The sequence below is a fragment of the Amphiura filiformis genome, chromosome 7, assembly GCF_039555335.1.
Source record: "Amphiura filiformis chromosome 7, Afil_fr2py, whole genome shotgun sequence".
Lineage (NCBI taxonomy): Eukaryota > Metazoa > Echinodermata > Ophiuroidea > Amphilepidida > Amphiuridae > Amphiura > Amphiura filiformis.
In genome coordinates, this window is record NC_092634.1 from 36,486,513 (window position 1) to 36,558,601 (window position 72,089).

The 72,089-nt window shown below is 35.8% G+C and overlaps 3 protein-coding genes across 8 annotated transcripts in view; 2 read left to right on the forward strand and 1 right to left on the reverse strand.

The window, feature by feature from the left end:
• Positions 1-7,885, forward strand: part of LOC140157087 (microtubule-associated tyrosine carboxypeptidase 1-like) — a 13,641-nt gene extending 5,756 nt beyond the window's left edge. For both annotated transcript variants that reach the window (XM_072180151.1, XM_072180152.1), the window contains exons 4-6: positions 3,331-3,499; positions 4,649-4,816; positions 6,391-7,885. In XM_072180151.1, the coding sequence (XP_072036252.1) occupies positions 3,331-3,499; positions 4,649-4,816; positions 6,391-7,214 (1,161 nt within the window). In that variant the 3' untranslated portion in view covers positions 7,215-7,885. The remainder of the gene's footprint in view (positions 1-3,330; positions 3,500-4,648; positions 4,817-6,390) is intronic.
• A 5,620-nt stretch (positions 7,886-13,505) lies between these two features.
• Positions 13,506-22,073, reverse strand: LOC140156354 (ubiquinone biosynthesis O-methyltransferase-like). Its single transcript, XM_072179323.1, has 5 exons — positions 21,732-22,073; positions 15,673-15,970; positions 14,868-15,110; positions 14,141-14,300; positions 13,506-13,711 (listed from the first exon to the last, which is right to left on the reverse strand). Exons 1-5 carry the CDS (start codon positions 21,926-21,928, stop codon positions 13,524-13,526), a joined length of 1,086 nt encoding a protein of 361 aa, XP_072035424.1. The 5' UTR covers positions 21,929-22,073; the 3' UTR covers positions 13,506-13,523.
• A 248-nt stretch (positions 22,074-22,321) lies between these two features.
• LOC140157088 (uncharacterized) lies at positions 22,322-51,424 on the forward strand. 5 transcript variants are annotated; one of them, XM_072180153.1, is made up of 13 exons: positions 22,322-22,481; positions 28,003-28,251; positions 28,735-28,944; positions 29,526-29,687; positions 30,493-30,767; positions 31,868-32,099; positions 32,652-32,854; positions 36,030-36,206; positions 40,610-40,721; positions 42,793-42,846; positions 43,683-43,985; positions 45,094-46,311; positions 46,738-51,424. In XM_072180153.1, the coding sequence occupies exons 2-12, from the start codon at positions 28,176-28,178 to the stop codon at positions 46,305-46,307; spliced, it is 3,018 nt and encodes a 1,005-aa protein (XP_072036254.1). In that variant the 5' UTR covers positions 22,322-22,481; positions 28,003-28,175; the 3' UTR covers positions 46,308-46,311; positions 46,738-51,424. The 5 variants fall into 5 exon arrangements, with proteins under 5 accessions (XP_072036254.1, XP_072036257.1, XP_072036256.1 ...); XM_072180156.1 differs by having other exon boundaries at positions 31,874-32,099; XM_072180155.1 differs by having other exon boundaries at positions 29,529-29,687.
• The last annotated feature ends 20,665 nt before the right edge of the window (positions 51,425-72,089 follow it).

Here is a 72,089-nt window from a genome sequence, read left to right on the forward strand (position 1 = left end):
AATGGAATTGGCCAAATTTGTTGTCTTTGTAGGTCAACAGAGCAAAGTTTGACATATTATCAAAATTATGATAATATGTCCTCCCATAGAACTGCATGTTAAATGGCCAAAGTAACCAGTGGGATTTCTTTCACTTTACCTTGTTATTTCAACTTAAAATGGACAGCAACCCTTCCCGGCAGTTATTACTAATATTATTTCAACATTTTATAACAAAATTAAAATTTGACGGAAATCGTACACTAAGCCTTTAAGCCTACAAGGTTTTGACAGAACAGTGACAATATGGGCCAAAAATACTTTGCGTTCACTGTCTTTTGGTACAAGATGGTGTAGAATTGTTACTTTCTCCATTTTATATTGAAAGATTTGATAAAGCATCATATTTGAAGCATGCATGTTCACATGAACCAAACTATATTTTAAACAGAAATTATTTTTCTATCAGAAAATTTTAATTGAATTTCAAAGAGTGTTCAAAGTTCTATTATTGAGAATACATCTACATGCAAAGAGGGGGAAATGTTAATGTCATCAAAGTGCAATGAGGACAAACTTGTACTGGATTTGGGGATGTCAAGTAAATTTGCTATCTTAGTGTAACATCAAAATAGATCATTGCCAGGTCAACTGGTTTACGCTATCTGCCGGGGGCACTTCTATTTGAAATGGATATAGGTGTAGGGCTGGCACTTTCACACTAAGGGGCATTCGGTGAGAGCAAAATGTAAAAAATATGGGGTCATTGCCATTGGGTGAGAGCATGATTTTTGGCATTTGGTGAGGGCAAAATGTAAAAAATATGGGGTCATTGGGTGAGAACATGACCTTTTTTTAAATGGAATCTTTGGGTGAGAGTCGAAACAGCGCAACAGAAACCCAAAAATCGAGGAAATTTCTCTGTTTTATCAAAATAAGTGACAAAATCAGTGATAAATGAAAGTTGCTGTTAAAATTGAACAAGTAAGGGTCTTTGGGTGACAGATCAAATGGAAAAATAAGGGGTCTTTGGGTGACAGAACATGTGTTCGTAAAAAATATGGGGCCTTGGGTGACAGCGATGCTGAAAAGGGGGGTCTTAACAGCCCTACATACGCATCACCTCCAAAGTTGGAGTGCCCCCCCCCCCCACCCACTTGGGCTATCTGTGCTCATAACCACAATAAAAATGATAATATTAATAACACCAAGTCAATGGGCTGGTAACAGGTGTGCAAACTTTGAAGCGTGAACCAGTAACTAAGGTATGATGTATTTACTATGACAGCAAATGTTAAGCAAATATTTTGCTGTAGCTCTGTGCCCATGTGTTTACATGGGATTGATCTGAGGTAGACATCAAGTAAATTCTGAAAACTGAATTCAATATCTTTGTGCTGGACCAGCTATTTATGACTAATTGGTGATCGCCACAGACTCGGTCAATACTCTTTTCATTGAGTTTTCAATATTACAATGGAAATAGATATTGATTGGTGGGATGTGTTAGATTGATCTTTTGTTTAAGACACCAATACAGATCAATTATGGTTGCTATATACAGCTATTTAAAGGGATCTGTATACAGTAAACTCTTGTGTACACATTAGTAGGGTTGTCTTATATGAGTCTGTGATATGAGTTCAGATGCACAAATCTGAGATACCGGCAACTTGTCAAATATATAGAAAATAATAGGAAAATATGTTTTACTTTTGATCATAAGCATTTGCTTTGGAATTAGGGTGTCAATTGTTAAGCTATAATACGGGTATAATACATTCCAGTTACAGAGACACCTTGTGATGTCATGCTGGACATATTCCATTCACTGTCAGAGGAGGTTTTTGGCCTAGGTTTGTGGGTGTAAATGCAATGGAACAAATACACATGTGATAGCTTGTGATCAACACAGCATTGATTTGCTAAAAATTTACACCACATTTCGCCATAATACATTCTAGAAACGCTTGCTGTTAGAATAAGAAAAATTTTAATGCTAATTTATTGCACATTCTAGGGAAGCGTGGTTACCTTTTTAAAATAACCGAGTGAGAGGGTTTTCAAGAAAATATTTTTCCTGTCAAAACTGAAGCATCCTCTGTATAAAAGAAAATATGAATATTAACTGCACATCATATATAACGATTCGTGATACCCAATTGTGGCACATTTGATGTCGTTTAAGAGGCAGAGAATTTTATTTCAATTTTATATATGCCAAAATATTGTTCTAATTGAGCGAGAATGGCGATAGAAAAAACGTTGAAAATTCCATGTATAAATGACATTAGACCCAACTAATGATTACTGTTTCGTTTTATGGTAATCTAATCTTTTATTTCCTGAAATAAAATTATGGGTCTAATGTGGGTTAATTGTATAATTGATGAAAACATCGACGTGTATAAAAGAAGCTACAAGAAAAATGGTAGGCCACGCCACATTGATAATCTATGCTTATAGTATACGGCGAGTTCGTAGCGCACTTGTGAATCAAAATCGATATACTATTGTCCCGACTATTGTGCGTATCAACAATTGAGCGCTATTAATACACATTAATGTTTTTAAACAAATAAAATTCCAAAATATGGTACATTTTCTGTCTTTGCTTGTCACTTGGTATGTTGAAGTAATGAAGTTGCGATTATATTTTAAAATTTTCATCATGACAGTGACACCATCAAGCCTGATAGCCGAGCGGTCTAAGGCGCTGGTGTTATGTCAATATCGTATAGGAGTACATTATAGCGGCTGATTGCAGCGTGGGTTCGAACCCACTTGGCGCCTCTGACAAAATAAATTTCATTTATTTTTTTAAATTTCATATTATGTTAGGGAAATGTGGCTGGGAGAATGTATGTATGGCGAAGAGTGGTGTGCTAAAAATTGAACAGAGCATATCATAATAATGTGCTTCTTAATGTTTGAAAAAAATGGATGTGTACAATGTACAAGGTCTTCCTAGGAAACACAAAACATTTTCATCATTTTTCATGAACTTGCACTTTCATATGTTTGTAATTTCTTTCATTTCTTTGTAATACTGTAAAATTTTGTAATATTTTCATCAATATTTGACAATAAAATTTTGTCAGCAAAAAAAAAATGGTATTATTTTTTTAATACCTGTGCCAATAACATTATTATGATCTTTTTATTTAAAAAAAAATGTTATTAAACCATTTTTGATACTCTCTTTGAACATGTTGAAATAGAAGGCAATTTTATCATCATTCATATTTTTTTTTAATATTCCAGTGCCGGTCTGCAGGCCAGTGTCATAAAAACCTACTGTTGTGAATAATGATACAATGTTATTTCCCTTAACTTGTTTGTGCTTACCAGCTTCGAAATCTAAATGACGGTCTACAACCCTGGTTCTCAGATCGTCCGAGATTTGGCCTAAGGGGTCTCAAGTCACAGGGTCTTCTGGAGACAGAAGAGGGTTTAGCCGCTATTAACACCCTATTGCAATCTAACCATAAGATGCTATTCTTCCCAGCATTGACATACTGTGAGTATATCTCAAATTCTGATTTACATGTAAATACAGACTCTATAACCAGTGGCAGCGCCATGAATTTTTTTTTTTTTTTGGGGTGGTGTCAACAAATTTTGCACAAAAATGCTGTATGATATTAAGTGGTCATTTTTATAATTCTGGGTTTTTACTGGGGGGCAAGAGTTCGGACTGGGGGCATCCCCACCCCCATGGTGCTGCCACTGTCTGTAACATTTGTGAAAAAAGTTAACTTCCAGTTTTTTACCAGTAGAAAATCATGCAATGTTTTTTAGAATGTCCTATTTTTCAAGGGGGGGGGGGGTATTTTCAGTTTGGAAGGGAGCTCCATAAAATATGAATGCCAGCTATTTTGCCGAAATTGTTTTCAATTATCTCACTTCCAAAATTTATATTGTGCAACAAAATGGTGAACTTGTTTTCAATTATCTCACTTCCAAAATTTATATTGTGCAACAAAATGGTGAACTTCAATACATTTTTTAAAGTGAATCTGGAAGACAGGCCCAGTAACATGTACGTGGGGGTGTGAGTAAACGTGTAAGTTGTTACACTATTATTACAGGAGTCTTTATATAAAAATCTTCAAATTGTGTAGGTGGGGATGTGGTGTGTGGGGTGTAAACTACAAGTACAAGTGCACATGTGCAAACTTGTCAAAATAGGGTCATTGGGTGTATGCACAGATATTGGTGTATGTGAGCTTATGTGAGCCTGTATGATTTTGCTTATGAGGCGCTGATATATAATTATGTGAAATCAACTTGATTAATTTTGATTCAATTATCAAGATGTCATTTACATACCGGCCTGCATTTTACACAGTACACACACTATAAGGCCAAAAACAATTGTTTGATTGGCGTAACATAAAAACAAATAATTATGGTTGGTCGGGCGGCAATTTTTTTGGTTTTTTACTCACACATTTTAATTTTAAGCTGTAAATTGCGTATGATAAAGGCCTTGGAACTTTTTTTTTTGTTTCTTTTTCTTAATTTAATTTCATTTTTTTGCAAAAAAGAAGAGAAAAAAGTATAGGGTTGTGCCTGATTTTAGGATTGGTCGGGTTACGACAATCAAAAAATATTTTGGCCCTAAATAGCGGACAGGTGGTAATGACTGAGTCTTTTTCTCTTACAGATACAGCTTGTAGAGCAACAGAAATGAGTTTCCAAGAGCTGTTTGATCATCTTCAGTTCTACATTAGGGACTGTAATCTGAGATGGAAATATGTTATGAGAGTCAAACGTGGATTGCATGATACCAATGATGTAGGAGGATATGGCAAAGATCAATGCTACTTTACAGGTAGGTGGCATGTACAATGGGCTGTTCCAGTTGAAATCCATATACCCCTATATGGAAGATATGGCCTTAATATCCCACACATGGAGTGCAAGTTTCAAATGGGGTTACCTGAATTTGTGATGTTTTTGTTTTGTTTTGTTTTTTGCTATCTACTCAAGATAGTATTTTATAAAATACAAAGAAATTGAAAAAGGTTTAAAATATTTTGTTATTTATTGATAATAAAATAACCTAATAAAATAATACAAAAAAATCATAGATTTAGCATGAGACGAGTTAGAAAGGTCATTTGGAATCTTGGTAATATTTCCTGCTTGTTTGTTATCTACTCAAGATAACATTAACAGCACATTTGCCCAATCATAATTATATAAGCCCGTTGCGACATGCATCATCTTCTGTGAACCCATCCACTCACGCATAGCCCACTTGTCACGACCTGCACCATTTTCTCGGAATGTGCAGACAGTTCAGATATATTTGGCATGTTTTTTGCTATATTCTGAAGATAGCATTGCGGGCCTAATAGTACAATACAGAAAATATTTCACACATTTAGAAGAACGAATGTCAGGAAAGTGTTTTTTTTTTCGCTATCTACTCAATATAGTATTGATTTATAAAATAAAAAGAAATTGAAAAAGGTTGAAAATATTTTATTATCCATTGATGATAGCATTTGGAAGCTAATAAAATAATACAAAAAAAAATCATAGATTTAGCATGAGACGAGTTAAAAAGGTCATTTGGTATATTTTTATTATTTCATGTTTGCTTGTTTCTTTATTTAGCAGAATTGGTCATCTGTTTTGAATGATACTCCACGTAGTGGTGGTGGTATCAAGGAGTAAAAAGAACTATAAGACTTCAAAAAGTATTCACCCATGGGCCTATATCTCCAAAACTATTAAATCGTGTGCCCAATAATTTAAATTTGTCCAATGGCATTCAATATTATCAACATGGTAGTTGCATTTTTCCAGCAATCAATAGTTATTACACAAGCATTGTGGCATGTCAAACCTGTCATTATCTTCATTGTGAATTCCAAATCAGTACATTTCACTGTTAATTTTAAATTCTTGCATTTAACTTTAAAAACACTAACTGTGTTGCTAATATTGAACAACATAATTTGGACCAAGGGTATTAAAATTTGCATAAAATCATTGTTCTTTCTATGTCAAATAATTGTGAATGATTAATACTTCTGAAGCGATAGACGTATTTATAACGGCCAGGTTAATTTTTGTGAAGTCTTTATTAGAAATGGGTGATTCAGTCAGTTCCTTTTGATATGGGCTGTTTCGTTTGGGATGGGGAGGAATTTCTAGTTTGCAAACATTTATTAAAATCATCCTGCAACTGTTTGTCATAAACACGATAAAAAAAATTGGACATACAATTTACAGGACATAAAATTGCAGCAAGGTCAAAGTCACTCACCCCCGCCCGGCCCTGAAACAAATTTCGGGCACCACTACTAGTTGAGTGTAAGTGTCATGTAACCACTTAATTGGAAGAAATGCCATGTTTATGCATGAAAATAAATTTTCTATTGTTTTAAACCACAGGTGCAGTAGATATACTGAGAAACATTGACAAGATAGACTTTAATCTTCTCTACTCGGGCAAAGTCTGCATAGATGAACTACCCAGAGTCAAACGCATCGCTAGATTAGACTGTCTCAAACTGCCTAACTTCATGCGTAACATGGACGAATATCGCAAACAGCTCAAATACATTGCCACCGTGAACGGTCTGCAATCGAAAAGTGCCAAGAAATCTGTAAAACTGAAAAGCGGTAGCAGACGAAACTCTTCGTACAGACAGTTTTCTATGAAGAGCATCGCCGTGAACAATGCTGGCTGCTGTACTGGTGCCTTTGACACATGTGATGTGCAATCAGAAACTGACAAATCCGAGTCGAAATCTTGTAAACTTTGTAACAGTGAAAGTGATAATCATGGAAAGTGTGTTGCTAATTGTTGTAACGATGATGTGAACTCTTTGAGTAGTTCCTTTGTGATAGCTTCCCCATCAAGGGCTGATACAGTAAGGATACCGGTAGATGATCAGACATCCTCTCGGGCAACAGTAAATGATTCACCTTCTATCAGCAGTGCGAAAACCCGCCCAATATCTGAATACAAAGGGTCAGGTCACTTGACAGCCTCTTCACAATCATTCTGTCCTAGTTATACATGGCAATCAGTTAGAACACCTTCACCAGCCATGAGTAATTATAATGACGATTGCGGTGAGAGTCCAATTCCGTATTCACCTTCAAGATGGCTGAGACGTCGCAAAATGGATTCACCTAATCTTCTTCAACGGAAACAGAACTGCAAAGATCCTGTTAAGGATATCAATCCAACTTCCATAGTTCGCTTTTAGGGAATGGTCACATTTATTTACTGCAGGGGATAGAACATATTTCACACTTTAATGAAGAAATTTATGTAAAAATGATTCTGGTTATAAGTGAAAGTTGGATGCTCTCAAAACGTTTGGGTTTGCCATGTTTTGATAAATTCTTGCATGTATGATACCCTTGCAGTAACACAACTTCTACCTTTTCATGAGGTGCAATCTGCAATGCAGAGCTATCTAAATAAATTGCGTTTTGCAAAAAAAGAAAAGCAGTATTCTTATGGCATTGTGCAAGTAATGTTGTACATTATGAGTATGGCAATTTAGTTGTACTGGTATTATATAGTTAGTTTTTATGGACGTGGTATGAAAAATCTCCAATAACAATAATAATTTGGTTAATAAAATCTCTTTACCAAATATGCAATTATTCAAATCAGCAGTATGCAACTAATTGATACACTATTTTTGTACTTTTGGTATTTTACAGAAATTATGAAATCACCTTTAATTGGATTTATATATGGCAATTTGGTCTAGTTTCCCTGACAAAAGGGGAACTATTCAAATCAACAAATGCAGAGAATTGATTCACTATTTTTGTAGTTTTTATATTTTCACAGAAACAACTGGTATGTGATTATTGTAATGGCATTTATATTCGGCAGTTTGGTCTAGTTTATCTGACGAAAGTAAGTCACGTGGAGACCGATTTAGTCTATTTTTCCTGACAAAATAATAAAATCCACAATATATGCAATTGCTAATTGTTTTAACTATATTTATACATGTATGTAGTTTGAATATTTTTACAGAACTTATGGAATCGCTAAAAATTATGGCATTTACAATATGTATATTATTCGGCAATTTGGTCTAGTTTTTCCGACAAAAATAATTCAACAAATCAGCAATGTACAAATATTGAATACCACTATTTTTGTAGTATTTACAATTTTACAGAAATTATGCAATCAATTAGGTTTTACATAGAGACCTTTTTGACCACCTATGGTTTACTTAACTTCAAGAGTAAATTATGCACATAAATATTGTAACAACGTACTTAATCAGTGTGTTTATAGTAAATAGGCCAAGTTTTGTACAGATCATGCATTTCTTAGGCCTACTGACTTTCCCAGCTGGCTTGTGCTTCTTCGTTACTAAACAATGACAAAGGCCATCTGGGACAGAACCCTTACCCATTTCCAAGGGCCATTTGACCGTGGACAGGTACCCATTTCTAAGGATTTTATCAAAAATACCAGAAGCGACAAGCACGAGCCGGTCATGTTGACACATGTTGGTAGCTCGCGGGTAGAATTCAGTTTCCCAGTCTGTAACAAAGATTACAAAAATATAGACCCATGTCTAAAATATTTCTTTTGAAATATAGACCCATTTTCCCCACAAAAGATCGAGATTTACTCGTCATACTCGTGAGCCACGGTACCAGACATCAGTGGCGTGTCTGGACTGTTTGTCAGGGGAGGGGTCAAAAGAAAAAAATCAAGGTGTTAACCGAATGTGTGTGTATTTAAAACAGTACTAAGAATAAGCCCTTAAGGATTTTTTTTCTTTGAGGTGTGGGGTTGACTATCCCCCCCCCCCCATAACAGCAGAATAGAACTCATGTTCTGTGATGATGAGCCTCAAAATGCTGTGTTGATGTACTTTATAATATTAATTTCAAACTGATAATGTAGGAAATGAGATCTTCACAATATTATTCTTTTTCTATGTATAATGCCATTATGTATGATAAGATAATTAATATATCAATGTAATTTGCCAAAAAATATACTGTATTCAACCAAATTAGCACCCTGGGTGCTCAGTCACTTTCGGGAAGCGCCAATTACTAACTTCATCAGTGGTGTGCCAGGACTGTTTGTCGGGGGAGGGGGTGAAAAAAAATTTACCTAATGAGCATTAGTTCAGCCCAATTTTACTTAAATATCTGAGCGTGCATCATGGTGCATGGCACCAAATCAAAGCGTTTAAATACTGAATGTGTGTGTATTTAAACAGTACTTAAAATATGGAATATTCCTTTTTTTTTTCTAATATAAGATATGTCATTGCCAAAAAATCTACCGTATTCAACCTTGTTTGCACTTGGTGGATGTAAGTCAAATGCTATAAATGCCTGTATTTACTAAATAATTTGATTCAAAATACTGTAAAGCCTGAAATGTGTGTGTGCATCAAGAATTTTGCGAGTGCAGTTGATTTGCGAAATATTTATGTACGCGAATATTTTGTCTTCCTATAGGGCTTTAAGGGGGTACTACACCCATTGTATTTTTTTTGCGTTTTCTTTTTGCATTTTGTGAAGAAATGAGAAAAAATTTGGACAATGTGGTATGCAAAATGAAGGGGCAAATCTTCTCGTTCTATTGGTGGCATCGGTATGAATATAGCTTACATGCATGACATGCGTTTTAGGTAGAATCCAAAAAGTGGTACATCAGTCAATGTACCACTTTTTGGCTTCTACCTTTAAAAGCATGTAAGCTATATTCATACCGATGCCACCAATAGAACAAGATGCAAAAAATAAAACGCAAAAAAAATGCCATGGTTGTAGTACCCCCTTAAGGAAGTGTTAAAATTTGTAAAAATATCATGTCGCAAAAACATGGGTTCTTCCAAAACATGAAATGTTAATGCCACAAAAAATGTCATGCTTTACAGTAAAAAACTTGTTCAAGTTGTAATTGCCATTCAAAATTGCACAGTCTTTGCTTTTAAAAATAAACTTTTTTAACTAAAAAGAGAGTCATGTGGTATATGCGACCTGTTCCCACTAAATGAGAGGAAGTTGCACATTTTTATTTTGAATAATGTCCAGATTCATACCCTCTGGATCATAAGCTTTAAAATGATATATAACGTGTCAGGGTTGCCCCCTCCAACATGTCCACAGAGTGACCCTAGAAAAGGTCTGTGCTCCCTCACATGGTCTTCAAAAGTCAAATTTTCAATGAAGAATTCTTTTGTTTTCTATTGTTTCCTGACATGTACAATAAACCATGTCTCCTTTTCTTCCCTGGCAACTTTTCGCTTATTTTGAGAGAACAGGTCTAATATATCAAATCTTTCCAATCAAGATTTAAATTTGTACGTGCAGCCACAAACATTTTTTTCAGTACATCTGTTTTATTTGCATCAAAATAAAGCTTAATGTTATAACATGATATTATTTATGTTTGCATGAATATTCTTCCAGCCCTTATGCTACTTTTAACAAGTATTATTCAAATAAAGTCTGCCAACATTCACAGGATGAAACGTTATCCATGACAGTATGTGGATTTGAATTAATTTGACCATTTATACTGTGTTGAGCAAATTAAAATAAACATGATTTAACAAGATACAATGATGTTTCTAACTTCATTTTTAAAAAACATAAGGGTCAACTATACCTGGACAACCTTTGTACAATTAGCTCTCTTTATGTAACCAAAAACTTGCTTACACCTCCAAAGGAATTTGCAACACTTCATTCAGTCTGACTGTAAAACACCACAATTTACATGCTTATATGGGCAATTGTTGAGTTATTTTGTAAGCAACATTTTTTGTGGGGAGTCTACATTTTCGAAATGCCACGAAAAAATCTAGCACTGACATCATTTCTGATATGTGACCCCTCGGCACAACTGAGCCCGGATGTCGCCAGTGCCACTATTGAGATATGCTCCATCGAACTTAACAATAAACAATAGGAAACAAAGGATTTATTGACTGTTTTATTGATTTTTCACTACTTAAATGTCAAGTACTATAGACATGATATACATCATTTTAAAGCTAATTTCAAGCAGAATATTTTGGTTGAATATCTCAAAAATGATGATTGGCGACTTCAGGGCTCATTTGTGCCGAGGGGTCACATATAGCTTAAACATGCTTAAAATCTCTTGTAATAATACCATGATCCAGTGACAATCAAAATGACTTGATTCACCTAACCTGATACTGGTATTACCCAATTATAAGCCACAGCTTAAAGTCAAGATTGTGGACTTAGGGGTCAGCCATGGCTTAAATATCTTCGGGTTGTTGTAGCTATAATAGAGTCCACCACTCATTTTTGGAGCACAACAACTAAAGGTGAATTTCAATGTTGGAGCCCACCTCTCAAACTCAATTGCCCCCTATGCACAAAACAAGTTAGACCAGATCTAACTTCAGTGTGATTTAAATATGGAGGTTAGTCTATGGATAGGACCCTTTTAGTCTTTTCTTTTCCTCTTCTCTTAGCCACATCCAAATGATGTGTATTTGCCCTTAACATGATGTACAATATTACAATACAGTAAAGGATAACGTACCAAAAAGTTCCTGTATTGTAGGACTAACCTCCATAGTTAGTCAGTTAGACCTAAGGGTGTGTGAGTGAGTCCCGGGAATTCGAGTCCTGCCCGATAATCCTATTACCCGGGCAGGAAATTCCCTGCCCGGTACCCGAAATTAAAAAAAAAAGAAGTTTTTTTTGCTTTTGTAGTGTCTCTAGACCTAGATCTAAATGCTAGGATCATGGTTGACCTAAAAAAAAAATTGAATTTTGCACATTGTTTTGTAACTTTAATATGAAAATTGATACATAGTTTTCATGTCATACTCTATTAATGATATCAAAATGCATTCAAATTCAAATTCAAATTTTTTTTTGCAATTATTTTTTTTTTGCAATTTCGGGTACCCGGTTACCCGCCCGAAAAATGCACCGGGCAACCCGGGCACAAAATTACCCGAAAATCACACCCCTAGTTAGACCAGGTTTAAAGTTGGACCTGGTCTAACTTGTTTTGTGCATACGAAAAAAAGAACATGTGTATTTTACTTTTTTATCCTTAAAATATTCAGTATTACACCATTGGAAAATCATCATAGAATGTCAAGTTTCTATAAATTACCTCCCGACCCCGACACTCAACTCTGCTAGCTATAACCCTGAATCCTTTATGCTGATTATGAGGTCTTTGAATAGGAAGTAAGGTATTTGTTCACTGATTCTATCTTACCCGCCAAATTATACCTTACCCAATATTCTATACATGCAGCAAATTTGTAATCAATCAAGAACATCAGTTTTCTTGTCTTTCGTCCAACCTTGCATTGATCATAAAATTGATTCTCACACACTCAAACTGATCTGGCAAGAATCAAGTGAGAATCCTAATGATTGCTATAACTTACTGCATGCACAATGGGTATAATCTAAGGAGAATCAAGTTTGATTCTTACAAATCCTGAGAATCAAGTCTCTTGATTCTTGCCAAATTTGACTCCTGTAAAAGTGGGAATTTTTGCGTAACTTAAATTTTCACGCACAACAAAGTTACAAACGTACATATAATGTTGTTTTATGTATAAAGTTGGTTCTGTTATGTAGGCTATAAGGTCTATATAAGAAAACTCAAAATTGTGAATTTAAGGGGGTACTACACCCCTGTGGTAAATTTGTGACTATTTTTGCATTTTTCTCAAAAACTAATACTACACTGGTAACAAAAGTTATGTATATTATTGGGGCAAGGAATCCAATTACTACACTGAAATTTCAGTGAATCAAGGCAAGCGGTTCAGTAAATATGATAGGAAATGAGGTACATCCTAGCTGTACCTCATTTTCTATCACAAGTGTCGAACCGCTTGTCTTGGGTCACTGAAATTCCAGTATAGTAATCGGATTCCTTGCCCCTATAATCAGTCCCAGAACAACGCCAAATATGGATTAAAAGACCTTTGACCTTGGATGTACAACAGCATGTTATGATCTAATGGGAAACTGTGCACATCAACAAACACCATTTTTATCAAAAAGGCAACGGCCGATATAATTTGAAACCACATAAATTACTAGAGTTGGTTCTTCTCTTGGATTTGGACCAAGCTTTAGAATATCGACTGTTGCGTTTTGAAATAAAACAAACCAGAAATTTATCACCCATTGTAAAAGATATGGCACATGTACCGAATACATGTACATACATTGGCTGACCTTGTGGATTTCCTGGCCCAGCCATGCTAACCACATAAGGTGATTATACGATTAACCTAGTGCAGCCATTGTCATAGCAGGGTATTATTATGTAATACTCCTGATCCATATTTGGCGTTCTCTTGGACTGATAATATACATAACTTTTGTTACCAGGGTGTTATTAGTTTTTGAGAAAAATGCAAAAATAGTCACAAATTTATTGAGGGGTGTAGTACCCTCTTAAGAATCACCAAAGTAGTTCAACATCTGTAAAGTGCAGACAATTACCAGTTATGCAAAAATTACCACTTTCACAATACCCATATTCATCAATGTTATCTCTTCTCAGACGAGTCTGTCACATCTTGCACCTGTTCCTCTGGTTCACCTCTTTCAGTAGTTGTCTGTTTCTCTGGTTTTATAGCATGTAATGCATAGTTGCAGCTCTCTATATCAGTCCAGGACCAGTGGTGTGTGAGAGGGTTATACAACATACCGCTGACAAGTTTCACTTCACATCCACCTATATGTACATAATGAAAAAACAAAGAAATGTTTTTTTAGTGATGCCATAGAAATTGAAATATTATATAAGCTATTCAAAGTGAGTAGAATATTCCAGTTGAAATCTATACACCCCCTGTGGAAGACATGACCATAATCTCCCACACAAGGAGTGTACTGGGTCATCTGAATGGGTGACTCCATTTGAAATCTGTCACCCCATGTGTGGGAGAAGGTCTTGTTTTCCATATGGATTTCATCTGGAATAGCCCAATTCCATGATGAACTATCTAGGACTGTAGTACAGCGGTGTCCCTTATTCAGAATTGCTTTAGGTTTACACCATATTTTTGCCTTTAGATCTCAATTTCAAATTTGCTGCCTTCGGCCTCCATGGACCAAATTGTGTCACAATTGAGCTTTTTTCCACCAGTTTCAATCTACTTACACTGTTCAAGAATTCTCTCCAGGTCTTCTGGTGGTATAAACTTCTCCCAATCATGTGTTCCAGATGGGACCACTCTAAAGATGTCCTCAGCACCGACTACAGCCAGCATGTACGATATCCAAGTTTTATTGATGGTTGTAAATATGACCGAACCTCCAGGCTGTACAAAAATAATCAAAAACTATATAAGGGCTGAACCTTTAATAGCACTACTACATGTATACATTAGTTATCACCCAAAGTGTGAGGGTTTAATTCACTGATTTTAGCCAAATTTTAGATATTCGAGGGTCAATGTTACTGGTCTGACACACACAGCCCAAATAAATTATTCAAAAAAAATCAAGAAATGCCTTATTTGTTCCCCTTGTTTGGAAGAATGCTCATGTTGTAATTACAACTTTGACCAATTATCTAAATTTTAACTTAAAGTAGATAACACATCTTAGTCACAAGCCCTTTATAACTGAATGACCCAGTATTTTTTATGTAAAACATTATCACCTCTACATAATATTTGGGAGTTGGGACCACCTTTTTGAAGCAAATGAGTCTTCCTAAAAAGGTTTACAGAAGTAGATTGCATGATCAACTCAAGCCCTATTAACATTTCAGTACATGAATCAAGGAGCATAGGATATGTGGCCCCGGTATGTGGCCACTAATCCAGGCATTTCATTATTTTAAGCCCATCACACACATTACTAGAAAATACCATCTTTCTCACCCTGACAAGGTCAACGCAAGTAGATACCAGTTGTCCTACATCACTGACATGCTCCAGTACCTCTGATGCAACAACCACATCAAACATCCCTGCTTCTGTTGCTACAAGGTCGTCTGTTGTGCCATGGATGTACTTGAGTCTAGTGCGAATCTCGGGGTCATGTGAAGCGTGCGTTTGAGCTATTGGTATGTTTTCTTCTGTTGCATCGATTCCTATAACAGTGGCTCCTAGTCTGGCTAAAGGCTATGGGTAATAAATGCAAGTAGAGCAAGTTTATTAGTGTATTCTTGATCGAATGTTGAAATGTAAGCTTAATATCAGAAAACAAGTTATGTATCCACTTCCACAAAATCATGAAAATCAGAACTTTTTCCCCTCCAGAATTGAAGGGATCAGATTCAATTAAAGGCTACATTGCAGCCAGGTTTGATTTAGGGGTTCCTCTAGCGGCCCCTCGGGCATAAACAACCGTTTAGTCATGAATATATATGAATGAACCCTGTTCATACATACCAGAACATTTTGTGATTCTTATTTCATCATCAAAATAATAACAAAAAATTACGAGTAACATTGTTAAAAAACACGATTTCCTTGCATTTTCCCTACCCGGCGATCTCACATCCGGGACAGCGTTTATGCCCGGCTCTCGACCAATCACGCGCGCTGTTACATAGCGTGTATGTATGAACCCTAAATAATGGTCATTATTGGTCACACATTGATTTCACTCACTGCCACTGGCAATGGACTCCATCTTTACATTTCAACAAACGTTTACAACGTCGTTGACTAAACTCCTCACCTCTGCCAGAATACCTCCTCCACTGCCAACATCCAAAATAAGAGTTTCTTTTAATGGTGATGGTCCCATCTCTAAAGCCAATCTTTCATCTTTATGATCTCTTCCATTCAATGTAGCATCTCTGATCAGCGGAACTCTTAAGTCATTTAATGTGTGTAGAGCCTGGAATTCCCCTATTTCATCCCACCACCTCTCTGATAGAGCTCGGAATTTGTCTATTTCTTCCTCATCAATGGTAGACTGTGCTTGAGGTTTCTTGTTGGCTTGAGAATATGTTCTTACACAATTTAAAGTTGACCTACGTGTAATAAAAGTAAAAGGAAACAAACAAAAAATTGAACCAGTGACTGTGAATTGGGCTAATTGCAATTGCAATATTTATTTATTTATTTATTTATTGTATTCCAAATTAACAAAAATGAAAAAATAATAGACTTCATTTTGTAACAATTGAACATTAAAAATTGAACCAGTTGCTGTGGCCATAGTATCCGTTTTTACTTCCATGTCAAATCAACCAGGGGTCCCCAGGTGACCCTCTCAGATTTACTGAAACTTGCTTGTGGGCTCAGATATGTACCCATAGCCGGGACCCATAGAAAATGCATCTGTAACATTTGAGTCATATGATCACATATTTTTGGCACCAGGGACCCCCAAAATGGCAATTTCACACTTGCGGTTGACTAAATTACCAACTTTGAGTGCTCATAACTTAAAAAGGAAAGCAGATATCTGAAATTTAGAGCCAGATTCTAAAAATATGACATAAGGTTAGCTAGAATTCAAATTTGCAGAGCTCTCCATATCTCTTCAGAACAGGAAGTTACGAGCGAGCTACCAAAGTTGGTAAAAATCACCTTGAATGACACTCGCGAGTGCCAAAGGGGGGCCTGGGCAAAACTTCAAAGAGCCATTTCTCAAAAACGACATGGCCTATGACTTTATGAGGCCAAATTTTGGTATGGGTTCATTGTGGCCACAAAAGATCATTCTGATGGAATTTCATCAAAATCTGAGAGGGTCACCTGGGAAATTTTCAGCAAATTGGTTGATTTGACATGGACTGACCCATTGAAAAATGTGTTGAGCATGCTTGAATGATCCAGTCTGCCATGCCAGTACAAAAGTTGAAAGCATTTCAATGCTTGATCAAACCAGCACATGTATGTGTGTCAGGTCGCTAATAAAAATGATAAAACCCACTTGAGAACACACAATCGCTGGTCATTTCTAAAGATGGAATTCATACTCAATCGCTTAAATTTTACAGAAAACTGCATCGCCCCGTTCGCACGCATGATCAGTGTATCGGTATACTAAATCGCCATTGTATTACACGCTGAGCATGCGCATGATTTTAAGCGACACGTAGGCCGGTTAACGTTCACTAAAATTACACATAACTTGTGCAGTTGTTAACAACAATGATTTAGTCTGATGATGAGTAACCTGTTACCCATGTGTATAAATGTAAATACAGTTTTACACAATGAGGGGCCGTGCAATAATTATGAGCCTGGGGAGGGTAAAATTGGGGAAACTTGAAATTTTGGCGAGCCAAAGGGGGCAAGCAATTTTGGCAAGCCAAGAGGGGGGGGCAAGTGATTTTTGGCACACATTCTTGCAGCGCCTATAAACGCTCTAAAAAGACTTACAATGTAGGAAAGCCGTACAGAAACGCTTTAATACATATATGCAAATTTTCCTGCTCGCTGCGCTCGCAACATGTAAATTAGACCATTTAAGGTTTGCAAATTGGGATCCAAAAAATTTGGCATGTGCAAGGGGGGGAGCAAAGAATTGTTGGCGGACTGAGAAGTTTACATAATTGACGCGATTCCAAATACAGCGCAAGGCCACCCAACGACATTTGCAGTGAAAATTGGCATTTCCGTGTCTGGGGTCGACATCCATTTTCATCAACCATAGCTGACCATGTTTGTGATTATTAGCCTACTCTAAAAACACAATGTTTTATAGGCCTAGTACTTTTTGAAATTTTTTGAGATTTTCTGTGTTGAAGTGAAATATTGCAGTTTGATATTCACAGATGTCTTTTTCTAAAACCCGCAAACTTGATGTTGATAGGCCCCCTACTAGGTGTTTCCTTTTTGTTATACATTTTCTAAAACCGCCCTTTTTTTTTTTTAATCTTTACGATGCTTTTCAGCCCGATACGCGTGAGCCTAGTCAATTCGAAGTAGGCCTAGGCCTGTCCCTTTTTTAATGGAAAACGCATAGGTTTTATTTTGGTTATTAGAATAAATTGTTTTAATTTATTGTTTGTTCAATCGATAATAATATAACACCAGCATACTTAAGAACATCCATACTATAGGTGTTGCGTTTTTTGTAATCGGCCATACATTTTCTAAAATGGGGTTTTTTTTGCACGGCGCATAGCATGACCCGCCCATGTGGATAGGCCTACAGCAAAGAAATTCAAGTAAATTTTAAAAAGATTCTTAATGTCTCATTACTTATAAACATATATGCATCACATTGGTTTGCCGTTTTTGTTATTATTGTAATTGTTTGATTTGTCCTTATTTTATTTTAGCCTAAATTTGTATTTTTAATTATATTAGGCTACTATCAAACATTATCAAAATTACGATCACAATAAAAACACTTTGTAGGCATAGCCTACCGCATAAAAATAACATTTATTTTTTGTTAATATTTCAATTTGAGACTTTAATGCCTAAGTTCAACAATACCTCATACAGTTCTAGCATTATAATAAAGATGAAGAAAGTTTCAAACTGCAAAAGAGTAGGCCTACATTAATTTTAAAAGATCATTATTTTAAGGCATATCAAGAAAATACGCATGAAACAACTTCTTAACTTTAGAACCAAGTAGGCCTATGCTAGATAGACCTTTGGTGTTTTCAGTTTAAAATGATAGCCTATTGTACGTGTAATGTATAATAATTACAGTAACACAATTTTCAAAAATGCCTCCTTTTGGCCCCCATGAACCAGATCGTGTCACAATTAAGGTTTAAATTTGACAATTGTCATGCCCGATTTTAATATTAATTCATGTTTGTTTTTCATATTTTATTTTTACTTCCGCTTTCTTGCATGTCATACCATCTTTATTTCATCTTTCCCTTTAATAATTCATAACCCAAGGAAATTTACTCTTAATGTAGGCCTAGGCCTACTCCCAAATAACACACGTTGGTTGGAATGAGTTTCTTTTTAGACATATTATCGGTCGGCACAACATTGAAAAATCAAAAACTTTTTCAAATAAATATTCAATTGGACAATTTTAAACACTACTAGGCCTAGGCCTATACATGTTTTTTAAAAAAAAAAATAAAATGAGAAAGATTAAAATCTTTCCCATTTTCTTTTTTTCTTTCTCGTGAAATTATAAGTCAACACTGTGAAAAGAACTGAACTGTAGTGTAGCCCAACCTTTACGGCATTGTGGACTTTGGCCAAATTGGAAAGGTTTAAATTCGGAGGGTCGACATTTCTTGCATATTAAATAATGGATCAGGCCCATGGATCAAGGACTCAACCTAAAGTAAAGAGGTCAAATCTGGGGATGGACGCATTGTTTAGGTTAGGCCTGCTTCATTTGAGACTGAAGGGGCGAACAGGACACCCCCCACACACACACCGATTTACGGTGAAGGATATATACTGTACAATAAGGGACAATTTGCAGTTGAAACAAGATAACTTAACATGCTTAACAATGTATAGTTTGGAGGCCATTATAGGCCTAAATGAAAATGAAAAGCGTGCCTATTCATACAGAAGGGTAGGTTTATTGAGGGGCTGAGCCCCCAGCCCCGGTTCATAAGCCTATGTAATTTTGTTGACAGAATTGCACCACGAGAGTTTATTTGAAAAATTAACAGGTTCATTAATTTTGTTTAGTGCAAGTATATATTTTCTCCCGACATATACATTGGGGCCAAAGTGTTTTGTTTATAGGGCTATATAGAAGGAAATGGCTTCTAAATTTACGACCTTTCGTGATCATACAGTAGGCCTACATCATGCTCCCTATCATGCTACAAAGAGCGTTTCAAAATGTCACACGAAAAATGCTTTAAAACAATTAATTCATATCTATTAAAGTTTGTAAAAAGGTTATAAATGTAAAACATCTATAGGCCTAGGAAAAAAAATAATAAAAATAAAAACAAGACAAGCGTTCAAAACATTTATGAAAACCAAAAGCTTTTATCTTAATCATGTATCACGCATGGTAATAACTATGGGAAAAGTTATCCAAACAAGAAATGAAAAAGGCACGAATTTGTGTTTCAGATTAAATTTCCTATTTGAAATTGTTTTGCATCAAAAGCATTTGCTATTATAGGCCTACCCAAACTCGAAAATTGACATTTTGACATCGGGTTTATATAGGCTTAGATGGTCGATCAGAGACATCAACATTTTTGACATCGAGTTTTAACCGTAGATGGTTGAATAGGAATAGAGTACATTTGAAATTCGAAAACGTTTTAATCGTATTAAAAAAATAAATGCTTTACGCTGTTCATGCTGTTAAAATATGTATTGAATATTTCGTTATTCTAAATATTGAGAATTAGGCCTATACTTTACTTAAAACAAACAAGGTTTAAAAATTGGTTTTTTTTAAGGATATGCATGAGGGTCTTTTTATAGGCCTACTTACAACAAAGCTTAAAGACCAGAAAGTGTTTTCTTTTCTTGTAAACGAGAGCCTAAAGTATTTTCCCAAGCGCCTCGGAAAGGGTTTAATTGATGCCCATTATTTTTGTGGGAATAGGCCTAACACTCTGAACATTCACAGAGGTAGGCCTAAACCATGACTGTCGAAATTAGCTTTAAAAGGAGGCAGAAATGAAAAAAAAATCGTCGTTTCCGTTTCCTTGGTCGATGGTTCATCGTCGACAGCGTCGTGGATGTCGACTTTTACCCATGATGCTCTGCGCGAAGTAGATCAGCCAGGCGTGATCGTAGGTGGCGCGCTGTATTTGGAATCGCGAGAATTATTGCACAGCCCCTGACTTATTTACATAGCACAAAAGGCTGTGTTCATGTACCGTTACGTTATTCAGCCAAACATGGAGTAGGGCGGGATGTCCTATCTTCACAACGTTAATTTTCTCAACAAGGAAAGAGATACGAAAAGCGAATGTCTAAAGCTGAATTTATAATCGATCGCTTTTGCAGAAAAGCAATTCTCACATTCCAGAGGGTCGAGCCGATCAATCGATTCAAATCGCTGCTCAGGCAAAAACGATGTCGCTTTTGCAAGTAGAAGAAATCTCAACTTCCCAGCGATATCGCTTGATCAAATCATGAATGCGTCAACCAATCATATATTAACTGGATCTATTATTTTGCTAATTAATTCAATCGACTATTAACTTTTGGTGATGAATTAATTCAAAGGCAAGCAATAATTATTGACAGCATGTTTTAAAAATATATTTTGTGGCATAGAATATATTTTAATTGTCGTCTGCAAAAAAGACTGCAATCGCTATCGCTGTGATTAGTATAAATGCAAAAGCGATGAGCGATGCATCGCAAAATGCGATTCATCGCAATTGCTCGGTGATCGAGTATAAATTCAGCTTCATTTTAAAATTTACATGTTAAACAGCTATTCTACTTCTACTACTGTATAATCAAATGCAGTAAACCTTTGATGAGCGCGACTACCGTGATGTTGCACATTCAGAGCTGACAACGCGTACGGCGCACAGTTCATTCATAAATTTCCACTCGGCAACAACAGCAGATCGCCTCAGCAGCCAATCAGATTCAGAGACAAGTGCGTCGCAATGCAGTAAATGCGCGATGTATGCTTAATAAATACGCGCTTGTCAAAGGTTTACTGCAAACGATTATACTCTAGACCTAGTCGATCCTAAACGTACACATGTAAAATACATTATTTTTTAAACGGTAATACGGGTAAATAAATTAAAATAATAATAAAAAAAACACTTCAACTTCAAGTCAACTTCAAAACATTTAGTCATTACAATGTCAATGAACTTGTTCATCGATTTACAATAATTTACATACCTAAATGATGCAGGTAAAACAGATGCTGCTGGTATTATTTTTGGCTTAAAGTGCCTATTAATGAAACCACACGGTGAAATCTGGTGGCATTTCCTGACACTTCTGTAACCTCCATGGTAATGGTGCAGAATTCTGCAACTTTTTGATGTCCCATGTTGAAGTGACAAATATATGCCACGAGTACAAAGATTCTGCATTTTCTAACGATAAATTGCGGCTCCTTATATTAATTTCATCCTATAAAGATTATATTTTTGTCTAAAAATCGGTGTCAAAATGTATATTTTTAGAGAAAAGTGAGTTTTTAGGATCTACTTCATAACTTCAGAAATTCCAAATTTGTAGCAGACGACATTGACCTTTGACCCAAGTTTGAACTTTATGAACTCGTTCACTATATGTGTTTTTATTTCAAGTTTATATATTTATATTTTATTTACTGCACAAAAATCAACAAAGTAAGTACTTGTTTTAAAGAATATTTTAAATAAATACATACTATTGATTGTAAGGAATGAAAACCTAAGAAAAAATTAGAACTAATAAAATTTAAGAGACAGCAAAATACCCGCGGTTAAGGTCAACAAACTTTCCAGGGACGAGCTGAGTGGCAAGATTTTTCGGATTTCAGGGCCAGGGAGCTGTATGATTTTGACGAAAATTTCACGTTAATTTAGAGCCTGTGAAGCAGTACGACATGTTGGGTATTTCAAAGACATCAATAGAACATCTTGGCCAAGTTTCATTGAGGTACTATTGGGATTGAAGCTATAAATCGGCATCAGAAGTTGCCTTGTTTGTCTGTTTTTGCACGCACAGTAAATGCTGCAGTCGGTACAGTCACAGTGCAAGCCCAATGTCAATGAGCCAATGCATGCATTGGCATTGCATTCACTCATAATTTATAATGATATTGCGCTGCAACAAGCACAAAAGTATTTATTTTAATTGTGAAGCATTAAAAACTACAGTAATTTCACTGCATTTAATAAAAGTAATAAGAGTATCAATCATGTTAAATTTTAACTATTTATATTGTTTAAATAAAATTATGTATTTTTTTATGTAATTTTAATGAATTAATTAATTTTGAAGAATTAAAATTCTTCATTTTTTGTGCAAAGACCTTTCGTGCCACCACCCGATTTCCAGGCCTTGCTGTCTAGATTTTATAGGCGAGTGGTTAATCACTTGCTAGCATGATGCTAGGCGCTGCGAGAGGTCGAATTTCATACTACTCTCTCTCAGTACTGGTACTGCTACTGGTATCACTTTGTAATCAATTGGGTATTCGCAACTTTATGAACGGTAACTTGAGTTACGAAGGTTTGAAGGGTCTGAGTGAGTCCCAGGAATTCGAGTCCCGCCCGATAATCCTATTACCCGGGCAGGAAATTCCCTGCCCGGTACCAAATTAAAAAAAAAAAAAAAAAAAAGGGTTTTTTCGGTTTTGTAGTGTCTCTGGACCTAGACCTAAATGCTAGGATCATGGTTGACCTAAAAAAAAAAAAATTGAATTTTGCACATTGTTTTGTGTTTTTAATATGAAAATTGATACCCGGTACATAGTTTTCATGTCATACTCTATTAGTGATATCAAAATGCATTGAATTTGAATGCATTTTGATATCATTAATAGAGTATCCCGGGCACAAAATTACCCGAAAATCAGACCCCTAGAAGGTTTACAAAAAGTTAAGTGAAATGGACCTCTCCAGTTCTCAAACGCAATCAGTCGGCCAGGCCCTGGTGCGAAGGTCTTTGCAAATTTATAAAATTTCTAAAATACACTGTCAACATGACTGAGCTGAGTACAGTCAGAATTTCAATTTTATATCATGATATGGAATGAACACACTGACACAGTCACAGGTCACAAAAGTGATGAATACCGGTAAGGCTAATGAAAGTCGACTCCCAGTTTCCCGTTACCCTACTCCGCTTAAAACAATTTGCTGGCCAAATATTTCATTATTTTGAATAAAATGTTGATTTCTAACAAACTTTAACATACAAATAAATAATTGTGGTTTTAAATATATATCATAAATCTCTTTCTGTTGATTTTCAGGAATTGTCTTTGCAGTAGGAGCATGGTATATGGTTAATAATGAATTATTAATGAATACCGGTACCTACTCAATTCTCTGTCCCGCACTTTTGATCTGCTCTGATCTCATCCCGTAAAAAATATTGTGAAACTTTTTATAATAGTTGTACAATCACCTTCATGTGGTTGTAAACTACATCTGTAAACTACAAACTGTGATTTATCACATGTATACATGGGTAGTTATTGGTTTACACCTGTAACAGATGCAATAATGAAATGGTATAAAATAATGAATAATGAAATGGTCACCTACACAGTCATGAAAAATAATGTAACGGGAAACAAGGAATTGACTTTCATTAGCCTAACCCGCCACTCATGACTGGACCATGGCATGGGTATGGCAATGTGCTTTTAATCAGTTGCATGTTAAGGCATAGTCCGAATAATCAGACCCAGAACAAAATATTAATTTCTGACATGATCCTGTTCTGGGTCTGAACTGTTTCCATATATGGCTCAAAATATGCTAAGGTGTCATATTATAGCCATATATTTTGACATCTTTTTTAAAAATAATAATTATAGAAATGGAATATTTGCTAGTTTAGTGGCAAGTTTAGGTAGTAAAGACATAGCATACACAATTTAAGTAAAATCCTTTCACTCTAAATAATAAACAAAATAAAAAATAGCTGTAAAAATGCCTATTTTTACACTTTTATTTGTAACATGCCAAGAGACGCCTTTTTTCAACGGCTTTTAATTTTTTTTATGGATCCTTATAGAAATTCATGTGATCTGTTTCCCAAAATGGTGCAGTAAACCAATCAAAAAAACAGAAAGAGGCATTATGAATTATAAGTTAACAGATCAAAAAAGGATTTAAAAGTTTGCCTTATGTATGTTACTATTGTCTGTCAAACTTTTGATTGATTTTGAAGTCCCTCAGTTTTTATAAACAAAGACTTGAAGCATAAACTAAAGGGTAAATCTATTGTAAATAACTTCATTTCTCCATATTATAATCAATTTGTAAGTGGCTGCCATCTTTTTTGAACATATAACAATTTAAAAAATTTTCTTGAAATGTCTGTCAAATAGTAACATACGCAAGACGGTGCTGTAATTTCTGCTAAACTAGGGTGATACAGCTAATTATGCTACATGACATAGCATTTAGCTCCACCTAGCTTTGTGGCACTATCACTTTGTGAGGAGAAGCTTTTTTGATGACACAATCCATTGTTAAGTGTTGTCTGTCAAACATTTGTATGCATAAGTAACATACGCAAGATTTGTATGTGTCTGTCAAAAGTAACATACGCAATAACGCTTTTAAAAATTAAAAATCACTTGATGTTCACATTATGATGATAGTTTAGAGTTTATAAAAGTGTTTTAAAACATGTGATTTATAAACTGCATGTGATCTTTATTCAATTTCCCATCTTGAACTACTGTTTTTGCCAAATTATTATTCTGTATGTTACATTTGACAGACATCTTGCGTATGTTATGGCTTGACAGACACACATATTTTATTTATAACAATTTATCCTCCTTATTGTAATATTTGGACACATTTTTTTCCACAATCAGTTGCTGTAGGTCCTACACCTAAATAACCACAAAATACCTTATGTAATACTTTATAAATTTTTATTTGATTGCAGAAAATCATCAAAATTGTGTCTGTCAAATATAACGTACGCAAGGGCTAGAAAATTAAATTTGTGAAGTAAATGGTCTATAACTTATCTTTCTTTTAGTGTATTATGAACGATATATGTGCATACTATAATTTAACCTGGTTGGAGACCAAAAGAAAAGAGCTGGAAAAATAATTGTGTGTTACACTTTTATGACACCTTAGCTTATTTTGAGCCATATATGAAATCTTGATGGCAAATTGGACAATAGCACATGGTTCTTTGTGACAGCGTTTTAATCCCTATTCATGTTAGGTGAATCACGCTATTGTGGACAGCGTTCGAAATTTTGGTTGTCCGGTTGCCCGGGACAACTAAAAAAGTCGCCGGACAACCAAAACTACTGTTTCGGTTGTCCGCCGGACAACCATAAATCTAGCCAAATGTCACATTTGTAGACCTACGGACAACCAAAAACTTAGACGGACAACCAGAAATTGTAATCTGGTTGTCCGTGGGACAACCATTTATTTTTCCTAAATTCGAACACTGATTGTGGACCATCCTTCTGATACTTGAGTGTTTGGACAAGCGGAACGGTTTTTTGTCTACTATTTGTAAACAAACCAGGAGGTTGAAATCGTCCTCCTCGCCGAATACAAAAGTCAGCGTAATAGTATGGCACTAGATAATGCACCTGTACCCGTGGACGTAGCGAAACAAAATACAAGTTTATGCCTGCATTAACTGGCAGGCCTACTGATCCATGGCATGGATCATTCATTTCATCATTTGAAATTCTGACTGTAGTCTGTAATTTTGTAGAAAAAGTCTAAGAAGTTGTTAGTAGCACTTGTTAAAAAATGTATTCATGCCCATGATGTATGCTGTAGTGTGGATCTTTTTTTCCCCACATTTCAAAAACTATTGTTTTTTAATACTTGTCGGGCATGTCTTTAATTTTAAACAAATTTAGGGAAGTTTGGCTCCAGGGGAAAAACTGTACACATTGCCCTCCAGGGTTGTAGCTCTAGAACATTTCTTAGTGCTGGTTGGCATTTGATGAAAATCTTGCATATTTGGCAATTTGTTGTCAAAATTGATCAAATTCTTGACTTATTCAACAAAATTGTGCAGTTTTGGATACTGAGTGATGGGCTTCAGTACCAAAATTGCAGCTGAGTGGTGGGCTCCAAAACTGAGTGGTGGGCTCTTCCACCCAGAACTGCCTACTGTAGCTACAAGCCTGGTGTCCTCATTTATTTTTTTCAACTGATACAAATCCCAAAAGTCTGCTGTGTAGTCACATTTTACCTATGATGATGATATTTTAAACGCTTCTGGTAATTATAACGAATAAGTGCCCCTGCCCCTTTAATTTTACAAGTGCCCACTTTTAAATCCAAACTAAATTAAATCCAACATTTGTATAAAATTACCATCTATTCCCATCTAAACTTTTCTGGCTTAGTATTTTTATGATTTTTACTAGATTTTTATACTTTTTAATATGTTTGAAAATTAATTGTGTGCTAATTAGGTCAAATATATGCAAATATTGTAGGTCAAGGACACTGCAGAAATTTATAATGGGACCACCAACCTAAACTGCAGCTGAAAGGAGTCTGTATCCCATCATGCATTGCAGTATATCTGCATGCTCCATAGCAAATGTATACAAAATATAAACAAGAGCTGCTTAGATATTGAGAGCTATAGATAGTTTCACAATACTTCAGGGTCATATTTTTCAAACAAAAGTCTAACCTCCCCTAATTTATTCGAGTACCCCGGTACCGTAATTGAAAGTGAGGGATTTTGTGTACCGTACATTTTCTATGACACCTTTAGTTGTATTACTATTATGATACCGCAAAGCATAATGGGATATTTGCTTTAGCTGCTGTGATATGATAATATGAGAACTAATTATCAGTTTCTCAATTTTATTAAATCAGTATGTTATAATTGAACCTTTAAACACACAAACTCAATCCTGTAGCTTCTAGCTGCACTGTTAGAAGCCGACACACTATTATTTTTGACCATTAACTTGGTAACTAAGGAAGTTGGTAATTCGTATAGAATTCACCAGCGAAGTGGTTATATAACTCCTTGGCAACTGGATCACGCACCTTTTGGAATTGGTAGTACACGCCATAGATAGCTAGACTTTGTGTTGCGATCTAAAAGTGTGATCCAGTTGACATATAGTGATAATCGGATAACGTAACACTTCGCTGGCGAATACTGTCCGTACCTTTCCACTGTACGGTATGTGTTCAGTGGGGTGCTATAGAATAGTGCATACATTGTAGGCTTATAATTGACTTTTAACATTGTTTATGTGAATGGTTGGGTAGGCCCTACCGGTATTTCATTTGTTTTTATAGAGGAATGATGTTTGTGTGGTTAAAAATGTTTACGGTACTGGAAGTAAGTAAAGTGTACATTAAATGTGTTTTATTGAACAGAACTAACAGTTCTCAAGTGTCGCTAACTTTGTGTTTATGATTTCTAAGAGTTGATATCGTTCACTCATGTATATCATGCTCTCCATCCAAAGAAACAGGAAGCTGTTGTAAATTGAAGTTGGCCGCTCTAATCAGAAGTGAAATCTCTCCAGCAACATCGTAGGTGGGGATCAGGTAGTAAAATTGGTAAAAGGGAACAAGAAGTGCAAGAGATTCTTCCCAGGACTTGACCCACGAGCTAGTGCCCTACACATCGCTTGTTATAATGTGGGGTAATAATGCTCAACAGTGGCAAGCACAGTGGGGTGTACAAGCCCAGCAGCAGTATCAAGCCAATGAAGGTAAGATTATATTTGATTGCACTTGGGGATTAAAATATATCAATATTATAGTTATACTGTGCAGTTTTGTTTTAACAATTTTGAGTGTTGATACGATTCTGATCCAAATGTGTTAGGGCTTTGATTGATACATTCGGATTAAACATTAACCAAAGTTTTCAGTACAGTATATCAAGCATCAAGCTACATGTAATGTTGAAATCTTTGTGAACTTACCCTGTGAGTCTCGCTTATAATATAAAAAATAATGTCAAAACGTCTGCAGGATTATATTCTGGCAGCACAGTTTTGTCCAGAAGAGAGAAGTGAACAATTGATCAATTTGTGTTGTAAACATTTTACACTGGCAGCAAAAGCAAGAATTTTTACAGAGAATCTGGTGAAGTTGAATTATTGTTAGAATTATTTAAGGAATGTACCTCAGTGTGTGTACGTTAAATATTTGATTCTCGGTCCTAATGCATGTAACCTTTACTCCCCCAGGTACTGATTGGGCTGCTTTAGCACAAGAATGGATGCGTCAGAGGGACTCCAATGATGATGGCACACCCCCAGCCCCACAGACAACTAATATCCCACCTCTGCCACCTGCAGATCAACCAGCACCACCCTTACCAGGTGAACAAAATAGGCATGGAGAAGCCCCTCCTCTACCTCCGCCAATGAATGGCAGTGGTAACAACCTTGGAAAAGGTAGGTTGGAGATTATGTTGGTAAATGTGTGTGTTTTGTTGTATTGAAGTGGTTTGTTTAATGTGATCTTCCTGTTGTAACTCATTGAGTTACAACGGGAAGATCACATTAAACAAACCACCAAATAGGAGAGTGTGGCTACATGTACGTCAAGCTGGCACAACTAACGGTCAAGTCTTTCAGGAAAAGCCATTTTGTAAGACTTGAAAATCCCTTGTGGACAGTACAACATTGCTTTAGCCTTTTAGGTAGAGACAAAGGACTAACTGGTTCCAATCTCTAAAACGTTTCAAAACTTCTGTCTTATCCTACTGTCATCTGTTGTTAATAACTTTTAGTTCAAGTGTGTAAATAACCCTACAGCGTACAGCCCCAAATGGTTTTTTGAACATGTTTGCCGTATTTCAAAGCCTTGTCGGTGGTTGGATAAAATAAAATGAAGTAATTGTGGAAATCCGCAGACACGTGGAAGACTCAGAGCATCTTTATGACTTCTTAGAGAAGAGTATTAGTTGATCTTTGATTTCAATCGATAATGATGCATGCCATAACTTTTAACAAACTAACATGTATCTCAACAGCAGCCAACATTCGACCACCTCTTCTTCCAGATCCAGAACCACAACATGGGGGTCCAGGTGGCCAACCGCCATTGCCACCTGATGGCCACCCACCACCAGGGATGCAATTTGAATGGAATTGGCCGCATCCGCCTCCTCATCCTGGCCACTGGCCACCTCCAGGTAAGAAAGCTATTTAAATTGGTTCACCATAACTTCAAAGAGCCCCAAACCTATTTAAAATATATCTTAAATCTTTCATGCAACTGATCCATAGATTCTAGTTAGCATGGTTAGTAGTTAGACTAGTTACGGTAGTGTTGATTATACCACATGATCGCTTATGGTTACAGCTACATGTATCACTGTCCATTTTAATTGTACCATGCATTGTGTGATCAATTTGCGTATGTGGTATAATTCATCGCTAATGCCCATATCATTCACAGTACGTACTTGCAGCATGCAAATTTCTAGATATCAAACACTGGCAGCGTATGTGCAATCACTAGGAGCGTTCAGTCATGGCTAGGGATGGACCGGTAGTGTTAAAGAGGCCTTCAGGTCAACCGGTTGCGAGTTGACGATCAGAACTGTATCAATCGGATATCGGCAATCACTTTTCCGATAAGCGACACACGTCACAAAAAAAAAGCGCTATGCTCCTTGTGGTTGCCTAGCATGATACATGTACACGTGCATTACTTGTGTAGGTGGATCATGCTGGAATGCAGTTTTATTAAACAAATTCCTATAAATCACTACAGCGTACACCCAGATGCAGAGTCCAGGTCAAGTATAAAGTTTTTCATTAAATTACTTACCAAATATGGGAAGCTAAAAGAGTAGTGCCTTATTTTTCAAACCTGTGACTACAACCTGCATGTACCATGTAGAAAAGGTAGGGCCTACTCTGAATGATGAACAATGCTTTCAAGTTTACAAACAAGTTGCTTATAAATTATGATTTTTATTTGTATTGATTTAGGAATGCCCCCATTGCCGCCTATGCCAGCTGGTGCGCCACCTGGTATAATGCCGCCAGTGCCACCAGATGTCAAGCCGCAAACATTTGACTACGGCCACGGCCGTCCACCAGGCGCTGTACAGACATTTGAGCATAATCACGGTGGGGGAGCTGGAGGTGAGTCCAGACCGCCACCTCAGACCTTTGAGCATGGACATGGCGCATCAGGAGGAGATGGGTTCAGTGGACCGCCCCAGAGTTTTGATTATCATCATGGAGATCAATACCATTATCAGGTGAGAAGGGCTTTGCTGACAATATGAATATAAATGTACACACACATTCTCATAAGACTCGTGTATATACAGGAACTTGCAGGTTGTGTTAGAAACACAGGGAGAAATCGTACTGAATAAGCCACAATTTTTTTGCTTTCAATTTGACATACTAAAAGTAATTTCAGGGTATTACAAGGTCACTGTCTTTAACTTAGGCAAGAGATTTGAAAAATAATGAAATTCAGAATTTTAAACATTTTTTTACAAAATTTATATACAGTGGAAACTCATTATAACCAGGTTGTCAGGGACAGAGAAATTAGTTCTTTATATCCAAATTTTGTTATACAGTCTAACCTCTCTTATCCGGAAAAACATGATTTTCATGTTTTGAGAACTTTATTTCATGCACGGAAGCATTTAGAAGGACATAACTATGTGACTTACATAACTCAAATACCATATTTCAGTGTTATTACCCTATTTTGAGTAACATTTTGCTGTCTCAATGTTAGCACTTCAGACATTCAATGCAGAATTACATGTAATTCACTTAGGCCTTAAAAAAAAAAAAAAAATTGTTTGTTTGTCCATAGAGGCTTATGAAACAGTTGGGTCGGTAGGTCGGATTAAAAAAAATTTTTTTACAGATATTGCACTTGAAACTGACAATTTGAAGACTGGTAAATAAGTCAAAACACACAGCACTTTACTGGTTTAACTCTTGAGATGGTTCTGCATGTTATACTGTTCATTTTCTTTACATTTTCTTTCTTTAAATTTATAATAACCACTGTTTTACTAGCACATTCAACGTAAAAAAAAAAAGAAAAAAAAAAGACACGGTCGGGACACACGGTCGGTCGGACGTGGACAAACAAACAATTTTTTTTTTGGCCATATCCGGATTTTTCACTTATCCGGCCAATGCTTGGTCCCAGCATGGCCGGATAAGAGAGGTTGGACTTTATCAGGGTTGTAAAAACAATAAATAACAAAAGAATTTTGTATCTTGGTTCTGGAAAAATACTTCTTTAAAACAGAGTTTTTCTTGTATCAGATTTCGTTATAATGAGGTTTTACTGTATAACCAAAAGCTGACAATGATTTGTTTACAGTCACAGGACTTCCAAGGCCCACAAGGAGGGGATAGTGCTTACTATGATGAATGGAGTCACCACTCCCCACATGGGGTTGATCATCGAGGGCCACCGATAAAAGGAGGCAGAGATAGAGACTACTACCCACCACAGAGGGGTAGTGACCGTGGCAACAGACAGAGAAGACCTCCACCTCTCATGGATGGACCGCATAGACCAGAGATACCCGAGGAAGAAGAAGTTAGCTTGGGTAAGTAGATGTAGTCTTGGCCTCTCAATTTCAAAGCATTATATGGTATACAGTGGCCTCGTGTTTTGCCCTTTGCTCACTGGCCTTGATTAATTTCTAAAAGTTGGTTGTTAGACTTTCATTGCTTAGCCAGTCACAAGATGCTGATATTTCTTGACCTGATTTAAGTGACCAACCCACAAATTGAAGAAAAATAACTCCTAAGAGCAATTCAACACATTAAAAATTGCTGAATTTGAATCAATGTTCATCATATGATCATCTTTACAGAAAGACATCTAAGTGTGTTCTCAACCAAACAAGAGCAGAAACTTTGCACTTCACCAATTTTTGAACTGTTTCACTTGGTTTTAAATTTGTTATTCTGAGTTTCCTTACATTGACACATACACAAAATATAATTTGCACATTTTATTATGCGGTAGCTGCTTCAGACACAAAAAACATGAAAATAAATGTAGCACAAAAACTTTAACTTTTACTAATGCTAATGGCCAATGATTTGAAGTTGGGATTATACAATTTACATGTGTATTTCTTCCCTATTCACAGATGCCAATAAAAGAAAACTACTGCCAGCTTGGATCAGGCAAGGGCTTGAAAAGATGGAGCAAGAAAAACAGAAAAAAGCTGAGAAAGACAGACTAGTAAAGGAAAGAAAGGAACGATTGGAAGCCCAGAAGAGAGCTGAACAAGAAATTGTCAATCAGGCACGCATCAAGCAAGGGCTTCCACCAAAGTCAAAATTTGATGAGGTAAGAGAGATTGGTTTTCAGTGAAATTGATTTAGCAGTTTTGTTACACTTTTAGGCCATTGGAGTCCAGGGTTGGCATATTTTTATTTATTTTTTTATTTAAAAAAAATGGATTTATTTGATTTTTTTTTAAAATTTAAATCAATTTTTTTTTAAAGGCTAGACATATATGTGCAATCCCATGAGGTATTTACAAAAAATCAAAACATGTTTTTACATGGTCATGTGTCTTATGGTGGGACCCCAAAATACCTGGTGATGTTACATTTTTCTCTCCTCTTTCTGATTTAACTTGTTGTCACAGGGCTATTCCTGGTCCAATTGCATCAAGTTTGGGCTCATTATACAGCCTGATTATTCTAATTTTCAAATATGTTTCTCAATTTGGAATGCCAGTTTGTTGAATTAGTGAAAAATACCAAAATGTTAACGAAGATAAACCTGGTGGATAAGCGGTAGTGGATAAGCGGTAGTGGAGTATGTGCATTCTCTATGGGAGACATGACATCTTTTTGAATTTTAAATTATATCATTGCCAAATTGTGTGCTATACTTGCAAATCATACCTCAAATGAAAGCTTGATCATTCATTATTCTTATTCAGATATTAATTTTATCTAATCATGTTTAAAAGTATTCACTGAGAACCACAAGTCACAAGAACCTCAATTTTTTCCTATTCATTTACACACAAATGCCAAGATTTTCAGTCACAACATGCGTTTTGGCTTTCAATTGTTGTATCTTGAGAATTATACACCCTAAGATAGGAAAAGTATACATTTTTGGAAAGCTTTTTACCCCCAGGAATCCAAATATGAAGTTAAAATAAATGTACTTTTGTAGGATACACTCTAAAGAAAATATTTTCAAAAATGTAATCAACATTTTGTGTGTGAAGTTACGTATATTTTCACACCCTGTATCACCACTTTGGTCAATCATAACATAGCAAAAGTTACATTTTATTTAAGCTCATAGTGTTGCCTGCCACAAAATTAGATTACATTTGAGGTATTCCATATCAGTAGCAAATGCAATAAATTATGAATTTACAAGTAAAATAAAAATTTTTCATGATATCACCCTTTATATTTTCTTGTGCACCCTGTATTCGAACTTCATTTTTGCATAGTTGGATATATTCCTTGGAACATAAGCTTTCCAAAAATGTATAGTTTTGGTGGTGTCAGATGTATAGTTTTTGACATGTAACAAAGTGAAAAGGAGGACAAATGATCAAAATCAGTGCTTGTAACGCAAATGTGCCCCACCATATGACACATGACCACATGTGAAAATTTCAAAGAAAAAAATTGGTGAAATCATGGGAAAAAACCTGTTGAATTCTGCACCTTGAAGATGAATTTTTAGCAATAGATAAAATAACATCATATAGGTATTTTAATTATATCCAAAAGGTGTGCATTAGAAATGAAGTAAAACAGTCAATTTAAGAATGAAATTCACTTAAATTGATCAAAAATGGTTAAAATTGAAAACGTTGATTTAAATCAATGATTTATAAAAAAAAATTGATTTAAGGGCAGAGTAATGGGAGAGAACATGGACCTTTTCGAGCTTCATTATTTCTGAATTGTATGTCCAAAGTATATAAAACTATACATTTTTGGAAAGGAAATGAGTCAAGGAATCCCATGGTGACGTCAGATTTGTTCAAAATTCTCAAGTTTTTGAAAAAATCACAAAATTCACTTTTACCCCAATTTTTTGTGACAACTTAGAAAAAATCCGTTTGGAGTAAAAAAATTCAGTTAGCTTTTCATGAAGAAGAGACATGAACTTAGGGAAGGTTTTTTATTTTTTGAAATCCGTCTCTTTTTGAAATATTGAAAAAACATGGGAAAAAAGCCATTTTGTCACTCTATTAAGCTAAAAATTGCACATAATGGTGTATATTTTTGTTTAAAACAAATATTTTGAAAAAATGAAAAAACCTTCCCTAGACTTTGATGTACTCTAAAGGATAGTGCAAAAATTTTACCCTTTGCTTGCATATTTTTCGAGTTATCTTGTTACAAAAATCGCAATAATATTGTCAAAAGTGAACTCTGAGAAATCGGCGTTTTACTAGTAAAAAAATGTCAAAATTATGCACAAAACGTCCTTAAATTTTAAAACGGTAAGACTTTCACACTTGTAAAAACTGTATCTGGTGCATGGTCTAAATATGCATCTTTTTGCACCAATGAATCTATAATGTCTGCTTTCAGTGCGCCAAAATTCAAAATAATTAAAAAATCTAAGTGGCATTTTGACTGCAAATTTTTGTTTTGTTTACACCACATTTGCTGGCGTTAACACACCGAATGCGCCTTGACTGCGTTGGACATACGCAGCAGAGTTGCGCCGGCGTCACCTTGACGCGATTCACGCAGCGTAATCACAATATTTCAGCATTCAGCGCATTTCTGACTCATTATTTCCGCCAATTTACTAAGCTGTCTTGAGCCATGTGACTTTTTAGAGTTGAAAAGAGTGAAATAAATCAAGCAAAAATACGAATAAATATTAGCAAGTTGTATTTTATCAGTTTGAAGTGAAAGAATACATCTTAGTGTTGATAAATATCAAAAAATCTCAAATTCGGTCGTGGACGAATGTGTCTTCCATAACTCTGGCCTTAAATGATTTCAATCAATTCATTTAAATTGTGCCAACTCTGCATAGGACCAAACTGAGTTAACAAAATTGCTCCATGGAAGTGGAGCTTTGAGTCCTTGCAGTACCTACAAATCACCACCTTTATATTTAAACTTGTAATGTTGCGTCTACAGTAATGTTGCCTGTCTCTCAAAAAGTAGAAACGTGTTATGCAATTGACATTAGGCCAAGAAAAAAAATTGTTTGCTTGTCCTCCAGTGGGATTTTTTGGGGCGGGTCGGTTGATCAGAAAAATATATTTTTTTATGACTCACTACTGTATAGGCCTGTAGGCAATGAACATTAGCCATATGTGGAAAGTTATATCAATACTTCACTTCAGACCTTCAATGCGCAAGATACACAATAGAAATTGATTCAATTAGAACGACTGCATACTTACAGGCATAAGACGCCAAGTTTATTGGAAACATTTATGCAAGAATGGATAGTTATAAATGTTATAATCAGTTTACAGTAATTAAAACTGTGAATGTACTCTTTATTACAGGGAAGTGGTGATGAGAATGGCGATGAAGCATCAGAGAAGTCTGGTAAATCCGATGATGAAGGTGAAAATAAAGAGAACAAATCCTCATCACCGCATCGGCGGATAAAGCCAGAGGTGGTCGATGAGGAAGAGGAGGAGGAGATGCCTAAAACAGAGGAGGAGAAACAGATGTACATGGTGAGTTGTGGTGGTACATGTCAGGGTTCACAGCCACTCTGGGAAAATGGAATATTCATTTTTCCAGACAGGGAAAAATCAGGGAATTTGAGAAAAGCAGCCAAAATCAGAGAAAACTCATTGAATTTGAGTGGTCCAAGAGGGCAATTATTTTTTGTTATTTGGCATGCATGTATCTTACATACAATTTGATTGAGAATAAAATGCCCCTTTCACATGTAGATTGTGGTTCATGTGTGCCCTTTGGGCCAGATGGGACCAATTGTTGTGACTCACAGCTGATCCACCAAGTATTTTCAATTTTTTTGTCCTCCATGAGTGACACTTTTTCCCTAATTCATTTGAATAAATATTTACTTAACGCGGCTGTGTACTCTAGCCATTGTTTCTTTCTCAAAATTGAGTTTTTATGATATGTTTGTACCTTGTTATGTTTTTATAAATACAAGGAATGAAAATCCAGATTTGTAAACTCCAACTGCAATATTTTAAGGATTTTATTTCACTATTCCACTCGTGTTTGAAATTGAAAAGGAAAGAAAATCTTTGTTGTACCAGCAAGGTACACGGCGCAACAACTCATCGCGTTGTTAACGCACAAATATGTGACGCATGCGCGACGCTTATCTGCATGCGCGGCGCATCTTATGGAAACACCACAGAAGCACTGATTTCACAAAAACCTAGTGGTCAAATGGCTCCGTTTTAGCTGATAAAATGTGGGTTTTTCAAGTTCTTTCCCCGATTTAAATATCAAGTTATGAATGGATTTCGCTCAAACTTCTCAAGGGGCTGTGGATTTACCCGATGTTCACGTAATATAAGTTACAAAAGCGAAAACTGTCGCATTCTCCTGTGAGATTCGATGAAAGTGCAAAATGTGACCACTTTAAACTTCAACGGCCATTATTTCAATGTTCATTTTCTCGGTAAAATGACGATTTAGGGTACGATAACTCAATAAATACAGCATCTATAGGTAAGCAAATATGATCATCGTAAAAAGCATGATCGACTCAAGAAACGGTTTTCTCATTTTTTATATTTTGGTCTATTTCCGATTTTGGGTATCATTTTGTGCAAATAGGCGTTTTTGAATTTTAAAAAGTTCATTTTGATGCCTTATATGGTCAATATCTCAAAAAATAAGGCCAATATCAAAAAAATAAAAAAAACGTTTTTGGAATGGAGCCTCAAGATTGAGCTAAAAACAAAATAAAATATTTTGGAAAGAGTGTTTTTTTTGTTATGGGCAATTCCATGTTACTCGCGTTACATTTTTGATAAAATCAGCACATTCAATGTCATATAAATACAATTGAACAAGGAGTTGGTTTATTCATCTTCTCTCCACATGTACTTACTGACCCAATGTATCAAATCACATAAACTTTAATTTTGTAAATAACTAGATAAAACATTTATTAGCAAAATGTGATTGTGACTCAGCGTTAAAAAATTACACCTTCAAAATTAGGCTTTTACTTGTTCAATATTTCTCCTCAAACAAACAGCTGCAGACAAAAGTTGATACCACTAAGTAATTACCTTATATCTCAGCTGTATTACAGAAACAAACACCAAGTATATTTGAGATTGGTATTTTTAAAATGGCCAACTTTAGCTAAATTGGTGCGTGACTCAGCGTTACGTGACTCGGCGTTACGCTCACTATTTTGATTACATGGTCCCACTTTGAAAGCTTTAAACACGCTCAATTTCATTTCCATTGTGGTCAGTTTTACTTTAGCACTATAAAAATACTGTAATTCAGCATTAAAGGACCCTCCCCTCTGGGGTGGGGGGTGGTGGTGTGGTGGGGTGGTGGTAATGGGGGCTAATGATGGAAATTAAAAAAAACTGGCAATTTGAATAAGAATACAATTTTCATATACATTTATTACATAAAATGCATTGAAAAAATGTATGGAAACATTCATATACACCAGGCACAAAAAGAAACTTGTCAGTTATAGTCATCCTTGCTGTTCAACAACCTGATCATTTTGGATTATTCTGAAATATACATTTTGTTAATTGGACTTTGCTTTCTCACTTGACATCCTGTAAAAATTGAACAAGAATTGACCACGACATGCGCCTCCAAACTCTCAAACCCCAAAATTAAAAGTTGCAATTTCAACGATTTTCAATGGGATGCATCATTGTGTTGTACACAAGCACCATGGGCCAATCAATAAAGCACACAGTGTAACAGGCACAATTGAATCGTTAAAATTGCAACTTTCGATTTTGGGGTTTGGAGGTTTCATGAACAGGATGTCAAACGAGAAAGCAAAATCCAACTAACAAAATGTATATTTCAGAATAATGCAAAATTATCAAGTTGTTGAACAGCAAGGGTGACTATAACTGACGAGTTTCTTTTTGTGCCTGGTGTATATATGCAAAACTGATATAGACCATTTAACGTTTGCAAAATGGGTTCCTAAAAATTTTCCGTATGTGCAAAGAGGGGTAAGGATTTTTTGGCAGGCCGAGAAGAGGATCAAGCAATTTATGGCAGGCTGAGAGGGGAGGTCTGCTTATTCCAGAGCCCCTAGTAGCAAAATATAAAAGGCAACGCTGATCAATGTGGAACACATTCCTCAGACGTGATTTATTCGTCTTCTCTTTACATGTATCAAATCACGTAAACTTGTAATTTGTGAATAACTCTATGAAACGATGTAACATTTATTGGCAAAAATGTGGTTGTGATTTTGGTTACAAAAATTACCCCTTCCAAATTGAGCTTTTACTTTTTCAATATTTCTCCTCAAACAAGAAGCTGCACACAAAAGTTGATACCACTAGGTAATTACCTTTTACTGCAGCTATACTACAGAAGCAAACATTAAGTACATTTGAGTTTGGTATTTTAAAATGGCCAACTTAGTGTGTGACTCGCGTTACGTTACATGACTGTTACACTCACTATTTGATAACACAGCCCAATTTGAAAGCTCTAAACATGCTCCATTTAATTTATATTGTGAGGTTCAACTTTAAACATGTTCTTCTGTTCTGGGGTTAGGTGGAGAAACTGGGGTGGAATGGTGGTAGTGGGTGTTTATAATGGGTGTTTATAATGGAAAGTCAAATTGTGAATTTGAATTCACAGATGGGGACAAAAAACGGTTTCCCAGTCCTGCAATTTGTTAAGTGATGTACAATAATTATGAGTCCTGGGGAGGGTAAAATTAGGAGGAGAAGTTTTAGTGATTATTTATGGATTATTTTCTAGCCCTACTGTATAGAGAGCTGTATAGTATGTGTGCCTCGCATTACAATATCGTGACTCGCGTTACATTGTGACTCGCGTTACCATTTTGAATAGTCTGTCTCTGGTGGTACAATTGTAGCAAACCAAAAACCTTATGAAATAATTATGAGTTATGACCCAAACCAGGAGGAAAATGAAAGGGAACATTTATAACCCTTTAGATTTTTTACTGCATTAAAAAGTTGTTCTTTTTGTGACTCGCGTTACATGCTTAACATTATACAACTTGCCGTTCCATCCTGACCATTACCAACACAGCTTCCTAATTTTTTATTTTTTATTTTGACAAATTATGTATCAAACAACACTATCACAAAAAGAATTGTTTTTGTTCCATATATTAATGAGAAAAAAATTAATTACTTTTGACTATCTGCTATTAACAAAATGTAGGAAAATACATTAAATCCTTCAAATCAATGAAAAAAAAATACTGCAGCTGATATTTATTTGAAAATTTCTATTTTGTTAACTTTAAAGGGTGTATAATCAAAATATATCATCAATCATTGCCAATTGCAAAGTTCATATTTTTGAAAAAATGTCATTTTAACATGGAATTGCCCTTATGATGTACCTAACAAATATTGCCAAAAACTCACCTTTTTGTGATTTTCTTCATAATTGTTGTTTTTACCCCAAATCTGTATTTATATTAAGATTTATTGATGTCTTGCCTTCATAAAAATGTATACTTTTATATATGTTTTGCGCGAATAATTACAAAGTTATTGCACTTTTACTACATGCATGTCTGAGAGTACACAGCCACCTTAATTTAAGTTACACAGAATTCTATTTTTACATAATTTAACACAGAATGAAGCAAAATTTACTTTAAAAATGATTTTACTCAAAATTATTGATTTTACTCCAATATATTATTGGTATACTGACCTCAAATATATTATTGGCACATACTGACCTCATGCAACCGAGACATAGTGCCTGGTTCAAGATCAAGCTTGCTATAGCAGCATACACTCAAATTGTGGTTGTGTTGTGTATGTACAGTTGTACACTGTTCTTGGGGATACATTCATTATCACTGTGTCCATACACTTTGATCTCATGAAAATACTTGTAACTATATTTATTTCTTCAATCTTGATTCCAGATGATAAAGATGAGGAAATGGATGACGGAGATCCTCCTAGATGTAACCAACACTGAAATTGAGACTGTGGCTACCGAGGTATACAGAAAAGCCAGGACAAAGAAATCACAAGGTATCTATCACAGTACTATAGTCATTTTGCTTAATTCAGCCACTCATTTGCAATCAACCCAGTCGCGACTGTTTTTCATCAAATTCTATTGTTTGTCTAAATATGCTATTCTAGTTGAAATCCATACACCCCTCGATGGAAGACCTGCCTTTATCTTCCACACAGGGACAAATTGGGTTACCTGAATGGGTGACTCCATTTGAAATCTACACTCCCTGTATGAAAGATTTAAGGTCATGTCTTCCATAGGGGGGTGTATGGATTTCAACCAGAATAGCCCAATGACATATAAGAAGCAAATGAACTACCATAATGACCATATTTAAAGTTTGAATGTAGTAGCATTTTACAAAATGATTACTAGTAGCAGCTCATGAATCTTAATCCTGAATGCTGTATTATTAATGAGACGAGTGAGATCAATTATACCAAATAGATTTTATAAAATTAGAACTCGCCACAAGTAATTACTATGCTTAGTGGTATCATTTACTATTACAGATATTTTATATGTCAGCCATTTTCAAGAGAGATTTTGTGATGCGTTTGTCATTTCAGGAAAAGAATGTCTTGAAAATTAAAGCATTGTCTTCAAAAGCATTCTTTTGTACAGTTTTGGAATTATCTTAATGTTGCATGTCAAATTTTTCCATTCTGTTTCTGATATCTACTCTCAGATATTATAGCTGTCAAATACTGCTGATATTGAGTAGGGTTTAATCTTTCCCTAGAGAAGTCGACTTTCTACCAACTGTTGGAAAGAGTTGTGTCTGTTTCTGAAATATGTGAATACTCCTTAAAACTTTAAAGAACTTTATTATGTATCTTAATGAATTGAGCCCTCCTCCCTCCGAAAAAGAACTTCTCCAGGGAAAGTTTAAATCATACTAATGATTACCAGTCTAGAGTACCGAGTAATTTCAAAGTGTACTGCTGATATTATTTATGCATAGTTTGGTGACATAGGGAGCACTACTATCTGAACTTTTGTTTGACCTGTTTGGGCACATATGTGTACATCCATATCAAAACGATGCACTTGTCGGCTGCTACGTGTGTCTCATTTCACATAATAGCTAGGAACAAACACCAGACTAATCTCAAGTTAGCCAGGCTCACATCTCACACTATAGGTGGCGCTATTCGTCCATAGGGAAGTGGAATGTGCCTGTACGGTCCAAAAATGGCTTTACTGTGGGGCTCAATGGAAAAAATTACTAAAAATTAATTTTGACAACCAAAACCTAAGTGATGTTGACTTATGTTGGTACTGGGATAATAATGGATTCATAAACTATCACATAGTGCAATCCATGTTCCACCAAGTCGACACTCGATTTAGCTCAAAAGCAATTTGTGTGTAAATCAAGACCATCCAAAACAGCTTTCTTACAGTAAAGAATAGGAGGTCATCTGGGGTCACATACAGTAAGTGTACATTGTACATGTGCCTGCTGTCACAATTTCACACACAAAATTTTGGACAATTTGGTGACACTATTTTTGTCTGTAACTTCAAAAGTATATGCACTAGAAACATGATTGACCCCTTATTGTTTAGGTAATTTGATTCTCTTTCAAATGAAAGAGCTTTCAGCTAAAAATATTGAACTTCAAAATTTTATGAACATACCTACTCAAGTGGAGGTCACTTCAAATCATCCCCAAGTCACATGGTTTGGAAATACATAGAACATTCCTTAACTACGTGACTTGGGGATGATTTGAAGTGATCTCCGCTTGAGATGAGTGTTGTACCTATTCCTAGCCATTATGTGAAATGAGACACATGTAAAGAATAGAACATTTAAAAAGTGCGAAAGAAGTCTGATAATATGGGGTAAAGAATTTTTGATGAGTAACCATTACCAAACTGACATTTGATTGTGGGCTGGATATCTTTTCCCTTCTTTATTATGTCAAAGACTGCCCGTATGCAGTCAGTTTTAAGTTGAGAATAGTGTTATGTTTTTAAGATGTTAATGATTGATGCTATCCTCTTTGTGTATACATATTCTGTTCTTTCATTGAATGGTTTTCTAACCCGTTATGTATATGTGACATTATGAAGCTTCAGCAAATCAACTCGCCAAGTCCAATGCACTGGCATCCATCGCCGGCCTCGGTAAGTTGCACCTGTTTTCTCTCTTATCATAGATTTGGGTTATTAGATTTTTTTTGTAAGTGGTTTGTAAAGGAAATGATACGGATTCAGGCGAAATGAAGAAAAGTCCAAAATATGGCTGATAATTATTATTAACTCAGTGCAAAACTAAATTGCTTTGTTTGGGCATACATTGTCCTCATCTTCCCTTATTTGGTAGTTGAGCTAGGTCTAATTATTAATTTAAAAAAAAATTGATGTAATAATGATTTTCAGCATAATAAATAGTATGTTTTGTAGTATTAATGTGCCTAGTTCAATTTACTGCAGTTTTACTTGTTTTGATAGTTGATTTTAATATTTGCTTGATCCAGATGACTTTTCTTTCAAAAAATGAGTAGTGATTAATCACGCTGTTACTTTTAGATTCTCCCAAAGATTATAAATATGAATGCAAAATAATTACTATTATAGTTATTGAAAACAGACTGGAAACACTGTTTTTGTAGAGTGGTTGCCATGCAGGCGATGCATAGAGAGAGTGAACTTGGGCTATTTCAGTTGAAATTCATTCACCCCTTATGGAAGACATGACTGTAATCTCCTACACAAGGGGTGAAGATTTCAAATGGACTCACCCATTCAGGTAACCCCATTTAAAATTCGCACACCCTGTGTGGAAGATTAAGGTCATGTCTTCTATTGGGGGAGTTTGGATTTCAACTGGAATAGCCCCAAATGTCAATGTGCTTTATGCATGCCAACCACTCTGTTTCCACCTTCTAAAACTACACTGCAATAATATGTAAAGAGATGTGAGTATCGTTAACAGCAGCAACATTTTTTACCCCATTCAGGTTTGGCTACTTACGACTCCGACAGCGACTCCGACAACGAAGATGACGATGAGCCAGACAGTGACGAAGAACTTCAAGAATCAATTCGCAGAAAGAGGTCGGCTTGGAATAGGAAAATGGACGAGGAAAGGCAGAAGGAGCGGGAAGAGGAGGAGCGACAGAGACGGGAAGAGGAAAAACGAAAGCGGGAAGAGGAGAGGAAAAAGCGAGAGGAGGAAGAGCAGAGGAAGAGAGAGGAAAGGGAAAAAAGGAGACTAGAGAAAAAAGCCGCTAAAGAAAAGGAAAAAGAAGATGAAGAAGAAGGTGAGTATTCAAACTAACTGTCCCAAACCTTTGGCAGTAGTTGACAGTCATTTTGTCAGTACATGTCAAATACATTTCAGTTTCAACATCCTTCAGTAAAACCAAACCTTGGAGCTTTCCACACCAAAAGTTTCACAAGTTCAGTTCAAGAAGAAATGTGAATAGTATCTGAAAACAAATTGCCCGTGTGTGATGGCAGCCCAATATTGAATGCACAATGGAATAAGTGGCTCATGTGAAAAATGGCTAAAAATTTGGTTTTTAGTTTCATTACATGAGCCATTCTCAGAGCTTTATTTTGCTGAAAACCCCATCATACTTAAGTAGACTTACGGTTCCAGAGATATGATCATTTTAATGCTGTTCAGAACAGTAAAATACAAAGGAGGTTGAATACTATTATTGGCTATATCTCAAAATCAATATTCCCGACATCCAACTCATTTGCTTGATCACATCACATCACATATGTGACTCCTCGCCACAACTGAGCCCGGATGTCGCCAATCATCATATTTGAGATATTCAACCAAAATATTCTGCTTGAAATTAGCTTTAAAATGATGTATATCATGTCTATAGTACTTGACATTTAAGTAGTGAAAAATCAATAAAACAGTCAATAAATCCTTTCTTTCCTATTGTTTATTGTTAAGTTCGATGGAGCATATCTCAATAGTGGCACTGGCGACATCCGGGCTCAGTTGTGGCGAGGAGTCACATATGAAGGAAACAGTCAAATTTTGAACTTTTGAGTGCAACCAACCCATTTGTGTTAAAAAATTTGAAAGTGCACAATGAGAAAGTTATAGCATGATTAACCTGAAATAGCTTAAAATGGACTATTCCAGTTGAAATCCATACATCCCCTATGGAAGATATATAACCTTAATTTTCCGTACATGGAGTCACTAATTCAGGTAATCCCATTTGAAGTTCACACTCCCTGTGTGGAAGATTAAGGTTATATGTCTTCATAGGGGATATGTATGGATTTCAACTGGAATAGCCCAATGGTACTTTCTGCTGCAGATTAGCTCGTTAATCCATTCTCTGATACTAATTCAAAAAGTCTAACTTCTTTAAAAAAAAATTCTGTTGATTTCAGATGAATCGTCTTCCACCACGACCTCGTCAGAATCATCATCATCATCTGAATCTGAATCTGGGTCTGAATCAGGAGACAGAGAAAAAATTAAAGTAAAAAAATCAAAATCGGATTCAGCTGAAGAAGAAAAAGCACCTCATTCCTCTGACAGAGGCAGTAATGAGGAAAGAACGACAAGTCAATCGGACGAAGATTCCGATCCAAAAAGCGAAGTCCAAATTAAGAAAGAGTCAAGTCAGGAAAGTCAAGATTCAGAAGAAGATGATAACGATTCAGGCGATGATAGTAGTAGTAGTAGTGAAGGGAGTTCAGGTGAAGAGGAGGAAGGATCAGATTCGGATCAGGCATCGGTTAAAGAAAAGCAGCGCAAATCGGGTTCGCACAGTCGCAGTAGGTCACATAGTAGGCATAGAGATAGGGAGAAGCGTAAAAGCAGCGATCATAGGGATCGAGACAGGGACAAGCATACTAGTGATAGGAGTAGGCATAGGAGTGATAGGGATATTTCAAGACAAGAAAGCAGAAGCAGTCGGCATGAGAGATCGCGGTCGGGGTCACGATCAGGCGATGATCGCAAATCAAGCAGGCGTCGTAGCAGTAGGCATTCCCCGTCCCCTAGCAGCAGGCGACGCGAATCGCGTGTAAGCAGCCATAGGAGTTCCCATAGAAGTAGGAGTCGTTCGCGTCACAGAAGTCGCTCTCAAACCAGAGGCTCCAGCCATGCGAGGCACAGAAGCAGCGAGCGACATAGAAGCACACCTTCAAGCAGTCGCAAAAAGAGCAAAAATAGGGACTATGAACGTGAAAGTTCTGTTGATAGTAGAACTAGTAACCAAAGTAGGTCTAAGGACAAATCAAGTAAGCGAGGGAAATCCAGTCACAGAGACAAGGATGATAGAACTAGTGAGTACAAAAGAACTCATTCAAGAGACGACAGTGAACGGGATAGGAAATCAAGACACGGAGAAGAGCGCGAGTCGAGGCGCCGATCTCGTTCTAGGTCATCGTCCCATGATAGTCACAGTAGGTCTTCCAAGAGAACCAAAGACAAGAAACGTTCAAGATCGAGGACACCAGAGAGAAAGTCTTCATCGTCGCACAAGAAGAGGAGACGAGAAGATTCCGAGTCTCGTGAGAGCTCCTTGGAGAAGTCCCATGGTAGTAGCAGATCTGGTAAGAAGTCCAGTCGCAAACGAAGGTCTAGATCCAGATGACAAGGTGGATATTATAATTTTCTTTGTTTCGCTCCTTCTTATAGCTCCTCTCTAACTGGGTGTGTATTTGGAGAAAAACAGCTCTTATGTTTTGATGAAAAGCTAAATTTTTATGGATTTTTAAAAATATCATGAAAGGTTCAGATGTTGTTCAAAATCAAAACACAGCAATCAAAAGATACTTTAAAAGTTGGTGTAAAAAGAGTTACAATGTTGATATTTTGATTCAGAAAGCAATAAACCAGTGAGAAAAAAAAAACAATTTCATTTTTAAAGAAACTTGTCCAAAAACAAGTAACTCTCTGTGCTACAAGATACAGAATTACATCTAATTGTGGCAGTAGCTCCTTTAAACTCTACTTCTCTAGAATTGTCATAGCTCATTGTACTAATGGTCTCTCTTCCCATGTGTTTTTTCCTGTCATTACAGGTTGATGTCCTTGTATGTGGTCTAGACGGATGTGTGAAACTACATAACGGTAAATTGTACTTGTAAACTTGGCTAAGCAATTCAAGCCAATCAATTTTCTCACACTTTTCATGTATGAAAAGTTCAATCTTAATATGAAATCATTCAAATTATTATTAGCAATGTAAATTTTCAGGTACTTTCTAAACAATATGTTGTGTAATTGTTGTGTACTTAGCACCTACCATACTTTGTCGCTCTCCAATTTGAAGATGACTTAATTGCCCATTCCAATGGCTGAGTGGCACAAAGATGTACAATGTATGTCCACTAGCTGCCCTTCAAATGATTGCATTCTAGATAGATCAAGAGCTGAGCAGCACAAAGACGCATGTCCATAAGCTGTCATGCATTAATGTAGAGCACAGCAGTACAGAGGTATAAATCCATTTAAGTCTATGTGCCACTGAGCTGTACACAGTTGCATATCAGTTATGCGTCTTTGTGTCGCTGAGCTCTGGGCTAGCTAGTTGCAGTCCTGTGGCATCTAGTGAACAAAAGTTTTAGTGCTGCTGAACCAACACTTTCCAAATTTGAGATCGTAAATTTTGCACATTTTGAAACACATTATCAAAAAGGTTCGTTTTTAGCTCCAGAGAAGACAAAGTATGGAAAGGAATACTTAATGTAAGACACATTCAGTTTAAATCCCATTATGTTTCACTTATAAGCTGTAGTAATTAATAAGGTTAAGGGGGTACTACACCCCTGGTCAATTTTGTGCCTATTTTTGCATTTTTCTCACAAATTATAGCGCATTGAGGACAAGTAAGATATGTATATTATAGGGGCAAGGACTTCAAATACCGCACTGGAAATTTTATTTCAGCACAGACAACAGTTGTGGAGTTACAGTCAAAAATGAGGGGAAAACAATATTTGATCAATAAATCAATAACTACTTGTTTTGAGTTGCTGAATTTTCAGTACAGTAGTTGTAGTCCTTGCCCCTATAATATACATATCTTATTTGTCACCAATGTGCTATAATTTTTGCGAAAAATGCAAAAAATAGGCACAAAATTGGCCAGGGGTGTAATACCCCCTTAACATTTTCATGAAAAAAAACCCAGTGGATTAACAAATCGCATAAGATTCAAACAGTTTTGCCGTCATAACATTATATAAAAGGTAGGAATAGGAAAAGCGATTCTGCCAGGGAATCAAATTGAACATGGGATTGAGTGGCCACTTTTATATCAAATTTTCAGTTGCCTAAATTATAAAACTCCATAGATCTCCAAAGTGGTTTATGCTGCAGGTTTCTCAGACCTGAGGTCCTTGTTTCGACTCCCTGGCAGTATTACGTTTCCTCCTTCAGTGATTCATTCCTATGGAAGCCATGGCCTCGATCTCCCACACAGGGAGTGTGAATTTCAAATGGGGTCACCTAAATGACTCCATTTGAAATCTACAACCCCTGTGAGGGAGATTAAGTTTGTCTTTCATAGGGGTGTATGGATTTCAACTGGAATAGCGCAGTAAATGTTATAACGGAGAACCATTTGAAATCATAGAATTTGTTCATATTTTTACCACTCAGATTTTGATCATACTGAACATGCATGCAACCAAAACTGCTGTACATTAAAAACTGCACATAGATATCGCAGACATTCCCATTTCATTGTCAACAAGAACGGGAACATTGAACATCTTTTGTAAGCAGTTGTGTGAGACGAGGTTTTGTATGTTCATGTTGGTGGTGAGACACAAGTAAAATGACAGCAGTAGATTTCAAATGGGTGTCACCCATTCAGGTAACCCTATTTGAAAGTCACACTCCCTGTGTGGAAGATTAAGGTCACATCTTTTAATAAGGGTTTCAACTAGACTAGCTGAGCATGTCTGGAAGAATTGATGTTTTTTATCTTAAATAATAATACATTCAAAATCAATTCAATGACAATTGTTGTATTTAATAGTATTTCAGAAAATTTCAATCATAAATTGTAAAAGAAATTAAAATTCTGCAGGAGTTTAAAATCATCCATTGATCGCCAGTGGATAATTTTCTTGATTGGTCGTCAGCTTGCCAAACAGCAAAATGTTTCCATCAAGGGTGGCATAGCTGAGGTATGTGAATTGTGGATACTAAGAGATGCCCTAGTAGAACTGGCGATTGGACCTGGTTTCTAACCTTCTATTGTTTGGAACAACGGATCACAGTTAAGCCGCCGAGTACAGACAGTAGGTCTGGTTCTGTTATTCTGAAAAATGGAACACTGATAAACTGCCGGTTCTACCAGGATGCTAGTGATTGAGTTTTGAAGTCATCCCTAACCTTTTTTGTTATACCTTGCTTCCGGATGAAAACATTATCAGTATTTCAGAGATCACTATGTAACAAAAAAATTCAGTCCTATTTTCTCAAAAGCTACAATGTGAAATCTGTTATATATCCCCTATGGATGGAAGACATGACCTGATTTGCCCACACAGGGAGTGAGTGTGAATTTCTTGAATGGGTGACTCACACATTTGAAATCTACACCCCCTGTGTCAAAGATTAAGGTCATGTCTTTCATATGGGCTGTATGGATTTCAACTGGAATAGCACATTACTAGGCTCTTGAAAAAAAGAATTGGCTTGGTATTCCAAAGTTCTGGTTTTTGGAATCTTAAGGTATTCCACCTTGAAACATGGAATTACAGACCTTTTTCATTAATTTTAAATAACAGGCATATGTTCAGATGTGCAGTTGCAAAATAGTTGAAATATTTGGTGTGGGAATTGGATTTCAAAATCACTCAGTTGTAAACACTGGAAATAAATGAATATTAATCAATAATTTAAAATTTCAAAAATTGCAAAATTTGTATGCTTTTGAGAATATATGAGTGAAGCGATTGTTTGTGGTGGTGTTAATATAAGTTGTGCTTATTTAAAATAAAAGCAACATGATTCATAGTGCACTATGTGCAGGCATAAATTTAAATCCATAAGCCTCAGCACACTTTACAGGAATGCACTGACCACTGTGGCCCAAGACACACCATAAACCATTAAGCCATAATCAGGGACTTGCAGCTAAGAAGTGCTCATTGTCCACAATGAACCATCGCAGCCAAGATCAGCTTCCTGAGTTCTTGTACAGATGACTTGGACATTGCAGTTAGTTGACTTAGTTCCATACCCGGGGGTATTTGAAGTTGGCTCAATTATTGATAAGAACAAACAGGACTGCACCGTGGCTTAAACTTGCATCGCCACCGGAGTATTACTCCTTGCCGATTTAGCCAACTTGACTGCTTATGTTCAGCATATGGTCGGCCTATTTAGCAATGAAACAAGTTTATTTCAGGTTTTTGTGCATTATGAAATAAAAACCCAATTCCAAATTCGCAGATCTGTCAATTACTGAACACACAAAAAAGTACTCTTATGAATCCATCTCGTAGCCAAAGGGTACAGATATTTGTCCTTAATTTATCATGATCACAAATTGTGTTTTGTTACTTCTTCATTATCAATTCAATTCAATTTTATTAAAAATAACCTTGTGACCCTTTTGTCTTTCTGATTTGTTTGATAGATGTTCACTGACTGTAATCAAATTGTTTATATAAAAAAAAAAAAACCATGCCAGATTATTTTCCACTTTATTTACTGCAAGTTTGTGCCAAATTTTGATGTTTACTATTCTAAACTTCATAGACATACAGTTGAGGGAGAGGGGTGGCGACTGTGAGCTTCAACTCACAATGGGTTGAATCCTAACATCGTCACTCAAGTTCAATTGGTAGGTGTATTTAGGAAATAGGTACCTGCGATGGTCTTGGAAGGGAACCGTATCAGGCTATTCCAGTTGAAATCACACCTATGGAGTACACAAGCTTACTATTCCACACAGGGAGTGTAGATTTCAAATGGAGTAACCTATTCAGCTAACCCCGTTTAAAATTCACACTCGCTGTGGGGGAGATTATGTCTGTCTTCCATATGGGGGGTGGATTTCAACTGGAATAACCAATTGCCATAATTCTCAGGTGAAGTGTATCCTTTATGGTACTCTTGAATAGATCACTGCCTTGTGGTATCAAGGGCAAGTTGGCCAACTAGTGAAACTACCTAATTCAATACCAGCTAACTAATTATAAATGGTAATCTCAACTACCCCAGCTATAATTGTAGGAGATTGCAGATGTTATGCTTTTGGTCTTGGTGCACCATATGTTGTATGTCAAGAAAGACGAATGCAGTATCAGCTAGGCAATTCCAGTTGAAATCTGTACACCCCTATGGAAAACATGAGCATACTCTTCCACACAGGGAGTATAGATTTCAAATGGAGTAACCCATTCAGGTAACCCCAGTTGAAATTCAAACTCCCTGTGTAGAAGATTCAGGTCATGTCTTCCATACGGGGTGTATAGATTTCTAATGGAATAGCCCATTGCAATTGCTGTTTATATGTGCGAAATTTTCCCGACTGCATATATACACTAGGATATTTCCATTTTCGTATTGTGCGTAAGAACAGTAATGGGCCGGTTTAGACTTTGAATACAGATTGAATAGTTGGAAGTTGTCGACGTGGAATTTTACAAAGTCTGAACCGGCCCTAAGCTTTTTAGGAAAACTAAATCTAGGAAGTTTGATTGCTTTATTGCTATTTGGATGTATTCCTTTTGGGGGAGGGGGGGGGGGGATAAAAGACCCCCCCCCAACAATGGGTGGGGGGGGTAAAACTAGAAAAACGTTGAAAACATTAAAGCTTGCCTGCTGAGTGCAAAGGCTGCTACAGCCGGCCTCCAACAAATGCATCGATTTCTTGAAAACATGCAGCTCACATGACTGTTAAACTGAATCTATTTAAATTTGACCAATGAGACAACACACATTTTGTTTGGTAAAAAATATTGATCGTCCGTTGTATATTAAAAGTCCCTTCATTGCTACCTGAATATAGCCACTTGGCCAAGTAATGGAATGAGTATAGACGAATGCAACAAGCCAAGTCATGGTCAGGATTTGGTCGGCCATATTTGGTTACCCGCATGCACCAAACAGGTGTTGTGAGTACCCAATTGAGTGGATTAAAGTCATTAAACCCGCTTAAAATTTGATGTTAGATTCTTTTTTGTTGTAAACTGTCATCATTCTTTTGTCTCTAACACGATAGAATGCAGTTTATAATACCCTTCAAGGCCACATCTCAAATTTTAGGTGAGATACTTGGGTCCCTGTCGTGGCTAATAGCTGCCATTGAGGAGTAGGAATGTGTGAAATTCGTCTATAAGCAGTATCATGTTGGCATAATGTTCTTTTAAACGGTGAAGTTCTCACTTGAAAATTGGTCAAACTTGTTTGCTAGTTTCAACAAGAATAACAAATTTTCAAGACATCAACTTATGCCAGATATGTTTTGAAGAATGCAATCAATGATATTGTTCTGCATATTTATTTAGACACCCGTAATTCAACTTTAAATCTGGTTAATTAATATTGCTGGATGTACAACTTTCTTTGTGTGAAATTGTGAATAGAGGACTGCCAAATATTGTAAAATAAACTTGTTTTCTTATCTGTAGAAAGTACACTTAACAAAAATGATGTCAAGTTGTATTTTTGTTTCAAGTTTGTTTTTATAGCATAATTATATTGTGCCGGAGCCAAGCCATTTGAAGTGACATGGTGTGTTATAAAAGATAGGCATTATATAGGTGATTTCTATGGGTCATAGCAATAACTACTGGGTGGCCAAGTAAATCATCTACAGGGGGATCCCAGTGTGGGGTCAAAGGTAAAATGGGGACAAGTTCCAAAATTGCTCAAATCTTGTTTTAATGTATTCTCGAATCTAGGATGTTTTGTTACATAGCAAACTATGTCAGAGTCTATTAATAGAGTTCAAAGGGGATTGACCGCTCACCCTGTTACCTGAAATAGTTTTAATAGGAACAATTTGAGACATCTTTGGTTTAAATGGGAGCATTTTTACGATGGTGACCCTTTTACTAATAACTCAAGAACCGTACATCACAGGTAGGTCAAACTATACCTTTTCTTTTTGATTTAGTTGGCCATGACCCATAGAAAATGCCTAAATAGGCCAATAACTGAACATGACACTTGCTCCCCAGATCAGGGAGTTTGCTCCCAAAGTAACTGCTGAACAGTTTCATTTGTAGGATTGGTTTGGTTATCAAACGTTTAATTAGGTAAACAAATCCAGTAAACTACTTGCGTCTTAGCTTTTGCTATCTAGAGTATGAGGCTACAGCCGTTTTCCACAGGAGAAGCAGTGAACCAAGTCATTTTGAGGAGGCCATCATCTGAGATGGCGAAAGCTAAAGATGTGAGTAGTTTACTGGATTTGTTTACCTAATTAAACTTTTGATAGAGAAGTCTGATATGATAACTCAATGTGATTTGGAAATATGCCTATGTTCATTTTCGTGTGATCTCAGACCACATCCACTGAACCTCACCCACATCAGAATAACCTTTGCAGATGTGGTCGTTGACAGACATCGTCCAATGGCATATGGGACATTTTAATATGTGTAATAATGCATAAATCGCAAATACAATGTCCGAATCGACTGAAATTGTGTAAATGAAAAGCATTTTTCATGGATATTTATTGAACCATATATATCCCAAAAAGAGGATGCTAGAATCACAAAATATTCCCTTAAGGGCTCGGATAGCATCGTTTTCACATATTTTTGGGGGTACTCGAGAGCACATCGGAAATTTTGATTTTTTTTAAAAGAAATTTGTGATATTTTATGGCAAATGATTTTTGAAATTGAACAGTCCTCAAAGTAACTTGTTTAAATCTAATAATATGTACTTAAAGTGTATGTAGCTGGTCAAAATATTCAATTGATGGTCGGCTTTTCATCCCAGCTACATGCGCTAAAGTACATATCATTAGATTTATAAAGTTTACTTTGAGGTCTGTTAAATGTCAAAAGTATAAAGAATATCAAATTGTAATAATTTGCCATAAAATTATTATTATATCGCGAATTTCAAAAAATCTAAATTATTTTATATCATATCAGGACAACTCATATTCAGAATGCAATTCGATATGCGTAATGTGCTCTCGGGTCCCACAAAAAATACTGTGCAAATGTTGCTATCCAATTCCTTAATGGTGTAAACAGAATGTCTCAAAACTTGGGGTATGAGCGTTTTTTATCCTTGGAAGGATATCCACCTGTGCTCTGTGCTTGTGTGTTTTTTGGTGTAAAATATGCAAACTAAAGTAGCTAATTTGCATATTTTATGCAAATTGATAGCAGACTTTATGGACAGAATATCTCAAGATCCTTCAGGCGTGTGGTATCATGTTGGCATAATGACAGTAAAGTTCTCACTTGAAAATTGGTCAAACTTGTTTGCTAGTTTCAGCAAGAATAACAAATTTTCAAGACATCAACTTACGCCAGATATGTTTTGAAGAATTCAATCAATGATATTGTTCTGCATATTTATTTAGACACCCGTAATTCAACTTTAAATCTTTGGAAGTGAAACCTAGTGGCAGGAAGGATACACACCTGCTGATCACCTGATGATTAATTTTTCGGCGACAGTACGCCCATTTAGTTGTTAATTTGCATAATTTATGCGGAACTCTTCTACAAATTGGGTTGAAAATGTGATGGGGACCTAAATTATGATAAATGGGACAATTATCGCCAGCCCTGATTGGCGTGTGGTAGTGGAAGGATATGTACTTGTTGCACACTTGGTCATGTGGTCATTTAACGTCATCCAGTGTCAAATCGCCGTTGATTAACAGGCTATTAACACAGGTTCATGATATGTGGTGCGAATGACCACTGAAATAAGACAAAAAATGTCAACCAAGATCAAATCGCCATTGGATGTCACCACAGGTTCATGATAATTGGTGGGAATGACCACTTAAGGGCTGGGGTATTAACGTTTGGACAGTATTTATTTTGGGACATTAGAGCACATCAGACATCGAATTGCATTCTGAATACGAAGAATGTCCTTCTGATATCAAATAATTTTGATTTTTTGAAATTCGCAATGTAATACACATTTTATGGCAAATCATTAAAAATTGATATTTTGGATATTTAACAGTACTTGAAGTAAACTTTATAAATCTGATGATTTATACTTAAAGTGTATGTAAAGTGGGATGAAAAAGCCGACGATCAATTGAAAATTTTGACCTTTCGTATTGAAGATAGGGATTTTTTCCCCAAAACACCAAAAAAAAATTGGGCTTTTTTGGCAAAAAAACCAAATCCTCAATTAGAAAAGTCAAAATTTTCCATTTACCGTCGGCTTTTCCTCCCTACTACATACACTTTAAGAATATATCAATAGATTTATATAATTTACTTCGAGGACTGTTATATATCAAAATATCAATTTTTATAATTTGTCATAAAATTTGTATTATATTGTGATTTTTAAAAATGAAAATTATTTGATATCAGAAAGACATGCTTCGTATTCAGAATGCAATTCGATAGGTCTGAGGTGCTCTCATGTCCCACAAAAAATACTATCGAAACGCAATAAACGCTCATTTTTGGATCCCTTAAGTGAAACAAATGTCATTTCGGGGTCACTCGGGTCATTCATAGTCACATCGCCATATATTTTCACAGGTTCATAATTTTTGGTAAGAATGTCCACCAAAGCAAGACAAAAAATGGCAAGGTCATTTTGGGGTCACCAAGGGTCATCTAAGGTCAAATAGACATAGATTGTCACAGGTTCTTGATATTTCGTGGGAATGACCTTGTAAGAGACAGAATGTCAAGGTCATCCAGGGTCAAATCGCCATATATTATCACAGGTACTTGATATTTGGTGGGAACATGGGTGGGAATGATCATTGAAACAAGACAAAAAATTCAAGGTCATTTGGGGTCATCCAGGGTCATTTAAGATCTAATCGCCATAGTTGTCACAGCTTCATGATATTTAGTAGGAATGACATGCACCTAAGTGAGACAAAAGATGTCAAGGTCATTTTAGGATCATTCGGGGTTCTCACTCACTCACTCATCAGGCTGTTTCACCCACTGCTGCTGTGTGAAGCCCTCCTCCAGCATTTTCCATCTCTTTCTGTTCCTAGCCGCTGAATGCCCAAGCTGTTGTACTCATAAATAGGTGGTGATGTCATCTCTCCAGCGTCTTTTTTGTCTTCCTCTTCGCCTCTTTCCAGTCCTTGGCTGCCATTCTGTAAGTCTCTTCGTCCACCTGTTATCCTCAGTTCTTGTGACCTGCCCATCTCCATTTTGTTTCTTTAATCTTCTGCAAGATGTCTTTGACTTGGGTTACTTTTCTGATTTCTGTATGTCTGACTCTATCACGCAATGAGAGGTGGATTATTTTCCTTTCCATAGCTCTCTGAGCTTCTCTGTGCTGTTACCAATTTCTGTTTCATTTCATTCGGGGTTATCTATGGTCAAATCGCCATCACAGGTTCATGATATTTTGTAAGAATGACCCAAAGCAAGACAAAAAATGGTAAGGTCATCCAATGTCAAATTGCCACAGATTGTCAGAGGTTCATTATATTTGGTGGAAACGAACACCTAAGGGTCATTTGGGGGTCATTCAAGGTCATCCGTGGTCACATCCCCATAGATTATCGCAGGTTCATGATACTTGATGGGAATGACCACCAAAGTGAGCTAAACAATGTCAAGGTCATTTTGGGGTCATTCAGGGTCAAATTGCCATAAGATTGTCACAGGTTCATAATATTTGATAGGAATAATCACCGAAGTGAGAATGACAAGGTCATTTTGGGGTCATCCAAAGTCAAATCGCCATAGCTTGTCACAGATTCATGAAGTTTGGTGAGAATGTGACCTTAGTGAGGCAAAGAATGTCAAGGTAATTTTGGGGTCAAATCACTATAGATTGTTGCATGTTCGTGAAAATTAGTATGAACGACCACTGAAACAAGGCGAAAATTTTCAATGTAATTTTGGAGTCATCCTGGGTCATCCAAGGTCAAATTGCCATAGATTGTCGCATAGCCATGATATTTAGCGAGAATGACCACTGAAACCAGACGAAAAATGTCAAGGTCATTAATTTTGGGATCTCCCAAAGTAGGTAAAATCGCCATAGATTGACACAGGCTCGTGATATTTGGTATAAACGACCATTGAAGCAGGACAAAAAAATGTCAAGGTCATTTAGGAGTCATCCAGGGTCATGAAATTCAAATCGCCATAGATTGTGACAGATTCATGAAATTTGGTGGGAATGGCCATGTAAGTGTGACAAAGAATGTCAAGGTCATTTGGGGTTATTCTTGGTCATAGGGCCTATCACTATAGATTGTTGTACGTTCATGAAATTTTAATAGTATGAACAACCACCGAATTCGCAAGGCGAAAAATTTCAAGGTAATTTTGGACCCGGGGGGGGGGGCACTTCAATATGAAATGGATATAGATGTAGGGCTGGCACTTTCGCACTAAGGGGCATTCGGTGAGAGCAAAATGTAAAAAATATGGGGTCATTGGGTGAGAGCATGATTTTTGGCATTCGGTGAGAGCAAAATGTAAAAAATATGGGGTTATTGGGTGAGAACATGACCTTTTTTTTAAATGGAATCTTTGGGTGAGAGCCGAAACAGCGCCACAAAAACCTCGAAAATCGAATTTCTAGTTCTAAATGGCTTCAATTTTCATTGTTTTTTCAAAATCAGTGAAAAATGAAAGTTGCTGTTCAAATTGAACTTGTAAGGGTCTTTGGGTGACAGATTAAATGAAAAAATATGGGGTCTTCGGGTGACAGAGCATGTGTTCGTAAAAAATATGGGGTCTTTGGGTGACAGCGATGCTGAAAAGGGGTCTTAACAGCCCTACATACGCGTCACCTCCAAAGTTGGAGTGCCCCCCGGATTTTGGAGTCATCCTGGGTCATCCAAGGTCAAATTGCTATAGATTCTCGCAGGGTCATGATATTTCGTGGACGGGACCACCTAAGGGAGACAAAGAATGTCAAGGTCATTTGATGATTATCCGGGGTCAAATCGCTATAGATTTATCATAGGCTTATGATATTTGGTATGAACGACCATTATTGAAGCAAGACAAAAAATGTCAAGGTCATTTAGGGGTCATCCAAGGTCAAATTGCCATAGATTGTCACAGATTCATGAAATTTATTGGGAATGACCATCTAAATGTGACAAAGAATGTCAAGGTCATATCACTATAGATTGTTGCACGTTCATGAAATTTAGTATGAACAATCACCAAAGCAAGGCAAAAAAAGGTCATTTTGGGGTCATCCTGGGTCATCCAATGTCGTAGATTAAGATCATCCAATAAGATCGTACATTATGGCTACGTACCACGGTGATATACAAAAAAGTTAATACATAACGATTTTATTAATTTCAGTGTTGTTTCACATAATTTGGAACTCATATGCACAAGGTCTCATTAATTCCTATAAATTCCTTCAAGTTGGAAGGGCTCAAAGACGTACGACCAAATCCCCGGGGACCAAATTCATCCCCCGCAATTCATTGACACCATATGAAGAGCGTCTAAAAACTCTTCGGGGTTACCCTTTTGCACCACGCATCGTATTTCGATGTTTTTTGTACAATAAAGCAGGGGTGTGATTTTTCCGGATTTTTCCGGATTTCCGGATTTTTGGGATTAAAAAAAAATTCCGGATTTTCAAAAAAAAAAAAAAAATTCAGTGTCGCTTTTGGAGTGGCCCTGGACCAAGAGCTAAATGCTTAACAGAGATGTCACATTTCTGGAATTTTCAGTTTCCAGATATGAGAAAATCTCCAATTTTAAAATGAAAATTCCTTAGAACCCTGACTGGATGATTTATAGCCACACTGTACTGTGCAAAAATGGTGATGCAATTTCTCATGTGTATGTGAATGATATGATACTGGAAGTATGTATTCACAGATAATAAATATTTTTATACTATAAAGTGAAGTATTTTAACAGTTTCTCGTTTTTGCATTTTACCCCATGAAATTGCATCTCCAGTGGTGCTCAAGTGTGTAAAACCCCTCTGGCTTCGGGGGGCTTCGCCCCCTCGACCCCCACCCGGGCGTTGCCCCTGGACCCCACCAGGGGCCCTTAAGCGGGCCCCTGGACCCCCGGCCGCAACAGGCGAGAGCTCCTCTCGCTCCGCTTCGCAATTTCATTGCCTTGGTTTTTTTTTCTAAAAGCACCAATCACACCCCTGAAGGTAATAAAATGATTCCAATGAATACATCAATATAACGATTTCATTACATTTTATAGTGCTGCTCCCGTGTGTTGCTCCATGGCGATTACAACGAATACATCATAACAATTTCAGTATTGTTTAACATAATAATCACAATGAATCCATGTTCATACGATATCATTACATTAATCTCAATATGTTCATTCTTTGTTCGAATTGTTGTCTCGTTATTCATATCCTTCTACCAACTTTGATCAAAATACTTTTTAATACATTATAACGATTTCATTACATTTGCTGTTCAACATAATGATTAAACTTAAAACAACGACTTCATTACTTTTAGTACTGATCCACATGATGATTACATTACATTAACGATTTCATTTCATCTTTGAACAAGTTCATGAATCTGCCCAGACAGCATTACAATCTTGGGCCGAGATTGGTCCAATATTAACATTTTATTGGCCCATTATTAGATACCCGGGATTAGATACAATATTGTACCAAGATGTTTTGCCCATGGGCCCTGGATTGGCCCAATATTGGCAATATTTAAATTGGCCAATATTGGGCCACTCATGGCTCAATATTGAGATCAATACTGGGCCAATGTCTAACCAATATTGTTTTCTGTTGGTCATTCACTGGCATCCATTTGTATGCCAATATTGTACCAAGATTATTTGCTCATGGGCCCTGGATTCAGGCATTATTGGTCACCTGTTCAACCAGATATTTCCTTTGAAAAGGAAACTTACAGGTTACTTGCACTCAGCACAATTGAATTGGTATTAACTGATGTGCAAAGTATTTTAAACTTTAAAAAGTTCGATAACAAACTAAGCTCACAAAACTGAGCCATTGATAAATGAAATATTTATTCTATGGTGTCATCAGATAAAAATTATGCCTTGCTCACGTAGATTCTTTACAAGGCAGTAAATGAAATATTCGCAACAAGCGTAAACTCGCTGCCTCTTTATAATAATAACATGTGGCCCTTCAAAATGAAGATGATAATGATCAAATATTGTATTTTGATAGTAAAAATGGTCAGGGTTTCAAAACCACGCCCACATTAATGCAACATTAATGCAAAACCAATATTGACCCAATATTTCTCGCCAATATTAAGCCAATGCCAATGGAAAACCAACATTGATCCAATATACCTTTTCCCAATGTAATGCCAATGATATGATGCCAATGGAAAACCAATATTAACCCAATATTTCTCACCAAGAGAACACCAATGCCAAGTTGCCAATGGAAAACCAACATTGATCCAATATACCTTTTCCCAATATAATGCCAATGATATGATGCCAATGGAAAACCGATATTGACCCAATATATCTCGCCAAGATGACACCGATGCCAAGTTGCCAATGGAAAACCAATATTGATCCAATATATCTTGCCAATGCAAGGCCAATACTAATAATGCCAATGGAAAACCAATATTAACCCAATATTTCTCTCCAAGATTACACCAATGCCAAGTTGCCAATGGAAAACCAATATTGATCCAATATATTTTGCCAATGCAAGGTCAATACTAATAATACCAATGGAAAACCAATATTAACCCAATATTTTTCGCCAAGATTACACCAATGCCAAGTTGCCAATGGAAAACCAATATTGATCCAATATATTTTGCCAATGCAAGGCCAATGCTAATAATGCCAATGGAAAACCAATATTAGTCCAATATTTCTTGCCAAGATTTTACCAATGCCAAGTTGCCAATGGAAAACCAATATTGATCCAATATCGTTGCCAATGTAACGCCAATGCCAATGAGAAACCAATATTGACCCAATATTGCTTCCCAAGAAAATACCAATGCCAAGATTGCCAATGGCTTTCCAATATTGGGCCAATGTGTGTATGTTGTCTGGGTGGATTGTTGTGAAAATGGTTTTGAAAGTTCATTAGGGCCTATATCAAATCCACTTGTAAAAGATGGTATATTTACTCACGTTTTCAGTGACATCTTAACCTTGATATTTTACGTTCAATATTCTCAAGCGAACGGAGGTCTCTGGTCGCTTCCTGTACATAATTACTTCTCAGAACCATTTTCATAACAATTCAAACTTGTTCAAAAGATTTGAGAAATAATTATGGACAGGAAGCGGTCAAAGATCTCTGTTCGCTTGAGAACATTGAACGTAAAATATCAAGGTACTGATGTCACTAAAAACGTGAGCAAATATACCATCTTTTACTACTGGATTTTATATAATGAACTTTCAAAACAGATTTCGTTACATTTAGTGTTGCTCCAATGGGGATTACAATTAATATCAGTATAACGATTTCATTATATTTAGTGTTGTTCCACATGATGATCACAATGAATACACCATCGATTTCATTCAGTATTGTTTTAACATAATTATTACAATAAATATATCATTATAACGATGTTGTTCCACAATGGTGATTACAATATTAATTCATACATCATAATATCGGATCTCAAACGTTGTTCATTCTACTACCACTTTATTCAGATCCTTCAATCAACTTGGATGAATGATACTCTTTGTAATATATTATAACGGTTTCATTATATTTAGGGGCTGTGCAATAATTATCAGCCCCGGGGGTAAAATTTCGAACGGCTCGCCAAAAAATCGCTTGCCCCCCCCTCTCGGCCCGCCAAAAATCGCTTGCCCCCCCTCTCGGCCCGCCAAAAATTCTTTGCCCCCCCTTGAACATGCCAAATTTTGGGATCCCAAATTCCAAACTTTAAATGGTCTAGATGTATGTTGCGAGCGCAGCGACAGGAAAATTTGCATATTTAAGCGTTTCCGTACCGTTTTCCTAAGCCTTTTTAAAGCATTTTATTAAAAGGTGCCCCGTGAATGCGTGCCAAAAATCGCTTGCCCCCCCCCTCTCGGCTTGCCAAAATTGCTTGCCCCCCCTTTCGTCTCGCCAAAATTTCTTGCCCCCCCCAATTTTACCCTCCCCAGGGCTCATAATTATTGCACAGCCCTTAGTATTGGTCCACATAATGACTACAACAATACACCATTATAACGATTTCATTACATTTAGTGTTGTTCCACATAATGATTACAATAAATACATCATTATAACGATGTCATTATTAAATTATTAAAGTTATTCCAATTACAATTCATACATCACAATTTCGGATCTCATTATGTTGTTGTGCTACTACCTCTTTATTCAGATCTAATATTATAACGGTTTCATTACATTTAGTATTGGTACACATAATGGCTACAAGTTCTACAACAAGTTAATACATCATTACAACGATTTCATTACATTTAGCGTTGTTCCGCATGATGATTACAATAATTATGAAAACATTATAACGATTTCATTACGTTAAGTACTAGTATTGTTCAACATAATGATTACAATGAATACATCAGAATAACGATTTCATTACATTTACTGTTGCTCCACATGGTGTTTACAACGGAATATATTGATTATAACGATTTCGTTATATTTAGTGTTGTTCCACATTAGAACGATTTCATTACATTAAGTGGTATTCCACATGGTGATTACAATATACATACATCATAATATCGGATCTCAATATGTTAAATCGTACTACCTCGTTATTAAGATCCTTCGACCATCGTTTGATCAAAATACTTATAACGATTATATATTATATATTTTAACGATTTCATTACATTTACTGTTGTTCAACATAGACCTCCACGTGGTGATTACAATACATAAAATATTACAATACATACATCATGATATCGGATCTCAATATTGTCAATCTTTGTTCGTACTATCTCGTTATTCAAATCCTTCGACCAACTTCAATTAAATACTTCTTTAATACATTATAACGATTTCATTACAATTACTTGAGGTTTTCCACATGATAATTACAATTAATACATCATCATTATAACGATGTCGTTACATTAAGTGTTGTTCAACATTGTAATTACATGTACAATCATAATCTCAATATGTTCATCATTCAGATCCTTCGACCAAATCTGATATAAAATTGGATCTATGAGCCCATATTTATTGCTCGAGCTATGAGTTTTAAAATATTGAAGCATCCAATTTCATCATTAGTATTTTTTGGATCAAATATTTTTACACACAGGGATTCATGAAAACATGATAATGATCAAAATACTTCTTTAATACAGTAGAACGATTTCAATACATTTAATGATGTTCCACATTGAGATTACAATGAATACATCATTATAATGATTTCATTACATTGTTCCACATGATTATTACAATTAATACATCATAATCACGATTTCATTTCATTTAGTGTTGTTCAATATAACGAGTACAATGAACACATACAGTTTGTCCACTCTGAAGTACAAAGTGACAAGGCGCGCGTATACAACGCGTCAGTGCGAAGTGCTGCGTCTCTGCTGCACTATGCGTGTCTTCAAAGTCGGCACAATGTGTGCGTCCGCGTCGGTACTTTGTACTTCAGAGTAGACTGACTGTAATTACAACGATTTCATTACATTTAGCGTTGTTCCACACTGTACCACATGATTATTACAATTTATACATCATTATAACGATTTCTACATATTTAGTGTTGTTCCACGCGGTGATTTCAATACATCATGATAGCGATTTCGTTACATTTAGCGTTGTTCCACATGTTGATTACTATTAAAACATCATTTTAACAATTTCATTACATTTAGCGTTGTTCCACATGATGATTACAATGGATACATCTTTAGTGTTTTTGACATCGTGATTACAAATAATACATCATCATAGCGATTTCATTACATTTAGTGTTGTCCACATGGTGCATACAAATAATACATCATTATAACAATTTCATTAAATTAAGTGTTTCACATCAGTACATCTTCATAACGATTTCATTACATGTAGTGTTTTTCCACATATATAATGATTACAATGAATACATAGTAACTATGTCATACATAACGATGTCATTACAATAAGGATGTCATTACATTAAGTGTTGTTCCACATACATGTCATAATTACACTTCTTTCATACATTGTAACGATTACATTAGTTTTGTTCAATATAACTATTACAATTAACACATCATTATAGCGATTTCATTGCATTCCACATGATGATTACAAATAATACGTCATTATAGCGATTTCATTACATTTAGTGTTGTCCACTTGGTGCATACAAATAATACGTCATTATAGCGATTTCATTACATTTAGTGTTGTTCAGGAAGTACTGCCGAATCAGGCAGCATGTTGCCGAGTCAGGCAGCATGGTATCCCACAATGCAATGCTCTATTTCAAATAGAGCATCTTTTAATATACCGCTATTTCTTGGTTTAGAGTAAAGAAGTAGGTAAAATATATAAAATTATCAATGGATGTACAATTAGTAGTATTTTTTCATCAATCTTAGTTAAAATAAAGTTAATTTGCATATTTCAATCAAATTTTTAAAAACCGTTAGAAATTGTTTTGTTATTTAAATTATTTTCCTCCCGGTGGAATTTTTTTCGCCCAGTGAAAAATTGTCAACTTACATGTAGCTCATGTGTGTCAAAGTAAAATTTCCACCGATCTTTTATAAAATCACCATGAACAATTTAGTCCTTAGTCTGTCGAATTTGGAAGGGTTACCAAAGCCTGTGTTACCTGACTCGGCAACATGCTGCCTGATTCGGCAGTACTTCCTGATCAGGCAGTCGAACCGGACTGTTGAGTGCACGCGGCCTTCCTCACGGCGAGTTGGAGGCCAAATTTTGGCCTGGCCCAGGTAAATAAATTCGGCCCGGTACTTTTATCTTCTCCATAATCAGCGCTTATTTCATTTTGTCTTTTGTCTGGGGCCCCTTGAACCCTCGGGGCCCATGGACTTCATCCACCCTGTCCCCCCGCTTGCTACGCCCCTGATTGTCTCGTTATTCATATCCTTCTACCAACTTTGATCAAAATACTTTTTAATACATTATAACGATTTCATTACATTTGCTGTTCAACATAATGATTAAACTTAAAACAACGATTTCATTACTTTTAGTACTGATCCACATGATGATTACATTACATTAACGATTTCATTACATCTTTGAACAAGTTCATCTGGATTGTTGTGAAAATGGTTTTGAAAGTTCATTAGGGCCTATATCAAATCCACTTGTAAAAGATGGTATATTTACTCACGTTTTCAGTGACATCTTAACCTTGATATTTTACGTTCAATATTCTCAAGCGAACGGAGGTCTCTGGTCGCTTCCTGTACATAATTACTTCTCAAAACCATTTTCACAACAATTCAAACTTGTTCAAAAGATTTGAGAAATAATTATGGACAGGAAGCGGTCAAAGACCTCTGTTCGCTTGAGAACATTGAACGTAAAATATCAAGGTACTGATGTCACTAAAACCGTGAGCAAATATACCATCTTTTACTACTGGATTTTATATAATGAACTTTCAAAACAGATTTCGTTACATTTAGTGTTGCTCCAAATGGGGATTACAATTAATATCAGTATAACGATTTCATTATATTTAGTGTTGTTCCACATGGTGATCACAATGAATACACCATCGATTTCATTTAGTATTGTTTAACATAATTATTACAATAAATACATCATTATAACGATGTTGTTCCACAATGGTGATTACAATAATTCATACATCATAATATCGGATCTCAAACGTTGTTCATTCTACTACCACTTTATTCAGATCCTTCAATCAACTTGGATGAATGATACTCTTTGTAATATATTATAACGGTTTCATTATATTTAGTATTGGTCCACATAATGACTACAACAATACACCATTATAACGATTTCATTACATTTAGTGTTGTTCCACATGGTGATCACAAGGAATACAACTATAACGATTTCATTATATTCAATGTTGTTCAACATAATGATTACAATAAATACATCATTATAACGATGTCATTATATTAAAGTTATTCCAATTACAATTCATACATCACAATTTCGGATCTTAATATGTTGTTGTGCTACTACCTCTTTATTCAGATCTAATATTATAACGGTTTCATTACATTTAGTATTGGTACACATAATGGCTACAAGTTATACAACAAATTAATACATCATTACAACGATTTCATTACATTTAGCGTTGTTCCGCATGGTGATTACAATAAATTATGAAAACATCATAACGATTTCATTACGTTAAGTACTAGTATTGTTCAACATAATGATTACAATGAATACATCAGAATAACGATTTCATTACATTTACTGTTGCTCCACATGGTGTTTACAACGGAATATATTGATTATAACTATTTCGTTATATTTGGTGTTGTTCCACATAGAACGATTTCATTACATTAAGTGGTATTCCACATGGTGATTACAATACATACATCATAGTATCGGATCTCAATATGTTAAATCGTACTACCTCGTTATTAAGATCCTTCGACTATCTTATAACGATTATATATTATATATTTTAACGATTTCATTACATTTACTGTTGTTCAACATAGACCTCCACGTGGTGATTACAATACATAAAATATTACAATACATACATCATGATATCGGATCTCAATATTGTCACTCTTTGTTCGTACTACCTCGTTATTCAAATCCTTCGACCAACTTCAATTAAATACTTCTTTAATACATTGTAACGATTTCATTACATTTACTTGAGGTTTTCCACATGATAATTACAATTAATACATCATCATTATAACGATGTCGTTACATTAAGTGTTGTTCAACATTGTAATTACAGGTACAATCATAATCTCTATATGTTCATCATTCATATCCTTCGACCAAATCTGATATAAAATTGGATCTAATGAGCCCATATTTATTGCTCGAGCTATGAGTTTTAAAATATTGAAGCATCCAATTTCATCATTAGTATTTTTTGGATCAAATATTTTTACACACAGGGATTCATGAAAACATGATAATGATCAAAATAATTCTTTAATACAGTAGAACGATTTCAATACATTTAATGATGTTCCACATTGAGATTACAATGAATACATCATTATAATGATTTCATTACATTAAGTATTGTTCCACATGATTATTACAATTAACGCGGCTGTGTACTCTAGCCATTGTTTCTTTCTCAAAATTGAGTTTTCATGATATGTTTGTACCTTGTTATGTATTTTATAAATACAAGGAATGAAAATCCAGATTTGTAAACTCCAACTGCAATATTTTAAGGATTTTATTTCACTATTCCACTCGTGTTTGAAATTGAAAAGGAAAGAAAATCTTTGTTGTACCAGCAAGGTACACGCGCGCAACAACTCATCGCGTTGCGTATCACGCAATTTGTTAACGCACAAATACGCGACGCATACGCGACGCTTATCTGCATGCGCGGCGCATCTTATGGAAACACCACGGAAGCACTGATTTCACAAAAACCTAGTGGTCAAATGGCTCCGTTTTAGCTGATAAAATGTGGTTTTTTCAAGTTCTTTTCCCCGATTTAAATATCAAGTTATGAATGGATTTCGCTCAAACTTCTCAAGGGGCTGTGGATTTACCCGATGTTCACGTAATATAAGTTACAAAAACGAAAACTGTCGCATTCTCCTGTGAGATTCGATGAAAGTGCAAAATGTGACCACTTTAAACTTCAACGGCCATTATTTCAATGTTCCTTTTCTCGGTAAAATGACGATTTAGGTACACGATAACTCAATAAATACAGCATCTATAGGTAAGCAAATATGATCATCGTAAAAAGCATGATCGACTCAAGAAACAGTTTTCTCATTTTTTTATATTTTGGTCTATTTCCGATTTTGGGCAGCATTTTGTGCAAATAGGCGTTTTTGAATTTTAAAAGTTCATTTTGATGCCTTATATGGTCAATATCTCAAAAAATAAGGCCAATATCAAAAAATAAAAAACCGTTTTTGGAATGGAGTCTCAAGATTGAGCTAAAAACAAAATAAAATATTTTGGAAAGAGTGTTTTTTGTTATGATGTACCTAACAAATATTGCCAAAAACTCACTTTTTGTGATTTTCTTCAAAATTGTTGTTTTTACCCCAAATCTGTATTTATATTAAGATTTATTGATGTCTTGCCTTCATAAAAATGTATACTTTTATATGTTTTGCGCGAATAATTACAAAGTTATTGCACTTTTACTACATGCATGTCTGAGAGTACACAGCCACCTTAATACATCATAATCACGATTTCATTTCATTTAGTGTTGTTCAATATAACGAGTACAATGAACACATACAGTTTGTCCACTCTGAAGTACAAAGTGACAAGGCGCGCGTATACAACGCGTCAGTGCGAAGTGCTGCGTCTCTGCTGCACTATGCGTGTCTTCAAAGTCGGCACAATGTGTGCGTCCGCGTCGGTACTTTGTACTTCAGAGTAGACTGACTGTGATTACAACGATTTCATTACATTTAGCGTTGTTCCACACTGTACCACATGATTATTACAATTTATACATCATTATAACGATTTCTACATATTTAGTGTTGTTCCACGCGGTGATTTCACTACATCATTATAGCGATTTCGTTACATTTAGCGTTGTTCCACATGTTGATTACTATTAAAACATCATTTTAACAATTTCATTACATTTAGCGTTGTTCCACATGATGATTACAATGGATACATCTTTAGTGTTTTTGACATCGTGATTACAAATAATACATCATCATAGCGATTTCATTACATTTAGTGTTGTCCACATGGTGCATACAAATAATACATCATTATAACAATTTCATTAAATTAAGTGTTTCACATGTTGATTGTAATTAATACATCTTCATAACGATTTCATTACATGTAGTGTTTTTCCATAATGATTACAATGAATACATAGTAACTATGTCATACATAACGATGTCATTACAATAAGGATGTCATTACATTAAGTGTTGTTCCACATACATGACATAATTACACTTCTTTCATACATTGTAACGATTACATTAGTTTTGTTCAATATAACTATTACAATTAACACATCATTATAGCGATTTCATTGCATTCCACATGATAATACGTCATAGCGATTTCATTACATTTAGTGTTGTCCACTTGGTGCATACAAATAATACGTCATTATAGCGATTTCATTACATTTAGTGTTGTTCAACATTATGAGTACAATGAAATACATCATTATAACAATTTCACTAAACTAAGTGTTCCACATGTTAATTGTAATTAATACATCGTCATAACGATTTCATTACATGTAGTGTTGTTCCACATAATAATGATTTCAATAACGATGTCATTACATAACGATGTCATTACAATAACGATGTCATTACATTAAGTGTATTGATTACACTTCTTTAATACATTATAACGATTACATTAGTTTTGTTCAATATAACTATTACAATAACACATCATTATAACGATTTCATTGCATTTAGTGTTATTCCACATAATGATTACATATAATACATCATCATACGATTTCATTACATTTAGTGCTGTTCCACATGATGATTATATTGAATACATGCAGAAGACATTCCAGATGACCAGTCCTGGTGTGGTAAGATAAGCTATTATGAACAGATGATCATTTAATGACCAAGACAAAACTGATGGCCAGTCCTTGGGTGGTAAAATCAGCTGTATCCAGATGATCATTCAACATTTTCAATGACCGAGACGGACCAGGTCCTGAGTGATAAGATCAACTACTACCTGTTCATTCAATGACCAAGAGAGAGATAAGATGACCAGCTAGTCTTGGTAGTACGATATATTACTACAACTAACTACTATTAAAGTAAGGCATACATATTTCATAGAGTACTATAAAATAGCTTCACATGATGCACTGCTCTTGATAACAATCTGCTATCACAGATTTCACATGTTTGCCCCGGCTTCTGTATATTCATTAGGCAACACGCCGTCTCCTGAATGATATTGAACACTATCATGCTTTTGTTGACAACTAGATATAGTTTGTAGCTCTATGCCTTGAGGACTGCACAGCTGTCTTTGGTTTATGGACAAAGGCTGTGCCTTTTGTTGTAAATGTTCATCCGGAGGTATTTGTCGTAAAGGCTTCTGATCCCATGGTCGAGGTGGATCTATTTTGTTTTCAAGTTGGGCAGCTTTACGCTGTTTGCGATAATTGCTGATAAGTGCGGCAATGGTGTACAAATACGGGTTGATGGCAGAATTAATAGGTAAAATAACTGTAACAGACCATGCGAATACTGAAGGGGGCAGAGTCATTAGCCCACTTTGCACCAGTATCCCAAGCATAATAATCGGTGCCCAACAAAAGAAATTGGTAAGAATAATGGCAGAGACTTTGGCAGTCATTTTTATCTGTTGTTTCAACTCTAACTTACGTCCTGCTTGTGTTGATGACTTCTTGACAGATCGCACAATGTGTATATAACACACCAATATAACAATACAGCATATGCCATTGAGACCCAGAAATAGTGCCGACGCATAATACAAACCAGGAACATGACCGAGAGATTCAGAATCGACAAAAAACTTTTGATAGAAAGTTCGATGTTGTTGAAATGACATATTTGAAAAACCAGGAACATGGTCGAGATCGACAAAAACCATGTGATAGACGTTGTCATTGTGAGATTCTATCCAAATGAATGATACTGTCTTGTTAAACCTTTCCAATTTAGCCAGAGGAAGTCCTATGCACACGTGAGAGTTCTCGTAAAATCTATAATTTTTTCCGGATAAAACAGTTGGAATGATGCCTAGTGCCAGAGAAAGCAGCCAAAGAAATGAAACTACGTAAGTTGATGACTTTTTTCTCAACTTTCGATGAGAGTAAGGAAATCGAATGTTTATGAATCTGTCAATGCTTATCAATGTCACAAAGCAAACAGAAGCTTCACTGGATAGTATTACCATTGCGCCAGCAATTCTGCACGTGACACCAGTTCTCCAGGACTTAGCACGCATAGGAAAATGTTCACCAAAATAAATATCAGCGGATGCGATACCTAGCATATACATGCCCATGAGTAAATCGGAGAGCGCCAGATTGGTAAGCAGGATTGTTTGAACTTTACCTTTTTCGTCTTTTGTTTTTTTCCTGCTTAAAACAAAAATATTTCCAGCTAGGGCGTTCACACCAATAACCCACATCATGCCCATCAATACCTTATCAGACAATAACCTGTCACATGTCAAATACGGGGATCTCTCCTCTAAAGCTGCACAATTATCACTTGGTACATAGCATTCACAAATTTCAGTTTGGCTTACACTAACTTCTGTCTGCTTTGGTAGGTCAATAAATGTATACTTATCTATCATAGTTAGGCTGTTATCTCGTAAGTCAATAAAATCAAGTTTTTTTAAATATGTAATATTTGGAATATCTGTAAGCTGGTTACCAGATAAATCCAGATGACGCAGGTTTATTGTATCTTTGAATATTTGAGAATCCAAGACCTGCAGCTGATTGTTTCCCAAAAACAAATATTGCAAGTGTTTCAATCGCTTAAATATTTTGTGATTTAAATCAGTCAATGGGTTATTTGCAAAAGCTAGAGTTTTCAAATTAACAAGCTTCGAAACTAAATTAGGTGATACTTTCACAAATTTATTATCTGCTAAGGACAAAAAATCTAACTTAGACAAATCCTGAAACAATTTATCATGTAATGATATTAATTCATTTTTACCGAGGTCTAAAGAATTCAGGTTATGAAGTCCCCAAAACAATTGCTTAGGCAGATGTTTCAATTTGTTCACAGATATTTTCAGTCTAGTCAGCTTAGTAGTGGCATTGAACAAATCTCCATCTAATGATATTATTTGATTGATGCTAATATCTAGAATATCAAGGTTTATTAGCTCTTTAAAAATCCCTTTTGGAATGGCTGATATATTGTTGTGCTGCAGTGAAAGTGTAGTCAACATTCTAGCTGCATCGAGCAAATCTCCATCTAATGAAATGATTTGATTTGATGTGAGTGTCAAAAAGTCAAGGTTTATCAAACCTTTCAACAACCCTTTCGGTAAAATGTTCACGTTGTTGGAAGACAAAGACAGGGCAATCAGCTTACGCGTTCTATTGAACAAATCACCATCTAATGAAATGATTTGATTG

Bases quoted from the DNA above. Each gene is read 5' to 3' on its own strand.
- LOC140156354 (XM_072179323.1), bottom strand. From the start codon at position 21,928: ATGCAGAATCTTTGTACTCGTGGCATATATTTGTCACTTCAACATGGG. The intron at 15,971-21,731 runs GTATGTAAATTA...TATTACACGTAG, and splicing joins GTTTTACCTGCATCATTTAG to GTCAACTTTAAATTGTGTAA. The intron at 14,301-14,867 runs GTGAGAAAGATG...ATTTTTGTACAG, and splicing joins CTTGCGTTGACCTTGTCAGG to CCTGGAGGTTCGGTCATATT.
- LOC140157088 (XM_072180153.1), top strand. From the start codon at position 28,176: ATGTGGGGTAATAATGCTCAACAGTGGCAAGCACAGTGGGGTGTACAA. The intron at 28,252-28,734 runs GTAAGATTATAT...TTACTCCCCCAG, and splicing joins GCAGTATCAAGCCAATGAAG to GTACTGATTGGGCTGCTTTA. The intron at 42,847-43,682 runs GTAAGTTGCACC...TACCCCATTCAG, and splicing joins GGCATCCATCGCCGGCCTCG to GTTTGGCTACTTACGACTCC.